General features: G+C 43.3%; 2 protein-coding genes and 1 long non-coding RNA gene across 4 annotated transcripts in view; 1 reads left to right on the top strand and 2 right to left on the bottom strand.

The window, feature by feature from the left end:
* LOC144114224 (uncharacterized) overlaps positions 1-12,049 on the bottom strand; it is a 13,129-nt gene extending 1,080 nt beyond the window's left edge. The window contains exons 1-3 of one of the 2 annotated variants that reach the window (XR_013310983.1): positions 11,841-12,049; positions 11,647-11,728; positions 11,099-11,250 (exon numbers count right to left, since the gene is read on the bottom strand). This is a non-coding gene — a long non-coding RNA (uncharacterized LOC144114224). The remainder of the gene's footprint in view (positions 1-11,098; positions 11,251-11,646; positions 11,729-11,840) is intronic. The other variant, XR_013310982.1, reaches the window with a different exon arrangement.
* A 9,393-nt stretch (positions 12,050-21,442) lies between these two features.
* Positions 21,443-23,192, bottom strand: LOC144114223 (cyclin-dependent kinase 2-like). The gene has a single exon (XM_077647821.1). The coding sequence runs from the start codon at positions 23,094-23,096 to the stop codon at positions 22,188-22,190; it is 909 nt and encodes a 302-aa protein (XP_077503947.1). The 5' UTR covers positions 23,097-23,192; the 3' UTR covers positions 21,443-22,187.
* Positions 23,193-23,420: 228 nt separating this feature from the next.
* PIG-O (phosphatidylinositol glycan anchor biosynthesis class O) lies at positions 23,421-61,646 on the top strand. The gene is made up of 11 exons (XM_077647820.1): positions 23,421-24,290; positions 27,405-27,580; positions 28,531-28,687; positions 29,181-29,363; positions 30,155-30,331; positions 32,818-33,018; positions 35,899-36,023; positions 43,411-43,705; positions 47,759-47,975; positions 51,455-51,750; positions 59,741-61,646. Exons 1-11 carry the CDS (start codon positions 23,703-23,705, stop codon positions 59,918-59,920), a joined length of 2,595 nt encoding a protein of 864 aa, XP_077503946.1. The 5' UTR covers positions 23,421-23,702; the 3' UTR covers positions 59,921-61,646.
* The last annotated feature ends 10,443 nt before the right edge of the window (positions 61,647-72,089 follow it).

The raw sequence follows: 72,089 nt of genomic DNA, 5'->3' as shown, positions 1-72,089 counted from the left end.
AAACATGACAGCTTGACTTTGTAAGCTGCCGAACGACAATATTTCGGCTTTTCACTTCTCGGCCTTTAGGCGAAGATCATAGCACCGATGCGCTGCCTTGTGGTAGAGCATCCGCCTCACATTCGGGAGGGTCCATTCCCAGTGCCGCCGGGTACCCACCGGTTTTTTAATGGGTACAAGATTTCCCCCGCCATGGTGCTCGTCTCATCTAGGGTGAGATGCTTGGGAAAAGGGTCTTCGACCAAACCGTTGCCTTAACGGATCAGTGATAAGTTCTGCCGTCAAGCAACCCTAAATCCGCCTCGTGAGGTAGAAGCCCATCTTTTTTTTTTTACCCGTCATGCACACCTGGCGATGCGTGTGAGCCAGCCACAATGGTAGCGAGCAAATATCGCTGCACTTTGCTCGAAGAGGGTTTGTGAGCGGAGAGAGCTATGGCATCTCTCTTGAGGCTAGAGAAGTGAACGTTATAAGTTTTGTAACTGGCACAAGGCGAGAGTTTTGGACTGCGGGTTTTAACCACGTGGAGACGCTTTTGTGCCCGCATTTGACGGAAATTTTGAGGCGCAGGCTATCCTTCCCACGCAGTGCACCCCTGGAGAGCCGAGCACTAAGCCGGGGGACCGCCTGTTCCCATTGGATTAATTGGCTGGTGGACCGGAGGCCGCGGGAATCGTACCCACGACCTCCCATAGCCGAGACGAGCACTCAAGCACGAGGGCACGGCTGCGGTGGAGATGCTCTTGTTACAGTTCAGACACTGGAAAGGCGTGGGTATGACGTGATGTGGCATTGTTGAGAAACATTAATGACAAAAAATCGACGAACAGCAGCTTGAGCTACAAGAGTGAGAGCATTAACAAGACGACCTCTTCCACACTCCCTTGTGACACCTTCAGCCGTGGAATGCTGCCCCAGATGCAGCATTCTTGACGGGACATGGCCCGCTTAACTCTTGTGTGTGGGTTTCACCACACTGAAATCCCTGGCCGTAACGGACCCACAGATGCTGGCACATTTCAACTAGGACTCTGTGCAGGAATTTCAGCAGCTGTTTCCCTTCTCACTGGACGAAAAGTGCCTGACTGATCCGGACTCTTAGATTTGGAAGTTTGTTAAAATTATGCTTACAAGTTTTTGCTTTCTTTTAATGGTTCATAAGAGTGGTGGCCATATGTGCTGACATTACATGTGCTTTCACAAAAGAAACAAACAAGTCTACTTTGAGAAAATTCTGGAAAATTTTTAAACTGAACACTCTGCATGCTTTCAGGGGCTCCATACACTGCTCACTGTACTGCAAAAGAATATTTCAGGCTTTCAAGAAGGAACCCTTGAACATGAAGGCTGACAAAGGTTGGTTTGCTCATCACTGAGAAGCACTGCCTTTCCAATGAAGGCACACTCTGGCATCCCTTTCGATAGCAGCAATGGCACAGGACAAGCATCAAGCGATTTCCACAAAAAATAACAGCTTTATACGACCTCGTCATCACAGCTCGAACTGCAGAGAAACTAGCCTCTATTTGTTTGTTTCTACAATAGCCTACAAGATTGACGAGGCCTGAGAGCAAGATTTACAGATCGATTTTGATGCCACACTGGGGTGACGTGGCACCTCGCATCAGCATACTGAAAGTGCATGAATTCTGCACATTACTATGACTATGGCTTATTCCACAAAAAATACTTTTGAACGTAGCTGTGTCTATTGATATGCACGAGACCAAATTTATGGAGGAGTGTGGCAACCTGTACAGAACCAACCAGTATATACAATGCTCACTTAATTGAAGACAAGAAAAAGACAGCTAAAACAGACAGGCTGCCATGCCTAATACTCATTAGAAGCAAAAATATGTCATGTCAATAACAACGGACCGTGTGCTGGACACTCACAGTATCATTAAAACTCGCAGCAGACCTCTGCGTTAATTTCAGTCCGTCGTTTTCCTAGACTTGACCACTTTCTTGATGGTATCCCTCACAATTCCCCGACTTTTCCAGGTAAACGAAATTCCTCTTGACAATTCTAGGTTGCTAGACACCCTTTAAAACCGTCACAGCCCTTCCAATAAATACAGCAGAGCCTTGCTGTTCTGTTCTGTGTAATCTGCAGTATCACAAAACCAAAAATTATGCGTGTTGTGCTATTTTTATTCACAATAGAAATCCTGGATAACTTTTTGAAACGATTCCCTGGCATACATGTCCATTATTTTGCCAAATTCTGACCATATGATGCATTCAGATACCAAGAGAAAATGCCAGCCAAGCTAGTCATCATTTTTGGACGCTTTGCCCACATGCATTTGAGCATTGCGGAGAAGACGCCGCTGCTGCCCTGCACAAAGGCAAAGACACAAAGCATCTTAAGAGCAGCTGCGGCTATTCCACAACGCATTAGTGTAACGGGACAAAGTATCTGAGAACGGTAAGAAATATTTGACGGACTGGACATGCCATGAAACTTCACCCCCATGGAAAACAAAAATATGGAAACAACTTGCAAGCGCTAGAAAAGGAACTTTTCAAAATTTGTGCCAGCACATTCACGAAGGTTTTAATGAAGTGAAAGTGCCAATAGATGCCAGGGACTAGGAAATGGCGCAAAACCTGGACATAGAGACAGTCACGTGCAGACCAGCAAAAAATTTTTCCATAGGGGCTAATTCAAGCTTGTTGCTAAAACATTGCATTCATAACATCCCAAAAAAATATGAAGGGAGAAAAGAAGGGGGGAGGAGACAAAAAAATAAAAGGGAAGGTGGCACAAACCTTTGCCTTAAAAATGCAAAAGGCCTTGTTTCGTACCATTTGCAGAAGCTATCATGTCAGGATTTCGCATTCATTGAAAAGCAGTGTGCGAGGCAGACTAGCCAGCAATTAAATTACTGTAATATAATTACAGGAATTAAATTATTTTTCTAGGTAATTTCTAATGTAATTCATTACTTTTGTGGCCTGGAAATTTAGTAATGTAATGAACTACTTTCAAGCAGTAATTTCACGAAAAAGTAATAATTTATTAGCAATATTGCTTTTGCTGCATACGAAGTCCATGCTTCTCCTCGCATCTGCCATGCTTTGGCCTCACGTTTGTGGAGATGAGCATATACAAAGCAAAGGTAGGGTATATGGGGGTTTAATGTCCCAAATTTTCTGAACATGTCCTAAAAATGCTACAACGATTTGCTTTGGTTTAGTTTGGTTTATGAGGTTTAACGTCCCAAAGCAACTCAGGCTATGAGGGATGCCATAGTGAAGGGCTCCGGGAATTTTGACCACCTGGGGTTCTTTAAAGTGCACTGACATCGCACAGTACAGGGGCCTATAGCATTACACCTCCACCAAAATGAGACTGCAGAGGCCGGGATCACACCAGTCTTTCGGGTCAGCAGCCGAGCACCATATAACCAATGAGCCACAGCGGCGACTCCCAAAGAGAGAATAAATTACGGAGGGCACTAGAGACTACTTCCATGCTTTGAAAGCGAAAAACATTCATTTTTTAATTTATATTGTTTCCTTTCTTTCTAGTGACACACCTACTCATTAGCATACAGTCATAGGGCAACACATTAAATGAATCATTACTAGCCACGGAGCAACGCGGTTTTGTGGCCAATGGGTTGCGCGGTCACCTCACAGTCTGAAGGCCCTTGGTTCAATTCTCTGCACCCTCGGAAGAAATTTTTCTCTTTGCTGATGATGTCACTGGGGGTTGTGAACCACTTTTCCTGGACATCGACAACATAGCCGGGTATCGCATTAAAGTGCTACTTAAGGCTCTTGCCTTAAATGTGCGCAACCAGTAATAGCCAGCACGCCAGGGAAGCGGCGTACGCAGATGAGAGGTGATGTGCGCGCAGGTGCCAGCACTGCATATCAGTCACAGTCTGCATATCAGTCACAGGACTGCCACGCATCTTCCTGCACTGCATACGGTCTCACACACAAACGCATTGCATGGCCACCAGAAGAGCGCCATGACCAAGGCATGCCATATGGCACCTTCGCACGGATGCACTGCGAGTGCTTGAGCAAGTACTTTGACATCGCCGCACTGACAAGAAATCTCAACTGACACGTCTAAGAAAGTCGGTCGTGAGTTGTCGGTTTTTTATGCCCTCATTTGAGGCCCTATTTCTAACTCAAGGGCAACAAAGGCAACAGCGCCCCAGTGACATGCAATTTATTTCCACCAACTTGCCTGCAGAACAAATCAATTGAACATCAGCAGAACTGGCAGCTTCTCTGCACCCCTGTCCACTTCTGGGATGATGCGTGGATAAGCAGTCAATGTACTCCGGCTGTTTATGCGGATGACAAATTCTTCAAAATCAGGATGGTGGGACGATATAACACATTGAATGATGTACTTCTGATTGAAGAGTGATATGAGGAAGACCATCTACATCAGCAAAGTGGCTGTTCAAATTGAGTAAAGAGGGGCAAAATTTCCAACACCCATTTTCAAGCTCAGTGGCAGTGCAAACAAAAAACTCGAAATTTTCCACAAACCATGACCAATGCGCAACATTTTAGCATCGAAACTACGTAATTTTCATTACTTAAGGCAGGTAATTGTAATGTAATGTCGTTACTTTTTGAGACCAGTAATTTGTAATGTAATTTAATTACTTCTGTGATTTCCAGGAAATGAATTAGTAATAGAATTTAATTACTTTTCAAAAGTAATTTTGTCACGTATGGTGTGTGGTCGGCGGCTGCCTAGGGAACTTCTCAGTGTCCTTAAGTACTTACGCAAACAATGACACACCACCCAGTTCCCTACATGTGACAATGTCCATGAGAAAAAGGGATATTGTGACAAAGACGGCGAAACTGGCTGTGGTGCGTTACAGAGCGGTTGCGCTAGGCCAGCGGCCATTAAATTATAACTCTGCCATCGTTCATCGCGCCTCACTCTTTGGACGGCCACCACATAACAATATTATACACCACACAGCATTTGCATTGGAGGGAATCGCCAAGAGCATTTTCCATTTGGTTTTCTGCGTGTTAAAGGAATATATACACGTAACTTTGGTGGCATGTTTTCGTCTCTACAATGATGCATAAAATACTACTACGCATGAATCACCATGTGATATTTGCCCACGGCCGCTAAATAATTTATAATTTTTGCTGTCATGCTGTTTCGGTTTCAACAGCCGAACAATGGCTGTGACGTCAAAGAGTACTTTTGTGTCACGTGAGGCATAGAAAAACGCCGATATAATCGCTGCTTCATCGTTATAATTTACTGCAGGGCTGAAGCCAGCCTTGCTCAAGGGCTGGAATGACAACTAATGTGGAAGCAGCGATTATATTGCATTTTTATGCCTCACGTGACCTGCAGGCACACGTTTGCATCAAAGTTCTTATTCGGCTGTTGAAACTGAGACCGAAACAGCACGAGAAAGAAATGCTATTATAAATTATTTAGTGGTTATAGGAGAATACCAGGTGGTAATTCATGTATAACAATGCCTTACACATCATTACAAAACAAAAAACACGCACCCAAAAGTTAGGTTCTATACTCCTTTAATTCTTTAGACCCACCATTCTGCTTACTGATCTTGCTTTGCAGTTCATCTGCTGAACGACTTAGAGATATCACCTGAGAATTGCAGATTACTAAAATATTCTCCATTAACTCTTATCCCCAACTGTTCTGAATCCAGGCCTCGGAATAGAGAAGGTATTCCTGAATACCTCCTGTTTACAGGAGGTATTTTGTTGCAGAGGACGCATTGCGGAGAGTCATTTTTTTTTTTGCACGATTGGTGATGTATTAGACACTGCAGTCCAAGACTTCTTCAGCACAGTTTGGTATTGACACTGTTGCTTCCATCATTGGCAAAACGCCATCCAATGAAAGTAACGCCTATATGGAAGCTGAAGACAGATAAACTTGTACTGTTGGAAAAAACTGCATGCGTGCTAGACACTTGCTTGTTCACTCAAATACGGCCTAATAGAGCAGCTGGGACACGGGACCTGGCTTACATACCTTCGAGGGCTGCACTCGTAGCTATGTGATTAAAAGGTTTCACCTGCGCATTCTTTGAAATGCATCAGGTATCATCTTTTACCAGGTCAACGGATATACTCAGGCTGCTTTCAGTTTGGGCATATTGTTAAGTGGGGACCAGCCGAATAGTAAGCGGCGATGAACGATGGCAGTGAGATCATTCTAATGGCCGCTCGCCTATAGCGCGACCTTTTTGTTCCCGCGCCACTGCCAGCTTCGTCGTTTTAGTGAGACTACCCGGGGCTGCCGAGCGATTGTCCCGATAGTGAATAGAAGACACCGACAGAGAGACGGCTCAGTGGAGATGGGTTCAGAGGAGGATGGTACAACAGAAATGGCATGGGGGGGGGAAGTGCTGGCCGCCACGATGAAAGATATGTATGAATGAATCCTGGTAGACGAAGCTTCCGGGACACAGGTCGCCAGTATCCGACGGACGAAGCCCTTGAACGCACCGAATGGCATGGGCAGGGGGGCGGTGTCCTCACGTGTGGGCGGTGTCTCGGGTCGTGGCAGCGTTGTCATGTCAACATGCCTTGTGGTCAGGGCGGGGGAAAGGAAGGGGCAGGGGACGGGAATGGGGTGAGCGGCGAGGTCGGTTCAGGTTCGGCGGGCTGGGCACAGCAGGGCGAACCAGGTGCACACGGCCGATGATAACGGCAGGCGGAGGACTCTGAAGATCCAGGACCAGGATGGGGATGATACCCCGCATCTCACACCAAATGTTAAGTGGCGACCAGCCGAATAATAAGCGGCGATGAATGATGGCAGTGAGATCATTTTAATGGCCGCTGGCCTATAACGTGACCTTTCCGTTCCCATACCACTGCCAGCTTCGTCGTCTTCGTGACAATATTGCCGCTTTGCACACAGTTTTTCCACAGTGCCGCGAGGTATGCCTTAACGAGGTTTTACTGTACCTGTGAGTACTAACGTTGCTGAATTTCATGCGTGTCAATGTGAAATCTGAACCGATTCATACACCTCCTGCAGTAAGGCCCATGTTCCAACTATAAAATTGAAGCTCTGATCTATTGCTATGCGATGCATTCAGAGCAGGTGCTGCCCTTGATGGTCGCACAGATAACTTTGACCACAATGGCAACAAAGGCATCAAAGGTTGCCTCCAAACTATAGCTCTCCACCATTCGTGGCATGTTTTCCGCTGCTCTACTGTCTTTTTCCACAGTGGCCCACTCATAACTCACCCCAGTTCTGACTGCGGGGCCAATCCAGCAAACAAGTCTTACGCAGTGCTGTTCGGATAGACCTTATGGCCATGCCACTGCTCTAATTACACCCCACCACTTTCGCTCGGCCCCATGGCGACATTCCTAACACAGGTGGGGGAAGGAGGAAGTTGGAGTACCATGAAAGCCAAATGTACAACAAGGACGTAGTGCAGCGGCCTTGCTCAAAGCTCTTGCCCTGAGCTCAAACAGCACAGGTACTTCTGGTTGAGCTTACAACTTCGTCATGCCAGAGCTGACAGCTCACCAGCCACACACATCGAAACAAATTTTTAATTACACATGCCAATAATGCCACATCTATTAAGATATGGAAGATCGTGTTAAGCCATCTATGCTCAAACCAACCCAAAATTCTTACTACTGTCAAGCAGATGACCTCGTTTCTCTTAGGCAATACATCCAGCTCATTACTGTTCACAGCTATGGTAAATTGTCATTTTGACCTCTCAGATTTTCTCACCAAGAGGCACAAGGGCAATTGGTTAACTGTACGGTTCTTGGGACCAAGCGCCATTAAGCAATCACTACAAGCTCTGGGCAAACACTCCCTGAAGTGGCCACCAAAAATCTTGCACCAAAGCTGCAAATTATACTGTATGAAAGGGCATTACTTTTTTTATTTATTTGTACCTCAAAGGCCCACAAGGGAGTATTACGTGAGGGGTGGGCTGACATGATGTATTAAAACATCCTGCCAGAGAATTTTTCAGAAAAGGCAAACTGAAGAACTAAACTATTCATTTACATCCTTGAGGCTTTTTTCCCTCCCGTAATTCCTACTGCACTAGAAGCCGTGTGTTGGTGCTTGAATCTGAATGCCACACACCCATATGCATGCAGCACACATCCTTTTACCAGCATAGCACCACGTAAGATCATGCCAATGCCTCATTTGGGGACAAGGGGTGCAAGCACACAGAACAGTAGGAACAAAACGCAAAGACTAATGTTGTGTGAGTCACTCCTGTGCTGTCTTTTGGGCTACATATCTCAAGATAAACAATCCTCTCCCCATTTTCCTAAAAAAGTGAAACTACAACAAACATCTACTCCTAACTTGTGAAAACAAAACGACGAACACAGAAGGAAGAACATAAACATGTCTCGTCCTTGTCTTTCCATGTATTCTTCAATTATGGGAACTACTTCCTCGTTCAGCTCCCTGTCCTACATAGATTCGTCTGTGGCTTCTCGCCTCTCACCGCTGCTTGTCTCTAGGGGCACAAACGTTGCCAGTTTCACAGCAGAAGGCCCACTTTCAAAAAATTATAATTTGCTAGATCCGTGACAGCCTAGCTGTTTTGTTCACTATACAGGCAGGCTTTGTTCATTTGGGGTCTGTAGGTGAAAGCTGTTGTCTTAATAGTGAATGTTTCCACGTTTCCTTTTCGTTTCTTCTTTCTATGTAATGGCTAGGACAAGAACTGTCGCTCACCCAATGCAAAGGAAATAGCCACATAATCATAAGGTCTCTTCCATTTGGCTGCACTTTCTGCACTAGTTCAAGAAGTGCAGCAAGAGTTCTAGGCTGGCTTGCACTTGCCGAAATGGAAGCGCAGCTGCGGTGCAGCAATACGGCGGTGCCCATGTGTAGGTCGAACAAGCGGGAGAGGTATGGCACTAGTTATTTAATGAAATGATGACAGTTCTTTGTTGAAAGCTTTATGGTTTATGGGGGTTTACTGTCCCAAAGTGACTCAGGCTGTGAAGGATGCCATAGCGAAGGGCTCTGGAAATTTCGACCACCTGGGGTTCTTTACCATGCACTGACATCACAAAACACGGGCCTCTAGAATTTCGCCTCCATCGAAATTCGACTGCCGCGGCCAGCATCGAACCCGCGTCTTTCGGGTCACGGGTTTCATCCTGGCCGCGGTGGTCGAATTTCGATGGAGGCGAAATTCTAGGGGCCTGTGTACTGTGCGATGCCAGTGCACGTTAAGGGAGCATAGAGACCTAATTTTGGTGGCATATTTTCTTCTTTATAATGATGCGGAAGACACTACTATGCATGAATCACCATGTGGTATTCGCCTACAACCGCTAAATAATTTATAATCGAATATTTCTGTCATGCTGTTTCGGTTTCAACAGCCGAATGAGAGCTGTGACCTCAAAGAGAGGTTTTAGGTCATATGAGGCAGAGAAAAACTGCGATATAATTGCTGCTTAATCGTTTTCATTTACTGCAGTACTGAAGCCAGCCTTCCTCAAGAGCAGGAATGACAACAAATGTAGAACCACCAATTATATTGCAGTTTTTCACGCCTCACATGACCTACAACCTCTCTTTAAAGTCATAGTCATCTTTTCAGCTAGTGAAACTGAAACAGCACAAGAACGAAATTCAGTTATAAATTATTTAGCAGCCATAGGAGCATACCACGTGGTAATCCGTGTATAATAATGCCTTACACCTCATTACAAAAAAAGATTGGCTTGGTTTATGGGGGTTTAATGTCCCAAAGCGACTCAGGCTATGAGGGACACTGTAGTGAAGGGCTCTGGAAATTTCGACCACCTGGGGTTCTTAACGTGCACTGACATCACACAGTACATGGGCCTCTAGAATTTCGCCTCCATTAAAATTCAACCGCCGCGGCCGGGATCGAACCGTCTTTCGGGTCAGCAGCCAAGCCCCATAACCACTGAGCCACCGCAGTGGCATCATTACATTAGAAAGAAGAAACCACGCACCCAAAAGTTAGGTGTCTATGCTCCCTTAAAGAACACCAGGTGGTCAAAATTTCCGGAGCCCTTCACTACGGCGTCCCTCATAGCCTGAGTTGGTTTGGGACGTTAAACCCCCATAAGCCATAACCTTTCAGCAAATAACCATCACCATTTCATTAAATAGCTTGTACCATACGTTCTCTGCTTCTTCGACCTACACATAGAGGAGGTGAGTGACTGTTTGAGGAGTCATAATGAAGACCTGAGCGGTCAAGTCGAGTCGCATGGGCAGCATTTCAGCGCTAATTCGTAAGTCGCCTGTGTGTATACATGCCACTATTTTTGTTTCTTCCTGTGAAACGACCATTTCCTAGAGCAGGTTCATGGTAAAACTTCATTGCAATTTGCTGCTTGAAAATTCTTCCAAGTGTTTCAGGATTTTGGTGGTTGTTGGTGTCGGCGGCATGCAGTTGGTTGCAATTTCGTGACGACAGTAAAGCTATTGGACAATCGGGTCTGCACTCGACCATTCGTTTTGGAAGCGGCCAGTGCCAAGCTGCATTTGAACTGCCTGAGCTGTTGTTGCACGCTGCCGGCACCACCGCGGAACTTCACAGAACTAGTGCAGAGAGCGCAGCCAAATCAAAGAAACCTATCATGACCAATCTTAACAAAGTTGTAGTTTGGGCTTGTTCGTATAGCATATTAGAAGACATAGCGCAGAACAATGGGACAGAGAAAAGCACACAGGATAAGCGCTTATCCTGTGTGCTCCTTTTCTCTGTCCTACTGTGCTGCACTATGTCTTCTAATATCACCACAATGACCTGTCACACACTGCAACAGTGCATTAATTGTGAGCTTTATGCACCTCACAAGCTTCCAAACAGTCAAAGGACATCAAGCACATTGCCCGCAATGTTCATCTCTTTAAGGGCTCTTTACACCATCAGCTGTAAAAAGGTCTTAAGCTTAGAGGCTTTAAAATTAAGCTTGCTTCTCCAGCTGCCTCATGCGCTCCATTCTAGTTGGCTACCTGGGTCCAAGCACCTTTCCCACGTAAAACCGATGCTCGGCGCAGGTGGCACAGCACTCATTTTAAAATTCTCACAGAAGGTTGAGGGCTCACCTTGTGGCGCCTTAGAGCCTTTGCAGCCTCAGCATTTTAACGTCCCATTTGTTCAGCCTCTGCGCCAGCAAGCCAACGCCGCACTCGAAGCAGGAATCGGGAAGGTCCGTGCATACCACAAAACTGCCAGTCAGTTTTTAAAGTCCTGTTTTCTGAAATAAATATGAATTTAAAAGAACATGTCTCGCGCTGCAGGCACCAAAGTGTAATCGCTTATCTCGCCGCAATTTTTGCACCTGTTTTAGAAAGCGATTTGTAACAGCAGAACACAACTGTAAAGGGCAGCATTAATTCAACACTCTACAGACTTTCCCAGCCGCGTGGCCACAAAAAATCGGACCGCGTACAAAACTCATCGCACAAACGGTTAGTTCAACTGGACTGTTGTCAAACGTTTCCCGCCTTTTTTCGGGAGCACGCAAAAGCTGGTAATTATGCGTGTTTTACATGACCATGAGTTCCATTGGGCTGGATTGACAAAAGGTATAAAACACGCTCAGCCAAGCTCTTTTCTGTTGAACTGCACAGAGCTTTTGAGCAGAACTTACGAAAAAACTGATGAGTATTTCCCTCCGAGCCTTTGGGTCCACTGCAGGGCAAGCGGGCTCAGCGCCAGTCCTGGGTTATCTGCTAACACAAAATATTCGGGCGCAAGGAAGTTGACAACGGAATGCTGAGTGTCAGATAACGGGCAATCATTCAGTATGTGCATACCAAAAGATAGCAAGAACAAATTACTCACGTGCAACACTATCGCGCGCTCTTTCCGTCGACCGGCCATAATGCTACTGAAAGCAATGCTCGGCTCGGCTCAAACATGGCTCAAACAGCAAAACATTTGCCAGACGTGACGTCTTTGCTTCAAACCGGATGCGACGTCATGTGTTGAAATAACGCTTGCGTTATTTCTACCTGGTTGCAGCAGCCACTGCCCTGGTCGAAATAACGCCGGCCTAAAACGTCAAGCCGCTTTGCACGAAAGCCGCCGATTTCACGCCACACGGGCTATATATATATATATGCTATATATATATATATATATATATATATATATATATATATATATATATATATATATATATATATATATATATATATATATATATATATATATATATATATATATATATATATATATATATTAGCAGACAAGTTAAAGGAAATGAGGGGCCCGTTTGACAAATTTATGAAGGGAGCGAACAGTCACCGAAACCAAGGTGCATAGGGGAACGTTATTTTTTTTTAATGTGTTATGCTTATCAGTGGGATAATAATTCTTAGATTAATAAATCGCTTAAATAAAATTACTTATAAAGCAGCAGAAAAAACAACCATGCCGCCGGTGGGATCCGAACCCACGACCTCCGAATATCGCGTCCGGTGCTCTTACCAAATGAGCTACGGCGACGGCTGTCCAATCTGCTGCTCTCGTGGGTATTTATGTTTACTGGGTGTAAGCGAGCCTTGAGAGTGTTCACCAGCGCCACCCTCGACCATAGCGGCGGACGTAGCACGTCCTGTAATACCGCGAGCGTGACGTAGAACGTCATCTAACGGTGAGGGCGGAAACTGTGCGAGAGCCCTCTTATGCTACCTATGGCATCAAGACTGCCGGAACCGAGACCCTCGTTAAGCTATTAGCAGACAAGTTAAAGGAAACCCGTTTGACAAATTTATTAATCTAAGAATTATTATCCCACTGATAAGCATAACACATTAAAAAAAAAAATAACGTTCCCCTATGCACCTTGGTTTCGGTGACTTCGCTCCCTTCATAAAAATATATATATATATATATATATATATATATATATATATATATATATATATATATATATATATATATATATATATATTATGTAGCCCAATCTGGCAACACTGAGTTACGGCGTGAAATCGGCTACTGGAATTTTTTCCTGGCTGCTTTTTAGATGGTTTGGCGCTGCGGCTATCTTTGGGCTTTACGCTCCCAGAAAATCTGACTGGTAAAAGAAACGTGTTTCAAGAAGTGCACTACGTTTGGTTAGCTGTTGATGCATCTTTTTTTTGTTTTGATTGCTCTCTTTACATCCATACATGAGAGCTATAAAATTTGGAGGCGCTTAAGCTCCGCCTTAAGAGTGAAACACGATAGCGTTCCCTCGTGGTCGAGCACCCGCTGGTTTAGATGGCCCATCAGCATTCAGGGAAGGCGCAGACTCAGAAGATACGTGCGCCATGTGCCGGGCCAGCGCCGTGCTTGTTGAAGGGGGGTTTCAGTGGGTTCCTACAGGATGGCACTACGACGGTACGCCAAGCTCGGAGGAATTACACTGGAAACGCATGGTACCCGCTTAATTCCGGCATCTGTAATTTAAATGCTCATAATTACTCAGCAAAAACACACATTTAAGACAGATTTGCCTGCCTGGTTGGGTTTGAAGACTTATAATAAACTCTGCACTCTGCATATCGCGTTCGCACCTATGCTCTGAACATAATAGGCGAGATCACAAGGTGCGAAGCTTCAATTATCCTGCATTTCTGACTACCTGACGAGGCCGCACCCCCGCCAACGCTGTACCAACGCTCTTTCTTCGCTTGTCGGTGGTAGTGATGATGGCCGCGGTGCCAGTGTCAAACGCCGGGCAGATCACCGCAACGAACTAAGCGCATACTTTAGAACCACGTGCTATGTTGTTTAAAGGGTGCTGATGATAGGTGCTGCAGAAATCTTAAGCCAATCATATTCTTCCAGTAAAAATGAAAGATCGCAATCACGTATGATTAGTGATGTTATTGAAGGATATCAGCTGGCGCATATGTGATATGCTTCACTTTCTGCTGTGGCACCTGATCTGTTTGGTTTATCGTATTTGGAGTTTAAAATGTAAATAAAAAATGTTCATATCACTTTCCAATGGCTGATGTAACGACAATTTTGTAATTACAACGTTGGCTACTTTTTGGCTCTTAACTGTCTTGGCCTAGTTGCATGGCTGGCTATTTTTGGGCTACAATTTTTGTATATTTCGGCTATGCCGCTCCGCTCTATCTGGCAACACTGGCCGTGTTATTGTTTTTTACGCGACGCCTGAAATAAAGCTACTGTGCGGTTGACCAAAATGCGCAGATTAATTTGAACGAATGCAGTGAAGGCTACGTGCCTACCAAGCGAACTTGCAAGGAGCGCACGGAACGAAATCGACGAATACAACTTGTTGAAGTCTGTGTTCGGCTCTTTCGATCGATGACAAAAATGCCAAAAGGTGAGATGTAGTATGTGATGTGCGGTTGTTTATTTATTTTCCCTTGGGAAACAGAAGACGACCACGAAGTGCGATTGCTGGGAAAAATAAAGTGCTTTGCTAGCATAAGCGTTTTTTAAATTATTTAAATGTAGCTGTGGCACAAAGGTGACCGCAGGTACCCACCCCTTCTGCGCGCTAATTTAGCAGATTGCCTCGAACACCTACTGCACGCATTTGCTTACCATCGGTTGTGCGATGGCGACGTGCGCCTCGTTACCAACGGCAGGTTGAAAGCCGCCCGTGGCAAATAGCCGCAGTGCACACAACACTTGCCGCCGCACCGACAACGCGCCCGCACGCGCACCTCCCAGTTCATCGGCGACTTCGTCGCACAGCCTGCTTCTCCAGTCGAAAAAGGCGTCGAAACAGCTTGTCCGGCAAGTCAAACATCGCGTGTCTTCGTGTGCTCTCCTTCACCGTTGCTCGCGCCGGCGCAGCCGCCTCGTATCGTCGCGTACATCACCGCCATTTCCTCTCACAAACACAACGGTCAAATTGACCGCCTCGGGGCTGTCACAAAAAAACTCTATTTGCGCCTGCCTAATTAGGTGTGCAACGTCACCACTTCTGTCACAAGTGGTGACCTGCAACCACCCATGACGTAAATCTGCACTGTAATCTGCAACCACCCATGACGCAAAAAAGCAATATGGCCGCCGGTCGCGTGGCTAATTGACCCGTTTTTGACAACTTTGCTATTTTACAGTTCCGTAATACGGCCTCTGGCCACCAAACCAATTCCTTTGCTTTTGCTCTGCATCGAATGATACATTGGTGTTCTTGATGTATTTGTTCAATCATTTTTTTTTCCCACATACTTCACGGAACTACAATCTCCTCCCTTGGCAAGAGTTCGTTGCTAACTGAAATGTTACCACGGACAGGCCAGAGGACTGTTCCAGAACTGCTGGTAGCTTTTCTTTTCTTGGCCACCCTTGCTTGCAGGGTTTAAACAATGATGAGCACTTATGATCTTTTCGTTGCTCTGCTCATACGATGTCAAGCATGCCTTCTTTCTGTCGACAAAAGCTGATACGTTAACTTCAGTCAAGGCGCCAGTACATGATTAGCGCCGGTCTGTCGTACTCTTGATAAGGTGTCTGTATTTGCAGTGTTTTTGCCTAGAACGTGTGCTAGTGTGAAGCATTAATTCTCAACCTTTGGATCCGTGGCGGCGTCGTCCAGAGGATCACGGCCTAGCAACGGATGGAACTAGAGGCTTGTGATCTATTTTTAACCAATTTCATACCTTTCAAAAACTCGTAAAAACATTCAGCTGCCCTCATCAGTGTGCTGGCCGGGTGGTGAAATTTGAAACTATTTTTGTTCCGTTTTGTCAACGATCTCTGGGCATATGTCATCATTCCCCGGATAGCTGGAATACAGCACCAAGACCACCATATATGTGACGAAGCATCTGCTGAGATTATTGTGCCGTAACAGGGGTGGTACTTGGCGAGGCACCTGCCCAAACTGATTGCTGTCTCCCAGAATGCTTGTTCTTATTGTGGTCTTTGCATAGAGGTGCACTCATGGATGCTGCATCTGGAAGGAACCTAGCAAAATGGTTCATAATTCCCAGAAGAGAATGAACGTCTGCTGTGTTCTGTGATTGGGGAAATTCTGTGATGGCCCACACTTTTTCAGGATGTGGCTGCACACCCGCAGTGCCAAAAACCATGCCAAGGAAGAATACTTCTTGGACCGAAAAGCAGCACTTTGCCTTGTTTAGTGTCATCGCTTCACGCTGTAGCCTAGCACCTAGTGCAGGCGAGAGTCTTGTTCTGCCTTAAAAACACCATCTAACTCCTTCCAAGATCTGCGTGAACTTCCTGTGAAGAATTTCTGGTGTCGACGTTATACCACAGGGCAGTCTTTGGTAATGGTACCTGCTGTACGGTGTTTGAAAGTGGTGAGGCATGCGCAGGTTTTTCCTCACTTAAACTGTCTGCTCAATGCAATTGTTCTAGACGATTTCTGCTTGAAACTTCCAGAAGCTTGCATTACTTGGTCCTCTCAGGTCTTCTGCTTTATCAAGAGAATTCGAGATACCTGGAAAAGTTTCTCCAATGACCATCACTTTTGCCTCAGTATCAGCTTTCATTTGCACTTCATGGCCATTTATCTGCGCCATCACGAAATGTGCAAATGGCTTGTTTTGTCGTGGCATGACTGTGTTGAGGAATTGGCCATTGTTATCAGCTGGTGCGGTGGCAATAAAAGCATTTCTGTTGCTTCACTGGGCAAATAGTAGTTCGTGGATATAGCAAGCCTGTGCAGCAAGTACAACCTTTTCCAGAAGCGAGCTTTCTACGACGCACAAGTGTAGCCGTCCCTGCGCTCTTTTACTGCTGCAACATATGCTTTGGCACTCGTACCTTCGTGCCCTTTCAAATCTGCTTGCTGCTTCTTTACCGGTTCACTTGCTCAGGCTTTCACTAGAGCAGTGGCCAATGTTAACCTGGGATCCATCTGAAGCTCTTCAGGCAGCGCTTCGTCTAGAAGGCCAATTACAAAGCAGTCCTTAATTAAACGATCTTTGATGCCATTGAATTTGCACTGCTCTGCTAATTTGTGAAGCTCGGTTGCGTACTCACTTGTGGTCTTCCCTGGCTGCTGCCCCAGCTGAGTGAAGCAAGCGGCTCTCATTTACAGTATTTTTCGTGTGCGTGAAATAAGCTTCGAACTTTAATTTTATGACCTTGAAGCTCTTCAAGTGTTATCTTTTATTGCTACTAACCGAGGAATCTCAACTGACTTTGGATTTCTTCGGTTTTCTCAATGAGACTGGATGCGAAGCTGTAGTCCTCAAATTGCTTGATCCAAGTGGGCCAATCTGTAGTGTTTTGGAAGTCAAATGGCTGCAGTGGCTTAATTCCCACCACGGCAATGTGTCACTCTTTGCTGCTGTGATTTCTATGAAGACTTGCACCACTTACGCTGCTGCTTTGCTCTGTGGGTCTCTGTAAGCCCCTGGCAATCCTACTTATCGCACCATGTCGGACACAACACGCATCCGTCGGCAGTGAAAAAGGAGTCCCGTTTATTGCAACACTGTTCAATATATACAGAAGCGATCACATGACTTGTCATGTGGACTCTCTTTGTCAAGTATGTTAGAAAGGCATTCAACCTAGGTGGCTGCCAGTGAACCAGTCTTTAAATCTCCTCCTCCACAATTTCCTCTTATCCCCTATACACGGGAGAGCTGGGCCATTCAGCCTGCTGAATTCTCAGTGTTACGGCCACTTTTGGTAGCTCACATAACCCAGGTACTGCACACGTAAAACACTGCCCCGAGCTTCACTTCAGCTGCAGCTCACCTTCTTGTGTTCAAGTCTTGCATACGGGTTCTTTAGTAAAATTTTCTCTCTCCACTTTACTGCATACCCCTTAGCTAGAGCAAATAAGTGTCCTCTCTCTCCCTATCACCATTAGCAGGAGTCTATGTCTGCTGCAGGATAGAACACTCTCCCACTGATCTCTCATAACTCCTGGTTTGTACTGCCCCGGTCGCCCAATCCCATATTTGTTAATCTCATCTCATCACACCTGACTCCCTGCCACCCACAGCTACATTTCCTTTTTTTTTTGCAATCTGCGCTAATCCTGACAGACCACAACTTGTCTGCCCTCTGCATTCTATGTCTCGCCCGTGCACAGTTCTTCCTTTTGATTTCTGCTAAATATCATATCATTAACCCAAGTTTTACCTTTAATCCACGCTACCTTTTTCCCTTCTCTTAACATTACATCCATCATTTTATTTCTAATTGTCCTTTCCACTGTCCTCAATTTTAATTTCAGGCCTTTTCATTAGCCTTCAAGCTTCACCTCCATAGCTGAGTACTAGTAGGATACAACAGTTACATATGGGTATTTTTAGGGATATTAGTAACTCCGTGCTTGCAACTAGACACTGCCTGCCAAGTATGCTCCAATCCATTCTTATTCTACTGCAAATTTCTCTCATGATCTATATTTATGGTTATCACTCATCCTAGGTAGATGCACAGTTGTGCCTTGTCAACATGGACAGTTTGATCCCCAAGCAAAACAATCCATAAAGCTAGCCGTTCATGATAACAAATGGTGTAGAAGAAAAAAAAACGGACCTTGTGATTAGTCTGTTTTTATTCTTAGCAGTGTGCAGGAAATTAGACAAAAATTTTGAAGCTCCAAGTGCGCTATCCTAGTTGCCATTATCTTTAAAAAAAAAATGCAGTGCAGCGAGAAACACCTAATGGCCCAATAGATCTCATGGCATGCCGATGTGTCTGCTACTACAACTTGTTCACATCCCCCAAGCCGATAGTACATACCTGCACTCAGTCAGCTAACTGCAGCTGGACGCACCTTTCAACATCGCAGAAGTTGCTGAGAGAGCTCTCTTCACAGCAATTCATGCAATATGGCAAATGGCAACAGAAAGGTACAGCAGGCACCTTACCACTGTAATGCATGAAACCCAAAAACTAAGAAAGGGGGTCACTAAGGCATTTGCACTTCCGCACTGACGTTCGCTGGTGTTCTGCAATCAAAACAGAGAAAAGGAACCACCTGGTTGGCGTAGTCATGCTTTTTGTTCTGATCGCTGTCCATATTAAGGCAACAAGAATACATGCGTCCCAATGTGCTCTGTACATTTTCACACTGTCCATTGTATGAACTAGGCCGCCGTGGTGGCTCAGTGGTTATGATGCTCGGCTGCTGAACTGAAAGACACGGGTATGATTACAGTGTCCCTCACAGCCTCAGTCGCTTTGGGACTTTAAACCCCTTTAAAGAGGAAAAAATGCATTCCAGTGTAATATGGTTTGGTTTGGTTTATGGGGGTTTAATGTCCCAAAGCGACTCAGGCTATGAGGGACGCCGTAGTGAAGGTCTCCGGAAATTTCGACCACCTGGGGTTCTTTAACGTGCACTGACATCGCACAGTACACGAGCCTCTAGAATGTCGCCTCCATCGAAGTTCGACCGCCACGGCCGGGATCGAACCCGCGTATTTTGGGCCAGCAGCCGAGCGCCGTAACCACTCTGCCACCGCGGCGGCCATAGTATGAAAAGTTTGTTCTCCAGAAAAATTGTACAATTCGAGCCGTTCACACTATTGGAGCCCTGTTACCTTCTATACCTTGCTAACTTTTGTAAGTTGTCATTCTTTTTGCATACAGTTGAACATTACTTCAATTTTCTTTATAATTTTTAAGCCTACCATTATACTTTGCCTGTTTATGTCCTCATCCATTTGCTGCAATTCATCACTCATGTTACTTAAAATGGTGACGTCACTCACAAATCATAAGTTCACTTTTGGTACTTTGCTAGCAATGCAGTCAAGCCTGGATATTTTGAATTATTGGATATATCGAGCACACAAATTATCCCCTTGAAAATCCCATGTAAAAGTACAGGAAAGTTGCTGTGCAATGCTCCTGCAAGTAGTGCTTCTAACGGCACTCTTCGATCACTCTTCGAGCGCAGAGACTAATCAGCTGCGCTGCCTTGGGCACCTCTAGTAGCGCTAGCTAAAAACCACGTGGCAAGGTGAACGCAGTGTGCTTGAGGGTGGCCTTCACTCTCTTGTACTCAATTTCCACGCCACATCACTGTCACCTGCTAAAACCTAGCGGCGGCCCTTGCGTGGCGTGCTTCGCTTGCTCCTCTGCCGAAGGCTTTGCAGAAACCAGCTGTACCGTAATTTTAATTAGTGGTTATTCTTTTTATAGCATTTTATAATATGTTAGAAAAGGCAGGGACTAGTTCCAAGGCACCGTCTGCTGTGGCTCTGATATGAAGCGGTGCGCCGGCGACACACCGGCGCACAGCACGTCAAGAAGTGCATCACTAGCGCGAGTGCAATGTATTCTTGCTTTTAGGCTATAGATAAACATATCTTTTGCCATTTTTTATATATCAACTATTTTGCAATTTCCTTAGAGTTCAATTGTAGTTTTCTTCACTGAAGAAATTCTAATTACCATTTTTCCTTTAGTACACAATAATGACAAGTACCAACTTTGAATTGGCACTAATCATAGTTGGTACAGGATTATGTATGCATTAGTCCTTCTGGAAGAGTTTTCCTTCAAAGAGCACTAACTTTTGATACCTCTCCAAAGTGCCTTGCACACAAAACGTCATTTTGGTTTCAGACTAAACGCAAGATCTACATCTGTAATCTGTAGACAGAAATAAATACGTTAGCCCGATTTTCACCTTGCATCTTAGATATAACTTGGTTATTGACCTTTTAATGACATCTAACAACTTCCTTATTTGAAAAAAATCATTTTTGGCCAAACTGTTTCTTTGCTTATTTCTGCCAGTACTTGCACACATGCAGTAAAGCTTATCTAAACAGGAAATCGCCCGACGCAGCCAGACTACAAATATTTTCTGTGCAAAGCTCACCTATACATAGTTTACACCGACGTAATGCGGTTGCCACCTTTTCTGGACTAGAAAGCGCAGTGAAAACCTGGGAATTTTGCTAGTCCACTTACCGCCAACTGGTTCCCGCATACACTGTGGAAGTATCCACCAGTATCCAAAGATGACGCCTGTGACACCACGTGAAAACTATCTATTAAAACACCTAGCATTTTTGTACAACTCGGACCAGTATTTCTTCAATAAGTCCTTGATATCACACACACATAATAACATATACTATCGGTCACATGTCTCCAGGAAACATGACTGCCAACAATAGACTCATCAACTAGCACAAATTAGAAAACCGAAGTGCACCTCTTACCTTCACTAAAGTGGTCTAAAACCACCAGCCGATAACAAAGGTATGCGCTCTGGTAGCCGGTTGCTTGTCCTGGGCACTTGTCCCCGACAGTACAATCTCTTAAACGTAGCAAAACAAACATAAAAGCAAAGACAAGAAAATGTCAGAAGTGCTTGTGTTTGCTCTCATGTTCAAGCAATGTCAGCTTGAAATGTGCCTGTTAGACCAACGCACCCTGAAACCACCTGGCAAGACAATACTTTAGACAACGAAGAACAGACTTTGCAAGGTAAAATTCATGCTTTTGATAAGGTCTGATGCATTGAAAACAGTACTTTTATTCATGAAAACCCTTATGTTATTACTTATTTACAAAACATGTATCCCACACTCACAATGCAAATACAGTTTCATGTGCATTGTTTCTTTTGGTGGCAGTAAGAATTCAGCACAGAATGGCAGTCACAGGTTTCATAACTTAATAGGATAGTTTACAGTTAGACTGTAAAAGCCTGATAGTTCAGATTTAATCTACAACAAATGTCATTAGGCACTTGTGTGTCCTTATGTGTGACAAACAAATATATCTCTAGATATTGTTGTTTGAACAGTAAATGTGAACAGTTGCTTGTAACTCCACACTGCTACCTCATACAGCGTATTCAACCTAAATGTCAGCACTGGTAATAGCTATTTATGCTTTTCGCTCACAAAACTCATGCTCAAAAACATGACAAAATGCGGAAAAAAATTGGAAAGAAAAGGTGCTAACCAATTTACCGCAGAACGAAGCAGGTATACAATAAAGAACAAACAATAAGCACGGGAGCAGAATTCACAGCTCAACACCAAAATGAAAACAAGGGCGAGGTGTAGGAGGTGAGGATAGGCAGCGCCATGCTAAGAACAAAGGTTCACAAGCACTGAGGCTGCTGAGGGGTTGAAGTGCGGGCCAGTTGGTTCATGGTAACTTGAAAGAAAAAAACAGTCACAAAAGACAAGAGACACGCCAGTCGTTGTGGCGTGAACACTCCTTCTCTTGTGACTGGTTTTTCTCAAGTTACTGAGGCCGCTGAATGGTAACATCTCGAAAGTAGCGGTGGCTGAGCGCTGTTTTGGCTGGTATGCGGGCCTCGGGATCGGCAACGAGAAGCTTCATAATGAGGTCTTCACCGTCGCGGTCCAGGCCTGTGACGATGTTCACAAGCGACTGCGGCTCCCAGCGCGGGAAGGTGGGTTTGTAGTCAGGAAGATTGGTTACGCCTGGCCAAGAATCCTCGTCGGGAGTGCCGAGGGTACGAAAGATGCGGAAGAGCTGGTCGATCTCGGAGTCGCCTTGGAAGAGTGGTTTGAGCAGAAGCATTTCAGCAAAGATGCAACCGATGCTCCAGACATCGACTGGCGTCGCATAAAGACGTGTACCCAGCAGAATCTCCGGTGCTCGGTACCAGAGCGTAACGACTTCGTGCGTGTAGGCGCGTAAAGGCATTCCGAAAGCGCGTGCCAGGCCGAAGTCGGCCAACTTTATGTTCCCTTCGAGATCAATAAGCAGGTTCTGCGGTTTCAGGTCACGGTGCAAGATGCGGTGAGAATGGCAGTAGGCGATACCTTGCAAGAGTTGCCACAGGTAGCTCTTCACTAGCTGCGCGGTCAGCGGCGTCTTAGTCGACGCCGCTTTGTCCATGTGCTTCTTGAGGTCTTCTGACATGTACTCGAACACGAGGTACAGCTTCTTGTCATGCGGGACGACATCGAGAAGACGCACGATGTTCGGGTGGCGGAGTTCTTTCAAGAGGGCGATTTCTCGTATGGCAGTGCTCGGTACACCCTCGGCTTCATGTGCGAGCCGTATTTTTTTCAGGGCGATGTACTGTCCTGTAGCCTTGTCACGGGCCTTGTACACTACGCCATAGGTTCCCTCTCCAATTTTCCCGATTTTCTGAAACTTGTCATTGAAGCCGTTTTCCATTAAGGCTTGAACACAGGAATAAAACACTATAACCACAAGGCTTCAGTTGCTTCAGCGCGCACGTAGCGAATGCAGGCGAATGCACTTTCGCGCGCGCGAAAATGGTGATGATGATGCTGGCTATGATATTTCCAAATATTTTCCTTTACAACAGTTCGCCACCATGGCCACTGAGCGCTACAATCGCCAGAAATAACCAAGTATAAACAAAAATAACAAAAACGCTAAAGAAATAGAGCAAATTAATATTATTATTCAAATAACTTTAAACATCATGAATGCAGCTTTTTGGCCCATGATAAAACTTTGAATTCAAGCCAATCCAACGTAGTGGCCACAAAGCGGCTCTTGTTTGCGGGCAGAATGTTTGAATGGTTTCTGATTGCTCGTCTACTGCTCGTGCATTCTTAGAAGCTCCTGTGAAATCGTTGCGTTAAGGTGAAAGAGCTGCTGCCTACACGCGTACTGTTTTTGCAAGGTTTGGCTCAGCCCCTTTCGAATGCCGGCCTCATGATAGCGCTCTCCGGCAGTTCGGCCCAGCACACTCGCATGCCCTTCATCATAACATGCTCACCAATCCTTGCGTAGGCAGCCTTTGGTGACGAAATGTACCGCTCTGTGGCATTAGCGGTTGGCTTAGGCATTGCTGTGTGTGGTGTCTGCCTGTTTTGTTGCGGCTTCCTGCTACAAAGGCAAGCAGTTGAAGAACACAGTCAATGTTCCGACAAAGAAGTCTTCTACCGGTCCTCTGGCGAGTCCACGACCTTGTCTAGTGTGCACTGCTGGAATCCGGCAAAGTTCAAGAAAGCAGTCATTTTGCTCATCGATGCCCTGAAGCTAGAATTTACCCTATATGGGCCTCCATGGGATGAAAATGAATATTATCGGAACAAGATGCCTATTTTCTCCGAGTTGTCTGCTAATACCGGCCCTGAGCGCTCTGCGCTGTTCAAGTTTGTCGCTGACGCTCCTACCACAACTGTGCAAAGGCTGAAAGCATTGATGACTGGTGGGCTTCCTACATTTATTGACGCAGGAACTAATTTTTACCAGACTGAAGTGCGGGAAGATAATTTAGTCTACCAGTTGTTCAGCATCGGTAAGAAGATAATTTTCATGGGCGATGACGCTTGGGTGAATCTCTTCCCGGGTACATTTGCCCGTGCATACCCGTACCCTTCGTTTGTTGTCAAGGTAAGGCTATGTCTGTAACGTTGGCTGTCGCAGCTATAGCTGCGGACTTTGGTGCGTCAGTTGCCAAAAGCTTGAGTAACATAGTTGGAGTGCGTCAGTATAGTAAGCGTTTCTCATGTAGAGCTGCGTCATTGAACTGCTTGCAATTGGTTTTGTTTTGCTCCCACGTTTATTTTCACTAGGTGGGTTTTCCCTAGTCTTCATGCTGCCCACCTATGCATGAGAAAGGGTGTCAAAAGTAGCATAGGAACTGTAGCTGTATTGACTAAAACTCCCACAGAAGTTGACTCGCCTTGCAGTGCATAGGTTCCTTTGAACTTATGTCAACATTACATGCACAGTACCATACATATATAGTGAACTCGCAGCATTTTCTGTGCATAAGATATACCTACAGTGGACTTCTCATGTTTCAGCCAAATTCTTCTCTCGTTAGTTAATTTGGTGCCGGAATATGCAGTACGAAACTCTAAAACTAATTTTTTCACGAAAAAACTAGAGGCTATTAAAAATGGTTCTACATGTTTTGTTATGCAGTCTTGCAGTGTCAGCATCACGGACTGGAACCCTCCATTTCTTGGTACACTCTTGAACTTCAACACAGGTTCTTAGATATTCATTTGGTAATCAAGTAGTAAGCAGAAAGGCCGGGACTATTTTTAATGCAGATCTCAAACCGACAACTCGTATTACTTTAGGAAAAGATAACTGCAGAAGATTATTTGTGAATTCTTATGCCAAACAACTGTTTCAGTTTTCCTGCGAACTATCTCAGACTAGAGCACGTTTTTGTGCCTGTGCTGCGACAGTATTTATGTATACAACCGTTGACCTGTGTTTTCTAATTGTATCTCTATCATTGTATTCATGTATCTCTACTCTTCCATATCCAGTGAGTTTGCATTCCTCGTTTTCTTCCTAAATGTCCCTTACAATAACGCCTTCAGACAAAATGTACTATGGGGGAAAAAGTTCTCCAGGACGCGCGACAAGCGATTTTAGCTAATAGCTGCCATGATTGTTAGCGATCACCTGCTGTCACTATCACAGATCGTAGCTCACGAGTCCGACTTTCACCTCGACAAGTATGGTCTCCAGCCCATGGCTAATCGCAGAGCTATCAGCTTCCGTTCCCGGCGACGCGTCCTGGAGACTTTTTGTCCTTGACAGTACATATAGAAATAAGCACATGAACTCAGGCATTTTGTGTGTTGTGTAAAATATGGAGAGATACTTTTCAAGAACATTACCTTGGCACCACGTGCTTTGATGTGGACAGGTAGGCTAAATTTTTCACTTTGTTGGTGGCCTTCTATATTACCTGTAGCTTTGGAAAAAATAAATATCAAGTCAATGTGCATCCATTAGAATGCCTATTCAAGAAACCCCGATGGTTGAGATTTAGTAATATTTAGCAGTGTAATTTGTGCGTGTCCAAATTCATTCATAGCCAAACTTTTCTGCTAAGTGTTCCGAAAATAAATAGCCTACTTAGAAAGCGCAACTGGTACAGTGTGCGACCGCAGCAGCACGAACAAGATCATGCATAGCCACACATTTCAAGGTGGTCGCAGCGATGGATGTGTTTTAATATAGGGGATTAGTATCTGCTTGCGGTTGCTATGTGCACCGGTTTGACCGTCAGCGATTGTGGTCCTGGTTTAGTTTTTTTTTTTTTTTCAGGAATCACAGTTTTTATTTTTTATTTTGTTATGAAAACTACTCACCTTCACTCCACCCCACCAGAGTGTAATGAAATTCAAGGACGCAATGGAAAAGCGATCCATGTAAAAGCGAAATGTACAACGAGTACTGCTAATGCAAACTTGTTGCATCACATCATATAATCGCCTGCACATCTTTTTGCATTCGAGATTGTTGGTCATATTTTATTATAGTTTGCACTCTCCTCAATGCCTTTTTCAATGAAAAAAAATAAAAAGTATTGGTTTATAAGTGGCTGTCTCTTCTCCTTTTTGATGAAGGGCTTTGAGCTGTCACTTAAGTGCGATAAAGTATTGTATTTCTTGGTCGAAGTGGCAGATATAAGAGTCAACAAAAACTGTTGTTGACGAGGCATACTACATTAGTGTGTTGTAACGGCTTTGCATATGGAAATGTAAGTGGATGCTGCGCTATCCTAAAGCAGTGTGACTACTGTCTGGTGGCCGGGGCCATATTAGTGTTTGGTTTCTACTTTTGGTGACATACAATTGGTAGTGCATTCTCTGATATTGGTTTTCTGCATGGCAATACATAAAAATGAGTACATCCACTGATCAAAAGTTCGTGGTAAAAATATTCAGTGTTGTGTCTAACAAAAGAGTTGTGGAGTACATTCTATTACAGAAAAAAAAAGGTGAAAAAAATTGAATCCTTAAAATTCGGTTATTGGTTCCTTTTGGAGATTGGGATGGTCATTATAACTGTAAACTGCGCATTGAGTTCAGTTTCACTTCTGCGTATCTGTACTTTACCTCATCTTTCTTTCTCTCTCTCAAACACATATGTATGTACAAGGAACGAACACAGAGAGAAAGAAAAACCTTTTTATTTGTGTATAGTTACAAATAGTTTTAAATGGAACATGCTGTGTTGTCCTGATTGTATTTGTTCCTGCCTTAGCAGAGACTTAGAGCCTTGGTATATGGATGTGGTACTGCATTTGCAATACTGTTGTAGATGCACATGTTGTGCCTCTTTTAATTTATGCCAAGCAACATATACTTATATTCATTGAGGCTCATTTTACTGCCTCCATAATGCAGTTGCAAGGTCCTACAGGGGGAGGTCTTTATTTTATGCTTTTCATTGCCTTTTGATCCTGGACACACATAAAAAATTTTATTGTTACTTGTAAGGTTTGTGACAGCTGCATTCATATCTTTGTGTAGGCATGTTTGCCACCCTTTTGAACACAGTGATTTTCATCCCTTCATGATGTCATACCAACTGGCCTACACCAAAGTCCTTCTAAACTTCTAGGTGGATGGCATTTCACTCTCGTGTGATCAAACTGGTAAAAACAAGCCCTGTGCAGAAATTCACAGCAAAATTAGTGCAAGCCTGTAAGCAAGTTGCACAAGTATGACTGACTGGTTTGCTGCTTTGCAGGATCTACACACTGTTGACAACGGTGTTTTGGAGCACCTTTATCCAGAGCTGGAGAATCCAGACAAGTGGGATGTTCTAGTGGCCCATTTTCTTGGTGTGGACCATTGTGGTCATTGGCTGGGGCGAAATCATCCTGCCATGGCTGCTAAGCTCACACAACTTGACGAGGTGATAAGGTGGGCAAGCAGAAACTAAGCTTAGATTAACAGAATGGTTGTCGCCTCCTCCTTCTGTGGCCATCTTTATGCTGCTTACTGCAAGCCAATCCAAGAACAACTTTGCTGGGCAGTCTGATTGCCTGGTAATATTATGAAAGTAATTTTAAATGTCTTGCTAAGGTTGGAAGTTGATTGTGTGTGTTCAGAGATTACGAAATTTGTTGAAACATTCTGTGAGCACATTAACCTTTATAATTTTAGACCTTGCAAAAGCAAACACTTCATTTTTCTTTATCATTCTTTTCTGAAACAAAAATCCAATGAACATGAAACAAGAAGCCAACAGTCTTTAACCATGAAAAAAGAGTGATCAGATTTTTTTTTCTAGTCACTGTATAAGACTGACCATGCACAGGAAATTAATGTGCACTATGTCCAGTCCCAAGTGCACCTCTTCATGGTGTGATCATATCCCAAACTTCCTTTGCATAAACATATGCTGTTTGAATTAATAGCAGAAGGCCTTACATTTTTCAAATGTAAACCGGTCAAATTTTTCTGTTCAGTGCAGTTTAGTCCTTGGTGATGGTTGATACCTCTTGGCTTTAATATTTTATTTCATTCTGTTACTTTTATTCGTAGCATAGAAATTTTGCATATAAGTTTTCGATGGTAGTCATGGTGCAAAAGACCATCCGCCAGGAGATGATTTTGCTTGTGCTAGCTGTATAAACATCCATGGATATACTTTTTACGTCTAAGATCAGTACCAGTATTTTCTTTGAAGCCTTGGCTGACATTGTGCTGGGAACCCTGTGCAGTTAACATGCAAATGTACTGCTGAAGTGGCATACATATTAACTCCAACATAATCACAAGCACTTTTTGTGTAATCCTTTGTGCTGATAGGTTTTTGTGTGTTGTCACCTTATCGCCACACTTTTCTCCTCTTCCTTGGTGTTTGCTAGATCAGTGGCTTCAAAACTCACTGAGGACACTCTGCTAGTGGTGATGAGTGACCATGGCATGACCATTGATGGTGACCATGGTGGAGAAACAGAAGATGAAGTGGAAGCAGTTCTTTTCCTGCATGCCAAGAAACCCTTTCTGACCCTTGACAGCAAGGTGAGCTTTTTGATGAGGCCAGTTAATAGCCTGATTGGATGCTTGATGGCCGAGTGACATTCTTAGTGCTTCTGTGCATTAGCTGCATTGCATTCGTTTAGATTGTTATTTATTACAGGTATGTGCTGATATTTTAGCATCTGTTGCAGTAGTTATATACAGTAGCAGAACATAATTTGCAGCAATTCTGTGCCTGCCTCATTCAAGTACATTGAGTCCACATTACTGCACTGTGCCTGCACAAGTTGGAGGCAAGTGTTACATGTTGAATAAATTTTAGAAACAGCGAGGACAGTGCTGTAAGAACTAGTTCATCTGCTGGTGGTTAATCAATTGAGCTTGTGATGCCTTGGTAGGACAGGGTGGCTTAGAGACATCAACAGTTCAGAACAGAACAAGGCTATCACAGTTTTATTGCATCATGGTTGTAGGTGTTGTTTGTCTTTTGGTGTTGCTGTAATTACACAGAGTAATTTTCATTTGATGATTGCAGCCTGACGTGACCAACGTGCCATCTGTAGCACAGGTGGACCTGGTGCCCACTTTAGCAATGCTCCTAGATGTCCCAATTCCTTACTCAAACCTTGGCTCTCTGCTGCTGCAAGCTTTCCCAGATGTCAGTGCAAAGCATGCTGGTCCAGTACAACTGCTCCCACTTTGGCTGAACGTGCAACAGGTATATGTCAGCCAATTCTTTCTGGACATCAGGCATATGGCCTGGACCATGGTCATCACTGATATGCCTAGTTGTATCTGTGGTGAGGTCATAGTAGACATGCTTGAGCAGCACCTGTGTGTGGGTATTTGACATGCTCTAGCTGGTTTTACTTAATTGAAAAACCCACACTGCACTGCCATATGACTGTAGATAAACAAAAAAGTGTTCCATTGCATGCAGCTGCTGCCGGATGTAAAATCTACCGTTTTAGATATTTTACCATTACATCTTTGGCAGCGTGGCTGCCACGATTATGGATTGGCATTAGATAATGTGTCCAAGGTCAAGCCTTGATTGCTGAATTAAACCAGGAAAAAAAATGCAAAAACTTCTGATATTCTGCAGTTTTTATGCATGCTAAACAAGCTGATGCAGTTGAACATAATCTGGAGCTTTTCTGTGTCCAGGCATTGCTTTGGTATTCAAAGGCTGTATTAGACTGAAAACTTAACATTGTGACAGATTTGCCTATTTGGTTGGGTTTGAAGACTTATAAACTCTACAAACCTCAAACCAAAACCGTTAATTTGAAACCCAACGTTTCGGAGCCGAGCCGGCTCCAGAACGTTGGATTTCAAGTTAAAGGTTTTGGTTGGAAATGTGTTAGAGTTTATTATAAGGCTGTATTAATACAACATGGCAGCTAATAAACAACAATAGGAGAGAATGCAGTATATGAGTTGTCTCAGTGCTACTGGTATTTAATGTGATCATGATGACATTGAGGCAGAAAGTACTGAATTATCCAGGTGGCACGCTACTTAGGCAAAGTTCCCAACACTCCCCTGCGACCAGAGCTGAGGCTTCAAGAGCTGCAACAGCTGTGGGACCGATGTGTGGGTGGGAAGCACAGCCCTGAAGCAGCCAGGATATTTGTTAATGCCTCTCTGGTGTTCCTGCAGGATGCTCGACATGCAGCCCAGGAGGTAAAAGCTCTTGTCTTACATGTAAACCTGTTTTCCTTCTCTTCTTGCATTACTGCTTTTTTTTTTTTAAATGCGATTCATTGCTGCAGAGCATCAATGGGCGAAGTTGTGCTGAAGGATGCAGTAAGGATTAAAGTAATGGAAAAAGGTTAGCTGATTTGTTAGCTGCCACTTCCTGTCTACTTTTGTGTCCTTGTTAACATTGCTGCAAGATAAAGTTCTTGATATGTGTGTGTTATTTTTCTAACTGCAAGGATCTAGATTCTCTATTAAATTTTGGCTTTTGTTGAGGACACTATTTAGTTCCACATATAATGAGGCAGCTTAAAATCATAGGCACACAGAGGTCAACTACAGTAGACTCGCATTAAGATGAACTTGGTTAAAGGAGCTCTGAAAAAGGCTGTCATTAAAGGTGCAGTATGCCTGGCATGTTAAAGGACGCCGCTTCACAAATTTCTCCAGCAAGAATTTTTTTAATGTGTTTGTTAGAAGCTGAGTTATCCGTAGCCAAATTTGAATTTCAATGCCTACATGCCTTTCCCCCTCCTCTTGTCACATTTGTCAACTGGTTGCCAATGCATGCGGGAATTCCCCGAGGGGTTGGAGCTCTTTGACCAGCCAAGGCAAATGCGGCTGACTGGATGCGGTCATGGTAGCTGCGTGACGTCCGAAAAAAATCTAACAAACAGTCATCTCTTAACCGACATACGCAGACGCGTGAGACGGAGGAGGGCACGAGTATGAAAAAGTATCCAGAAAGGGCTTGCCAACTTTTGCTTGCAATTGTGGGTTCTTTGCTGCGTGTGGAAGTGTATTGTTTGGCGCAGATCTTCAGGACAACACAATGTAGGGTTTGAGCTAGTTTGAGGAGAGTTGTATACCGTCGTCAGAAGGTTTTTTAGAGCCCCTTTACAATGAACTCTCGGATAAGATGAAGAATGTGAGACCATTTGGTTGGTTTCTCATAGACTTGAAAAAAAAAATCCGCTTTGGATTACTTTTTCGCATGTCCTTAGGTTTAAGATGAACTTTCACAGCGGCTGCAAACCATGGTGACCCCATTCAGCAACACTCACAGGGCATCTGCGCGGCACTGTCAAGGAAATAAAAAAATATTTAAAATACTTCTACACAAGACAGTGTACGCCAACAAGATGGGGCACACTTTCTTGTTGCCCCATCGCACCTGCCCTGGTACAGAGACCCGACGTGGCCAGATCTTGGCATTGCGTGTGCATCACGTGCCGTGCATTGCCTCCCGTAGACTAAAAGGCTTTTCTCCCATAGACTAAAAGGCTTTTATTGCCAAAGTGCACCCGCTCATTCACTGGGGCTTAAAACTGCGAGGTCGCATTTTCAAGTGACATGGCATCGCAATTCACATTATCACGGTGCTGAGATGGATAGATATTGACACGACCCACATCATCTATGGCATACAGAAAGGCGCATGGTGTGCCTTCTCGTGGTGCTGGTAACAGTTATGCTGCAGAAGGATCGAGATAAGAGAGAGGTGCACGGCTACACTGCTGGGCACCTCTGAAGTGCTCGGAGCAGAATGGAAAACAAAAATAAGAAAAAAAACACACAAATAGCAGCCACTGTGTTATACAGTGGGAAAAGGAGACAGTGAAGTTGCTGTGTCCTCAGCTCACTTCAGCACAGTGCAATAAATGCTCTATTTGCAATTATCCTCACTCCGAAGGGATATTTTATTGATTGCTTCCAGGTAAAATATACATGGACACACCTAGCATGCTTACGTATCTTTTTTAGGGGCCTTTCTGTTAAGACGAACAAATTCTCTGACATCTTCAAGTTCGTCTTTAAGGGAGTGTACTGTATTTCTTAGTAATGTGCTTTTAAAGGAACCCTGAAATGTTTTCGACGGGCATATTCTAGTGGAACAGATCTTTAGAGGTGGTCTTTGTGGGTATTCGAGTCAAATTTGAAAACTCTGTGTGGACCCAAAATTTAGAAATAATTTTTAAAAATCTTTGTTCGCAGTAGCTCACAACCGATTAGGGTGACATACCTCACCGCACGTCCCCTACCCCGGTGACGTCAGTGGGCACACAAGGTGAGCTTGAAGGCTGGCTTTCCTGATGTCATTGTGGTAGGGGACGCGCGGTGAGATGTCACCCTAATTGGTTGCGAGCTACTGCGAGCAGCGATTTTTAAAAATTATTTTTAAATTACAGGGTCCACGCAGAGCTTTCAAATTTGACTCGAATATCCAAAAAGACCACCTCTACAGATCTGTTGCTCTAGAATATGCCCATCAAAATCATTTCAGGGTCCATTTAAATGAGCTTGATGTTCTCATGTCACTGTCATGAGTTCAGCTTATCTTGCCAGGAATTCTCAAAATGTGCGGGAAGTGCACCATCACACAGAAAGCACGCTTGTCATTTTTTGTTGGAAGAGAAACACCTCCAGTGGCAATAAAGCAGGCTCGCTGTGGCATCTTTTCTCTGTTTTAGGTCTGGGCCACATTTGACATCCCCCGTATGTACGCCGGCCTAGCAATAACTGTGCTTGGATCATTGCTGCTGCTGTGCTTCTGCTATGGTCAAACTGGAGGAAAATCCATCTATGACTTACTGAGGAGTCCTGCATATGTTTGTGCTGTTTGTTGGCTGCTGATGCCCTTCTCCAACAGCTTTTCTGTTGCTGAGCACAAGGTTAGTGATTTCATCAACTGATTGGGCCATTTAAAAGATGCCATTCTGCAGTGTATGTGACAGAGTTATTAGCTGATACATATGTTGGGTGATCAAAATTAAGCTTTACAGATTTCTTAAAATTAGGTGGTGAGAGGTATGTGAGATCCACCTCTGCACTACGTCGTGTGGCTAGGAGGACACAAAGTGAGATAATTGTCACCTTCAGGCACCTAATTAACTAAAATTGATTCCTAAACTTTTTTTAATGCAATAAGCGGGTATGTTTAATTTGGAAACTATGAGGCAGTCGTATTCCTACACAATTCCATTTGGTAGAATTCTCCTAGCACTCGTATGTTCTGAGATATGCATCCAGATTTTCAGCTCGATCCGTGTAATTGCGCATGCAAGGTGGTGATGATCAGTGCGAAACTCCTACCGTCGTGACGGCATGCTTCATTTGCCAGTGGTGAAGAGCAGCTGGTGAAGCTGATACCTGTTTCCCTTTCGCATTTGGCTATCGAAATGGAAAAATGCGCAACGCAACAGCTGTGTCACACTAGGAAGGAGTTTCGGGTCCACTGCCACTGCCTTGCATGCATAATTATGTGAAATCAGTGGAAACATTGGGTGGTGAATATCTCTGAACACGCATGCTCTAGAACAGGGGTTCTCAAACATTTTGGCCTCAAGGAACCCCAACAGCCCTCAACATGTGCCAAGGAATTCCCCCCACAATTGAGCATCACAAGCATCAGTGTCAGTCGGTGTTGCTTGTGATTGGACCCTTGTGCTTTCTTCAGCTCTTTTTCACTTTTGTAAGTATTTGTTTTTCTTGCTTTCAGCAATAAGTTTTTTATTCATTGCCCATATTTCACTAATCCCAAGACAAGAGCGCAGAAAACTGTAGTCATAAAACAAACTTCCCTCACACTTGTGCACTTGACTGGGCTGCGTGTATGCGAAAGCCTCGTCTGGCTTTCATCAGCACGGAATCTGTGTGTGTGTGTGTTTTTTTCTAATTTTGACAGATACTGGCTTTGCAGCGCAGATGGACTTGCTGGCTGCAAAACTTCATCCTGGCGCCGCCAATGCCATCAAATCGTCTGGAAAAACGCCCGACGAGACACACGTGTTTTTTTTTTCTTGGTTGGGTGCGGCCCTCACTGCAATAGCCACGAACACGATTGCACGTAACACACGTTGCCTTGTGCGCCATGTCCCTTCCACACCATCGAGTCGGCATTTAACATATGTGCACTAGCACAGCTGGGTGCAGCAATGTCTTGGCACGCTGCCAAGTTCACCGGGTGAGCCACTGTCATCGGCGCTCCCCTCATAACATAAACGCGTGATGCCATTACTGGCGTGCAGGATTTTTGTGTGCTGCTAAGGTCTGTGCTGCGGACGGCACGAAACTGAAGAATGAGTTAATAAGAGCGAACGTTCTGACATGAGTTCCAACAAACCAGGTACTGTGTCTGCTTCGCACACGCCTGCCATAAGTGTCCCGGAAAAGGGAGACGGGCCAGTGTGGGTGCTTGCGGAACCCACAAAAGCAGCCCGCGGAACCCAGATTGAGAACCCCTGCTTTAGAATTTTACCAAATGGAGCAGCGTAGAAATGCGACTGCCTCCATGTTTCCAATACAAACATTCATGCTAGCCAGAGTGGCTAAAAAGTTCGTTAATATATTTTACTTAGGTGCCTAACATTGACAATTATCACCGTATTTTGTGTCCCCCTGGTTGTTTAACTTATATGCACAAGTGGATTTCACGTACCTCTCAGTGCCTAATTTTAAGAAATCAGTAAAGCTTAATTTCGATCAGGACTGATGCTTTTCGGCATTCATTTTTTAAAAGCGTGAACAATTCGCTAGTGCAATGAGCTATCACATGAAATCGTTTCGCTCTCATCAAGCGAAGTATTTTACCATGCCCTGAGGGCTTGATTTCGATGTGGCTGTATGTATGTTTTTTGGTGTATCATGTTCATTGTACCTACAAGCGTTTGTGTTTGCCCCCCCCCTGCTGTAATGCCAGGAAGGCAATGCAGGTATTCGATAAATAAAATAAATAAACCCTGTATGAAGAAAGACTCGTGCAGCTTGAATCAGCATTTTTAGAAAACTGGTGAACTCTGAGACTAAAACTTGTGCAGCATTGTTGCTATTTAAGTAATCTCATGCAGATATTTTTTGTTATTTCTTGATTAAATAAATTATTTGTAGATAAAAGTTACTTAATGCTAGCTGAAAATGTGTGAAGGGTTTCCATTAAAAAGTTGTACAGTGTGAAAAGGAACAGTTAAATTAAAAATTTAGGGAAGTACATACTGCTAAGTAAACTAAGCAGCCATCTACAATACTGCCCAAGTAGTATTCTTGCAAAAGGCACCACATTTGAAGAACTTTGCTTCAATTTATGCATAGCAGTCTATATATGGTGACAGGGACACTGCATAAATATGGAGCTGCAGTAATGTATCTTATTCTGCGTAGAGTAAAAGTGATGTAGAGGCAGTGCATCTTTTTCTTTAAAATGAAAGCTGGGGGAATTGTTCACCTGTGTAGTGTTTGTGTGGGGTTTCTATTCATTGTTAATATTTCTGTGCTGTTTTTACACCTTACACCTCAAGCATTCATGCTTGCTTCTATAAAGCTATATACTGGAGTACTGTGAAGAAACTCTGTTGTTGAAGGCATAGCATTCGCTCACCTAACTTAACTAGCGCTCCTGCTGTTGAATTTATGTTGCAGTGTTTTTCGTGTGAAAATTTAAAATTTGAGGCTTACTTCTTGTCATGTGTGCAGTTTTTTTTGTCCATGGAGAGTTTGTAATCAAAGATTATTTGAATGTATGATTCCTAACAGGATATTGTGCATACTTGTTGCAGGTGGTTTTGTTCCTGTTCCAAACATTGTTAGTGGCATCAGTCCTCAGTAAGGGCTCTGTCACTTTGAACACAAGTCGAAACCGTGTCTTGGCTTTTTGCCTGGTGGGAACACTTGCAGCTACAAGGTATGCATAGGTACATTCAATCGTTTGGAATGGTTTATAAATTGACGTTTATTAAGTGATAAGGAAGTGACCTTTTCTTAAAGGGCCCCCGGACATGCTTGGAGATTTTGAAGAATGATGTGCAGCGTGTAGAGTATATATGTTGGTGGTTAGATTGACAAAACAATAAAAATTCAGGAGGGCGCTTTGTTGACCTAAAGTGCGGTGACGCGAAAGCCTTTAGCGCGGTGTTGCTGCTTGTGTCACTGATGTGTGGTGAAGATGTTGATTAAAGACTACAAAGAGCGTTTAGGCGGCATCCTTCCAGATCGGCATTCAGGAGGCGTCTGGCAAGATTGCCTGGGGAGCGCTCCTCACGAACGATGGTGGCGCCACTCAGTGACGTCACACGCTCATAAGCCACAAGGCTTTATCTTTTTCTTTGCGATGCCACCAGACTTATCTCGATTGATCGCTGCTGCGTGCAACTGCTTCCACATTGTTTGAGACTGTTGTAGTTGCTTTGGTGCCTTATCTCAATGATGTCATCAGTTTGATTGATAGCTACACTGTGACACTTTTCTGCGGTCATCCCCACTGGCAAGGCATGAGCCTATAAAGGCTTTTGCCTTAGTAGTATTGCCATAAGTTTCATGGGGCGAAGGATAGTGCATGCTGTTCAGTGGCATTTTAGAGTCCCTCGCATGCAAATGTGTATTGAGAGAGAGCCAGCGTGAGCCCCCAGTGTGCTACCATTAGTCACAAGCAACTTGTGTGGAAGCTGGTAGCACTGACACAAACACACCATGGGAAGCCATCGCTGTTGGGGGCAAAGAGTCACTGCCCAGGAAAACCCTTACGGAAAGAAAGGCACACTACCACGATGTAGATCGTGGGCTCACAACCGCCTAGGCCTGCACAAACTGCACAAGTGGAGGGTAAGGGTAAGCACTTGGGTGAGGGTGGGGCAGTTCTTTTGGTGCAAAACTTATTCGTCAGGTAGTGGTATTGATACTACTACCTGACGAATGAATTAGAGCAGTACAAACGCAGACCGAACATGGAAGTGCATGGAATCGTTCAGGAACAGCATGAAAACCTTTCGAGGTAATGAATAGCCTAGCGGCGTCGCTACAACTCCCAACCCTAGAGGACTCGGATCTTGAAGCCCTGAATCGCTTGCCAGCAAAAGCTGGAAAGGAATCAGTGATTATTGCTAGATGGCATCTCTAACACAGAAATGGATGAAATGTCGTACTGCTTTCATGACAAAGGACTTGGATGTGAAGCTTCTGGACAACTTGACCTCGGAAAACAAACAGTTACTCTGGCTAGCCCGCTCAAAAGGAACCGAACATAACTATGCCTTCGTGTGGCAGAAAGACTGGCGCATTTTCGCTCGTAGGGCAGAAGGTGATACGGTTCTTCGGATCTACGAAGAACACGATCTGGAAAAAATGTAATGATAAGCGGTGAGCGTTTACTGCTGTGGCCGGTTTTTCAGCAGAATGGCAGGTCCTGACGCTGGTCTTCTCTATCATGACATAGAAACCTTTCGCAGCATTTCTTTATCATTGAAAAAGCAGTCCAAGTGTTTTTCCTTTTACCACCTAAATGCGCAAAGTTTGCGTAACAAGTATGAAGAGGTTTGCAGTTTTTTATCTTCGTTAAAGCATGAGTTTGATGTTTTGGGTTTTTCAGAAACCTGGTTCAGGGATTCTGATGATATAGTGCATTTTGAAGGTTATAGATGTGAAGCTTTATGCAGAAAAGCTAAAATAGGCGGTGGTGTTGCAATTTATATTACGCAAGGCCTTTGTTATGAAGTTGCATCTGACTACACACTTTTGAACCAGAACATTGAATCGCTTTTTGTCAAATCCAGGGCATTCATGTATGGCGTTGTTTACAGACCGCCGTCAGGTTCTTATGAAGAATTCTTCAGGATTCTTGAATTAATGCTAGAAAACTTTTCTGTGCTAGGACTTCCTGTTATAATTATGGGTGATTTTAACATTAACTTGGTTCGCCCCTCACATGCATCTGGCACTTTCGTTGATATTCTGTCTTGTTATGGCTTCTCCAATGTTATCAATGCCCCAACCCATGTCACTGTCATTACTGAGTCATTAATAGACCTCTGTCTGTTAAGTTGCGATCACGAAAAAACAATGGCTGGTTTTCTTGCCAGTGGCATCAGCGATCATTTATCTATTTTCTGCTTTGTACCAAGAGGGCGGTGTACAGATTGTCGATGCAAAAATACTGCACGCACTACTCGAATGATAACAAAGAGAAGTATTGAACAGTTCCGATCTCTTGTAGCCGCTGTAGACTGGCACAAACTTTTAGCACTCCAAAACCCCAATGACTTGTACGAACGATCCCTAGAAAAAATAATAGAATTATATGATATCGCATTCCCCCTTGTAAGAGTAAAGAAAAGCAAAAGAGCCAGGAAACCTTGGATTACTTGCGAGCTACTGCTAAGAATGAAAGCTCGAAATGCTCTTTTTCACAAATTTTTGTCATGCAGAGATAAAGGGTTGTTCGCGGAATACAAAAAAAAACCGCAACAAGTTGGGTACCGATATAAAGAAAGCACGCATTCGCTATTATGCTAACAAATTTGCTGATACTTACTATGATCCTCAAAACTCTTGGCGCGTTGTAAAAAGTTTACTTAATAAACGTCATACCTTTATACCCGCTGAATTAAATATAAATAACCAAATGTTTGGCGGTGCTGCTCTGAGCAATGAGTTCAATAGACATTTTTTAACTTTTGGATCTTTTACTGCTCGTGGTTCTTATGAGTTGAAAGTATATTTAATATAACCCATCCAACTCCATGTCTCTTTACCCGACTACACAAACTGAAATTGTTTGCCTAATCAGCAGGCTTAAAAATAGCAGTTCTTCTGGTTTTGATGGCATTTCTGCAGTGCCAATCAAAGCTGTTTCTGATATTCTCTCTGAAGTCCTATGCCACTTAACAAATCAGGTATTATCTACTGGAATATTTCCAGATAAAATGAAAATTGCTAAAGTCATAGTTCTTCACAAAGGCGGTGCTGCCGACTGTATCAATAACTACCGTCCAATATCGGTGCTCCCGCTGTTTTCCAGAACAGTAGAAAAAGTAATTAATACAACGTTAACTAAGCACTTAACTGAAAATGCACTGCTCTCTGCAGCCCAGTATGGTTTCCAGAAGGGGAAATCAACTGAATCTGCACTAGTATTCATTAAAGATAAGTTAGCATATAACATAGAAATGCAGTTGTTTACCATAGGAATTTTTCTGGATTTTAACAAAGCTTTTGACTCAATTAAACATCAAATACTTTTACAAAAATTACCACACTACGGAATAAGAGGTATCGCACTCCAGCTATTTCGCAGCTATTTGTCCAACCGTTCTCAATTTGTCATTTTGAATGATATTGCCTCGGATTCGGAGTTCATAAAATATGGGGTACCTCAGTGTTCCATCTTAGGCCCTTTATTATTTCTTATATATATATTAATGACATCATCACTATCCCTGGAACTTCTAATTTATTGCTCTATGCTGATGACACTAGTGCATTTTTTGCCTCACAAAACTTACCCGCTCTAATGTCTGTGGCAAACAAATGTCTTGAAGATTTGTCGGAATGGCTTTGTGCCAACCAGCTGATGTTAAATGTTAATAGAACGAAATATGTAATTTTTTCAGCTGTCAATAAACTAATAATTAATGCTATACCACTTTCCTTCCAGTCTAGCCCCCTAGAACGTGTTTCAGTGCATAAATATTTAGGCGTGCTGTTTCATGAAAACCTCCGTTGGTGTTACCATGTAGACCTTGTAGCCAGCAAAATTGCCCGATACATTGGCATACTAAATAAATTTCGCCTCCTTCTCCCAGTACATTTGAGGAAGCAACTATATTTTTCCACGGTCCAGTCTCGCGTGCAGTACTGTTTGTTAGTATGGGGAGTAGGCACGAAAACAAGCATGGAAAAGATTTATATTCTTCAAAAAAAAGGCTTGCGTTTCATTTATAATCTATCAAGATATGACTCTGCTTCAGCGTACTTTAAAAGAAGTCAGATATTAAGTATAACAGCACTCTGTAATCAACGACTGTCCGAATTTATATACATGCAATACAAAACTGATTGTAGTGCGCTTTTAAATATGTTTACCAATACAGATCCACACTATGGTTTAAGAAAAGTCAACTTTCTAAAACCTCGTATAAGAACCGGGTATGGTGAGCAGTTAATTCACTGGCAAATCCCGAACCTTCTGAGCAGTTACCCTTGCATATTTGATCTTCTTGAACAATCATCATCCTTGTCATCTTTCAGGAAAAAAACTAAACTATACTTTGTGGAACATATGTGATTATTTGTGCCCTATTCCTGCTGTGTCCTCGCATTTCTTATTTTGTATCTGTTCATTTTATGTACGTAAAGCGTTGTATTTTTTTTTAATGAGTTTGTATGTGCAATGTATCCACGACAAATGACTGACAGTTTTGTTTTGCTCCATGCCCGCCATCTTGTGTTGCATATGTAATCTGTGGTGCCGAAGGCCCTGTCAGGTGACTTTTACGTCACCTTTAGCCTCGGTCCCATGGCAAACTTGTATTTGCTAAAAAATTTCAATAAACAATACCTGCATGTCACCTTTTCTGAATTGTGCAGGAGATGTCTTGGATAGAGCCTTCGAATTGCCAGTTAATAAAATTCTTGAAGAAATGCAGTGTAAGGTTGTGTAAGGGTACTGAAGCGTGTTGCCACACAGGAAATCCTGGAGACTATGTCTTGGGCTTTCTGTTTGACATAGGAGGTTCAAGGAGTTGCATTTTAGCATTCTAATTCAGCTGCAAAACTGAACTTGATAAGTCTGTATCGTTTTGTTGCCACTTTGTTGGTCTGTGCTCGTAGTGATGTTCTCCTTTTTGCTGTGATGGTCAGGGGTTCATATTTTTCCCTATGATCTGATGCCATTAGCCCCCTCATTATTCACTTCCAGGGCAATGGCCTAGTTGCTTCAAATAATTGTTTAACATTCACTTTGGAAGTGTTATGCTCATGCGGTGAAGTTCCTTGTTTTGTAGTTGACTTTCATTGATTCAGTCTGCTTGGTGCCACTTTGATTTGTCACATTTCATGTAAAATATTTTAAGAGACAGAATTGAAATTTATTGCATAAATAGGTCACATGCAAAACATAATTTTAGTCTTCTCAAGTTCAGCTTATCCTCAACAGTTAAAAATGAACAGCAGCTCCTTGTGATGCTACTGCACTTATTGTGTAGTAGTGCTTGTCTTTATACCTGATTCAGCTTTGTGTATGGCAGCCATTTTCACTTGTGGAAAATGTCTTATTCCTGCCCTGCTGAGAACTGCCATCGAAGTATTGCTGAGAATTGTTCTTCATGTTTGATTGTCAAACCAGATTGTATTTTGATTATTCACCTTTCTTTGAATTTCTGTGTTTGACCAGTGTGGTTTGCTCATAGCAACTGTCAGAAACACATGAGGAAGAAAAAACTGGACTGATAGTGCTTTTCGTTTTAGCAATTTCAAGGATAAAAATGAAAATAGAACATTAAAAATACGATAGCAGTTGCAGTAAAATGCAAGAGTGAAAGAACTGAGTACCCATTTAACTACAGAGCACGGGGGTTTCGCGACGCAATGCCCGCACTCGACTAGCAAAGGCCTGAAGAGACATGTAGCTCTCCACTCTGTCCTGCACTAGGGACACCGCGACAGGTTTGTTGACTCACCATCATGGTGCAGAGAAAGCTCCAGGTGACAAGTGTCAAAGAAATGGGCTTATTGCCTAAAATGTACAGTATATTTGCAAGGGTCTTCTATCTATCTTGGCCTTGAGGTGAAAAGTTTCTAGGAAGGCCACTGAAGTGTATGCAGCTGCCTGATTACAAGCAGGGCAGAGAAGGAAGATGAGGTGCGGGTGCTGTGGTAGACTGTACACCCTCCTAGCGAAGGAGAGGAGGGGCCCTCCCTTGTGAGGTCAGAGACCGCACTGGATAGCCACGAGGTCCAGCTCCTTCCGCACAGTCTGCACGTGAGACAAGGGGGCAAAGGCAGGTGTGTTGCACGGGTAATGCGAGTTTCCGCATGTTACGTGTTGAAGATAACGGCCCCCCAGAAACCACAGTGGGTTGCTTAGCCTAGTTAGCCACATGCGAACAGGGTGGTGGCGGTCAAGCAGTGCTGCTAAGGACACAGGTTTCTTTCAAGCTGGGCAACTTTTTTGGTAGAAGGCTATGAAAAAGATAGCTTGAGCTGAAAGCAAGAAAACAAAGAAAATAAAAATCAGGTACTTGAATATAGCTGGCCAGGTTCATAGCCGTATCGATTCACATGCTGGCAGGGAGTACATGGAGGCGCTTCCTGTACTCTGGAAAGAAACTTTTTTTATTATTGAAATGCGTCATTACACTTGCACACTTAGAGTACCCATATTTATAGTTGTTCAAGGAGCAATTTCTTTGACATGGGCTTATAGTGTCAGTAAAATAAGCTGGCTGTTAATTTAATGCATACTTGAAGGTTAGGTATACATGATTGCATGTTTGAAACAAATTTGGTAGATCGGATGATTTGACTGGCAGTGCTTGGCTCATAAGATAAGTGTTAAGCCTGCTATGTAAGCGAGCACACCACTCGCCTGGAGTACTATTCTGCCACCTGGAGCTGAAAGCACATCACTGCAATGACCACAAAAGCAGATGTCTTCATAATCATAAAAAATGGCTATGGTGTTTCGACTTATGTGGTGTGTTGATGCTGTTGTGTTAATAATATATAGTAGCACTGTAGAGCTATTTTTTTTCTCCTATCTGCTGCATGGAAGTAGAAATATATGGTGTGACTTTTATAGTGCTGCACATCATCCAGTCGTGAGTGTAACTTTTTATCTCATGAGACAAACGTCACCATGGCAGGGAGGCAAAGAGTTCAAGAGGCATGAAGTCAGCTGGGTTATGCATTTTTGATGGATACTATGTGTTCCTGGAAGCTGCCAACTACCTTTAGCATCTTGAAAAAGTCTTACCAATATTACCATTGTTTCACATTACTATTGTCCCATGAAGTTCACTGGTCACTGACCATGGTCAAGAAAAGAATTACGTTTCAGGAGCGCTACAACTTCCTTATTCACAATGAGGCAACCAGCGGACATATCCTCGTTTTTGTAGCACTTAGAAGCGTTTTTAGTGATTTTAATGATTGGTGACCCGTGAACTTCAGCAACGATGATTCCTTATCGGACTGTATGCCGTCAAGCCATCGACTACTACTGTCCCGCTGGAGGCATTGAGATAGTGCTGCTATGTATGAACAAAGCTTGTAATATTTGGGCCATCTTTTGTGCACAGGTTTTCAGCACTGTTTTGGCGCTGCCGAGAAGAGCACCTAGGGCTGCCATGTGAGGAGAACGTGCTACAGAAGAACCCTTCTGAGCCTCAGGCGTGGGGCCTGGAGCGAGTGCTGGGGGCAAGCGGCTGTGCCCTACTGCTGGCATGGGGAGCATGGCCACCCACGGCTTCTTCGGGCTTGGGTGCTGCTTTGGCACGAGTGGGCCTAATGGCTGCCACGGGGGCTCTCTTGGCACACTGGTTCATTCAGCTCAAGCCAACTGCCACCATCCAGGGTGTTCTGGGTTCCCACCAGGTATGCTGCAGACAGCAGCTTGCTCTCTGCTGGGCTTAGTCATTTCAGGCACCTGACATCTTTCCACTTTGCTATTTCTTCTTGCTTGTTTTGCTTTTTCTGTGCTACTTTGTTTTGTGTGCTTGGCGTCAACAGAGCTGGTTGAAACAGGGAACAGTGTGCTGTTGGAGCTCTGTAGTGTTTCATTACTGTGCTGTGGTTTTTATTTCTTTCTTTGGTATGATGCAAGGTGCATGACATTGCTGTAAATGAAATTAAGTGGTTATCATAGCATAACTGCCACCCCAACATGTGCTTACTGTTTTATTCAATTGGCAGAATTAAAAAGTATGGCAAGGTTCATTAAACTGTGAAAAGAATGAAAAAGTATGAAAAGGTTGTGATGTTTCAAAATTTTAAGAATAAAAAGATGTAGTGTAATAAAAAGATCTAAGTGAAAAGTAAATAAAAAGATGTAGTCATCTTGCTGTGTAATGTCAGAATGCATGTGAATGTACTGTAGAATGCACTATCTGTTCGTTTCATTTGTTGCATATATTTATTGCATTGCGAACCACTGCGATAAAATCTCAATTGGAAGGTCATCGTGTAACACGGACAATTGAGCTAGTTGGTACATCTTTGAAAACTTTTTAAAGCGCTACGACAGGGGACACAAAGAGAAAGACACGAAGGACAAGCGCTACTATCAACTGAAAAACGGGACACAAAGAGAAAGACACAAAGGACAAGCGCTACTATCAACTGAAGTTTTTCAGTTGATAGTAGTGCTTGTCCTTCCTGTCTTTCTCTTTGTGTCCCCTGTTGCAGCGCTTTCGAAAGTTTTCAAAGGTCGTCGTGCTAAATCAGTATGTAGCAGTATGCAGCTGCTCGTCATTAGTTTGGATGTGCGTCGGGCAGCTCCAGTTGGCATGGATCCACAGCCTACTGTAAATGTCTTTACAGCCGCTGGAAGTAAAGACTCGCTCCCAAGTACTTCTACAGCAGTGGTTCTAACGCTGTCGCATTCCACTTTTAAGGTGACTTCAGTGTCCCCTTGGTTTTGGTTTCGCTTCTCTGCACTTTGCACCAGCCCGTGGTGAAGATGGCTATGGGCCACGCATCAGCCAACCAATCGAGCCCAGCTGCACGGTGTTATGCACTTTGGTCAGCGTGTCTTCTTCACTTCCACCCACGTGATTCTTCCGTTCTTCCAGCGTGCTAAAACTGTGCTCGTCACATGTTGTTCGCTGATTGTATGGTGGAATCTCCTCTCATATGACACTGCCACTTGTAAGGGGCCTTAACCACTATCGCATTGCACCATGAAGGACGCCGCAGAAGCCCTTAACATTTTGGAAGAGTTCTGCTTCGACACTCCTGACAGTGTACATGCAGTATAAAGAATTGACGAACTGTGAAAAATAGTCATTCCCATACAGTTCTCATCTCAAAAGCAGGTGATAAATTTACTGTGATGTGTACAGTTTATGGCAGTTTTTTGGGAGTCATTTGATAAGTCAAACTTTTGGATGATTTGGACGTTTTTACCAGTCCATTGAAGTTCAAATTAATTATTTACTGTTCTCGTACCTGTACTTTCTTGTACAAGCATTTTAGCTTGTTAATATACATGAAGCTTCATTTAAGTAGTGCCAAGCTTTAAAAAAGTGGCAACACGCTCTACGTAGATTTGACTAGTGCGGGATGATAGGCAGTCAATCTTGGCCAGGTCGGCATATTTTTTTAATGCAAAAGACTTGCTAATTAACGAAGATAGATTAGCTGACTTTTTATTGTTCACCTTAGCACAAAATTTTCAGTGCAACAGTTGTAGAGCTTGTTGAGAAATGCCCATATTGATTTTCTCCAAAAAAAGTGCAAGCATCGTTTTTTTTTAGCTTAAAATAAAGCCCGCAAATTTTAAAAAATTGTTATGTGACTGTGTGCTCCTGTGTCCCAATGCTAGAACCCTCAGGCACACCCCAATTGATGTAACTCTGTTATAAAAAGTTGCAGTCATTAAACAGGTCACCAGGTCACACTGATGATTCCACAGTGAGTGCAGACACTTCACTTTGTTGGGACCATGAAGCTGCAACAGGAGCGCAAATAATTTCTTGCAGCCTAATGTTGTTGTGCCCATGCTGGAGCATCATGATTGTAGCAAAACAAAGTGCCATCACTCATTGCGGTAACCATCGCTATAGCCGGTGGTGTGTTTATTCATTGCAGCTTTGTGTAACAGAGTTGCTTCAACTGGGGCATTCTAACATGGCAGCATGGGAGTTCATAGTCAGGTAATAATTGCTAAATGTCACTGGCTTTCTGTAAAGCTCAGAAAATAGAAATCTATACTTCGAAGACAAAAATCAAATTGGGCATTTATGTACATGCTGTACATTTACATTGAAAGTATTGTGCTAAAGTTAACAATTAAAAAATGGCTCACTTATCTTTGTTAATTGGCAAATCAGGTGCATTAAAAAATTTTGCTTTACTAGTTGAATCTTTGCAGAGTGTATTGTCATTTTTCGGAACTTAGTGCTGCTTAGCTGAAACACCTTGTATTTGTTCACCTGATATCTGCCTCATCTGTGATAATGATTGTTCATTTTGGTGTTGTGCCTATTTACTTGTTGTTTAAGTCAGATTATCTAGTAACTACAGATATTGAGTTGACCTACTCCTGTTCTTACTACAGCTAGCTTTTGGACATGTCATGAACATTAAAAAAAGGTAAATGTTTTTGCCTAAAGCTTATCTTTGTCATGCCGTTATGGAGGCAGTGGAGTGATCAGCTTTATTGCTGGAGGAGTAGCATAATAAACTAGCTGTGATATGCAGTGCTGCATTAGGCCATCATTGGATGTGCTGCATTGTGTGCAGGTTTTGTACAGGTCCTTGAAGTCATTGAATACCCTTGATTTTAGAAAGATTTTTAAGGGCCCTTGAAACTCAACTTTGAATGCAGTCCTTAAATTCCTTGAATAATTTTGGTTGTTCTGACCTAGCTTTTAGAAGCAAAGCTACACTGTAACTAGCAGCTAGGAAATGAGCCTGTGCAGGAGCCAGTTTCACAAATATACGTTGTCCGCTAGGTGAATCTCTGCAACATGAAGGAGGGTCACCTGAAAAGCTCCAAGCGCACCACCAGATCGTATGTATCTGGAAGCAGGCGCACTACGATAAGCTTCATGTGCGCTGCAAAATACTCATCTTACGTGGGGATGTTCCCAGTTCTCAGCATAACAGAAAGATGCTTGAACATTAACGAGCAAATTCGTTTGAACCACATGACAGGACTATATTATATTTCTCAGTGAGCTATCTGCATTGCAGTTAGTTAGATAGCATAGCAGCCTCCTCAGTATGCAGCATGTCTGTCAAGCTGAAATTATTCTTGTTAGTCAGCAGTGTGGCCTGTGTTTGAAAAGCCTTAAGAAGAAGCAGCAAGTGAGCAGGAATATTGAAAAGGAAGCTGGAGCTCAAGAACTTGCACACAACGAAGACAAAGCTGCAGAAAATATGCAGGTCTTTGCGGGACCCTGCAGATGGTTTCACTGAAAATATTGGAGTTTAAAATGACATAACCCTCTTTGTTGATTGGCAAGAGAGAAAAAAACGGCAGGTATGGTGCTTATAAAGAGGGAAATTAGAGACAAACAAACTTCTAATGATTCCAAGTCTAAAAGATTTGCGATCTGTGTCGTCAATCAAACATTTTTTGCCCTTCTTGATTATTGCCTCATTGTATCCTTAAAATCCTGGATAATTCTTGAAATTTTTCTTAATTATTTTATACGAACCCTGACTGTGCGAAACAGTGGCTCAGCTTGAAACAATCATCATACTGTGTAGAGGAATGGGTTAAATATTATAATTAAGGTTGCGAGTTTTGTGTGCTGTTTGAGGTGGCAGCGTAATCCAATTTTCAAATAGCAGCCATCTAAATGGCTTCAGCGGCCCTTTGACAGCAGCTGACAGTTTCTGTAATAAGTGTGGCTTGGTCTTTTCTGAATGTTGGTGTCAAAAGTAATGGATGTTAATTGGTTATTTCCCTTCTCTGTTCAGGAGTTACTTCCCAACACGGCAATGGTGGTGAGCATAGCCTTGGCAGTGCTTGGCTGGGCTCTTCCCCATGCTTCCCCAAGTTACCTGGGCCTTCTGCCTGCGTCTGCTTTGCTGTTTCTTTTGACTCTGGCTGGTGAGAGCTATGCTGTACCACTGTGTCTGGAAGCTGCTGCTTTGTGGGGCCTTACTCAGCTGTGGTCTTCAATGCCTCCAAGTGGTAAATATGCTTTATGAATTTACTCTGAAGCACCACGCTGTTTCTTTAAACGTGCAAGCACATGGCTGTGTCTGCATGCAGGGCAGGGACATAGTTAAGAAGGGTCGACGACGTAATACCATCCATATTTCAGCTGCCATGCCTCTCTCGTCTTGTCTCTGTGCCAGCAAGGTGGCCCTCTTCCCTTTCACTGAAAATATGTCTTCATCTCTGGTGCAGGGAGTACCAGTGTAAGGTAATGGCAGCACAGCTGCACTATTGGAAGCAGTAATTAGACTGTAAACTGTGGTCATTGGGCAGGCAGGCTTTAAATGCACCACATTTTCATGTTCACAGCTTTGACAAAAAGAATATTCACACGTCCTCTATTTGACCAACCAGCAGAACCATAAAAAATATATTCCTCATCCATTTCCATGTTGCCACCTTGTCCTCATTTCCCTTCTGGTCCTGCCTCTTGCAACATCTCATTGCAGCATCTCAGTGGTCTTCACCCTTGTATACAAGCAGCTTCTGCTGAACATGTTTTGGCTTACCCTTTTTCTGAAAAATACCCTTTAAAAGGTTGCGAGTCTAGAGGAAACATTAAAGGGACTGTGCAATAAATTAATTGAGATTACATAAAACAGACGAGAGATAGGCATTCGATCACTCGCCACCCCTAGCTAGCATCAATAACAGCAAAGATATATAGACGATTACAAACTATGCTCCTCCTCTCCCCCCTCAACTCGTACACGAGGAGCACCAGAAAAAAAATAAAGAAAACAGCTCTGGGACTGGGCCCCGCCCATGAATACGTCATCCGCTGATGTTTATTTTGCAACTTCCGGTTGTCGCTCCTAGCCTCCCAGTAGCAGCGTCGGCGGCATGGCAGCATCTCTCCGGTCTCTTCGCTTTCCTGGATTGCGGCGCGCGTCGGGTTTCTTTGCTTGTCATCTGTGGTAATTAGCAGTAATAAACCCGGACATCGAGGTGCGACTGCTCGCTTTTACGGCCGCGATGGGCATCGAGCCCTATGCGTGCGCACAAAGAGCCGTGCGACTGGCTCCGGAACTCCCGACAGAAGGAGGCGGCAGAGGAAAATTGAAACCATATGCGCGAAGGCAATGCCCTGGCTCGCGCTTGCCCGAGAGGGTCACGCGGCGGCACGAGCAGACGATTTTCACGGCTACCGGAAGTGTGCCCGGGACGTCGTGGCTGCCGTGGCTCAAGCGAATGAGAGCGTGTGGTGACCTGGCGACGTCATGGGTAGTGTGACGTCTTTGTTTCACGATTTTAGTTTCAAAATCGGTCACTACGAGCACACCAATCGGCCCGCGAATTTTAAAAAACACGGTTTTTAAAAGTTCATAATAAATTGCCAGCTCAGTTCTGAAGACTCATACTTCGTGTGAATGCTTCTTAGCATCATTTCTAAGCATTGAAAACATTTACAAGTGACTTTTTATTCGTTGCATAGTCCCTTTAACAGTGCAAGCTATGCCACAGGGAGGCATCAAAGGACCAATGAAAACTGCATGTGCCACGTGGAGAAGCAATTGTTAGTTATAACAGACTGTGCATGTTAACCCTTTGAGAGTCAGATTTTTTTGAACAAGACTTTCCTAGATGGTAAAATTACTTTATTTCTGATTTTGAATAAACAAACTGAGTAAAGTCGGAGAAAAAAGGTGAAAAAAAATTAAGGACAGTATTGTGGTGCCAGCATCACTGAGAACTGCAAAAATGTTGAATAAAATCTAAGAGTAGGGCAGTCCTTGAAACATGGCTCTACACACAGAGCCTTGTAGTCTGAACACATAAAACACTTGTCTGCTCCCTGCTTGGGGTGCAGAATTGCATCGGTGCACGCGGCTGCCTTGGGCAGAGGTCCGGAAATTCAGTAAACCAGGAGAGCGGCAATACCCCGTGAACATCTGTAAACAAAGGACAGCACCAATAAAGATAAAAATCAACTTTCGCGTGCCTCTGTTGTTATCACAAGGAGGAACTGAACTGTGTCACCGCAAATCATGTGGCACACTGAAGATCGAAGTCGTTTCTATTTTTGTCCTCAAAAAAAAGGAAGCATGCTTAAGCAATTTTCTAACACTTCTTGTAAGATCTAGGAGGTGGCAGCATGTCCCAGTGAAAATTTGTTGTCAGTATGGCAAGAAATATCAAACGCAAGGTCGGAACCGTTTTTGTACGGCAAAAACTCTCAAAGAGTTATGCTCACCTGAAAGCAAACTTAAAGCAGCCCTAGAACACTTTTGATGTTCATATTCATCTGCGTGATATCAGTAATGGCACAACTCAAGTTTGAGCATTGTGCTTAAAGCCTGTAGTTTATGAATAATATTTAATGGTTTAAGCTCTTGGGGTTTATCAGACCAACACCATTGTACAGTCATGGACAAAACGTGATGTGGATATGTGGAAAAAAAAAATCTATTTCTGCGTTGCCTCGCTAGCCAGTCAGATGGTGTTCTTCTAGCTGATGGAGCGTGCATGTCTTCTCATGCTTTCATGTATTTCATTCACCTGCTTTGCTCAGCCATGTTGCAATAAATTTTTTCCTGCGAATCCACATCCCGCGAAACTTCATCCATGACTGTGCATGTCTAGACTGCTTCTTCCCTACTGATGTCAGATAGGTGATTGACATCAGTAGGTAGAACACTGTCAAAAAAGCACATAACTCCATACATATTAGTTTAAATATTTTTCCTAATAAGTAGCTCTCTCATAGAATCAAATAATAAGGGAGCAATTACTCACTGGCATCCACCCAAGCACAGCCATAAGACTACAAAGGAGAGCTGTACAGCTTCCACAGAAACTTCATAGTTAAAGAAAAATGCGTCCTGGTCCGGGGTTTGAACCCAGGACCACCGCTTCACCAGAGCAGTCTCTCTACCAACTGAGCAAACCGGGACAGCTAGCATATGGTAGGGTGAGAGCGAATTGAACAATAACTCGAAGTGGGAGCAGTGTTAGTCAAATGTTTAGGGAGCCCCCCCCCCAAGGTGGAGAAGATTTGTAATAAGGGAATAAATACTCATTGGCATCCACCCAACACCCATTGGCAATACCCTTTGGCATCCACCTTACATTATTTTAAATCCGTGTACAGGGAATCACTAGAATCGAGGAAACTTAGTGGGGATCAATTCTGACCTGCACGACGCGTCAACCATAATGCGAGTAAATACAGCATAGTGTGCTTTTGCATAATATTCTATTTTAACATTAATATTCAAATGTAATGCGAGGGGTGGCTTTCCACTTCTATTTCGTTAATAAAAGCTCATTACATTCAAGTAATTATGGTAGTATAACAGAGTACCTACTCTTATACTATTATTTTAACCTTAAGCTAAGCACAGAGCTTTTTTGAGTACAAATGACGTTTTTGAAAGTTGCTTAAAGGTCGGCAAGCAACCTCGCAATGCATACAAGTCACTCTCTGAATATGTCAAGCTCTTTCTTTTCAGATGTGTGGGGCCCAGCAATGAGCTGGTTGCTTCTGGGACAGCTGGGCTTTTTTGGAACAGGCCATCAGACAAGCTTCTCGACAATCCACTGGAAAGCAGCATTTGTGGGTGCACCTATTGATCAGCCACCCATGACACTGGGTGCCTTCAAGGTGCTGCTGAACACCTTCGCGGGTCCTCTTGTGGCAGCTGCCAGCCTGCCTGTGATGCAAAGGCTACTCTCAACTCAAGTGTCATGCTGTGCTCGGAAGGAAATTCTGCCACTTGCTGCTTACTGCACACTGCTTGTGCTGCAGGTGAGGAATCTGCTCAGTTGGCCTTGTGTGTGTTTGAATTGGCTTTGTGTGTTTCAGGGGCCTCTCAACATGAGTGCCCATGCCGTGACAGGATGCTGGGTATATTGTTTCAAAGCCTGCACAAACTTGTAGGCATATAACATAGGCTTTCTAGGCAAGATGCAGTCATATTTTCCTGTGATGTTATTTAGATACTTAAGCTATGTCTATAGCCCCTTCAGGCGTGAATTAAACCTACTGAAAGGAAAGATCTTTTTTTTGCATAAATCACAATCAGTAGACCGAATAGAAGTGATGTGCAAAAAATTATGCAAAAGTATTCATATTTCAGCATATTTTATTTGCGTTCACATATGTGGACATAGCGCCTCAAAGCTGTTATATTAATGTAAACACTGTAACATTTGCTTGCCTTTTCTAACTGATCATTAAACATGAATAAATGTTAACTTATCAGAATATACGCTTCAGAGAATTATTCTCTAGTTCACGACCCATGAAACAGATAAAAAGAGGCATTCTATGACGACAGGCAGAGGAAAATTCGGCATTTCTGGTACCGGACACGGCTTTTAGATGTGAAGCCTTCACATTGGCACCGTTGTGCAATTAACGTGTTCAGAAGTTGGGGCCAATGGTTGCTTCTATCATAGGCAGTGCTTAAAAGTCTGGCTTTCTCGAAGGGGTCTCACGTGATTTTAGCACAGGTGGAGAGGGAGAGAGAGAGAAAGCAGCTTGCGGCCTGTTTTACACATGGTTTCTACAAAGAGGCGAAATCATTTTTAAAGGTTGTTGTTAGCTCAATTTATGTTGGAGACCTGAAAAAAATTATCCCTATGCTCCACTGATTGTTGTTTTCTAGCCTTGGAGCTGAGCGGCCAGCTCTGAACTGACTTGTGGTGTGAGGGTACGGGTTCCCCTTCTTCATCCTCCTTGTATAGTGCTGCCACTTTGTATTTTTCTCCGTCTCGGGTTTTATACAAAATGTTAATGATTCTTGCTAAATATTTTACCACAGTGAAATTTTCAAAATGATAGTGAAGGAATATTCAACACCACCACTGAAAAGAACCACAAAAGATTGTTTCTTGTTCGGATTCAAGCAGTCTACATTCTGGCTTGGTGCTCTCAGATCCCTTTTCCATATTGGTAGCGGGCGTAAGACCCTCCGAGAACCCCCCGACTTTAAGCACTGATCATAGCATGCTGTGTTTGTCGGTTGCGGCTCAGTGTAGCGGCGGTTCATCACTGCTCGGTTGGCCACGCTTCTTTGGAGGTGCTTCTCCATCGGCTATTTTCATGAACAAGGCTTCAGCGCAGGAGTCATCCAACGTTCTCTTTGTAGAAGCGTAGTTTTGAACACCTGTAAGCAACAATCCCATTTCGTACCGCACTTGCCTGAAAAAACAGCGCATAGTGGGCAGAAGACGCCACTTTGATATTTTTGGCATTAAGGCGCCATGTCCACGTTTGTGGATGTGCCACTCTGAACGTTCACTGCAGTACTTTTTCTTCGTCTGTGTCAATGAAAATTGGTGTGCCGTTTCTACATTAACCCACTGACATATTCCAAAGGTAAATTGCATCGTTCACGACCACTTGAAAAGATAGAATGCAAAAATAAAAGCTATTCACTCGTCCCGCCAAAAGACGCCACGATGCCCATCTTTCCTGTTTTTTTTTTACAAACACATTTCACTGTAGCTGCAAGAGGTGGTGCCACTAACTTAGCATGGAGGGTCAAAATGGTTAGAGCGCGGAATTCAAAGGTGGCAATTCGCCTTGAATACGAAAATACGTGTAGGCTTGGGTTGCGTCCGCATATGTAGACATGGTGCCTGAAGGGGATATGCCAAGGAGTGTTCCTGCAGTGTGCCACAAATTCTTCAACTGCAAAACTGAAGATAGCTTGGCAACATAGCGAAATATATTACGTATAATCTAGGAATTGGGGCCTAATTTCAAGATGCTAGCCAGTTCTCAGCAAATATGCAGCCGGCCAAAGCCACTGCACAGAAACTTCTGTGTGCATGTGGGAATTTTTTAATGCAAGGTGGCCTAAGGGAAACTATTTACATGCGCTGCATGTACTATCATCATTGTCTACTGCATATCTTACTGGGCTGGGTGTGTGCAGCATGCCGTTAAGGGATCATGCAATGAAAATTAACCGTGTATTTTTTATTCTTGATTTTTATAGTGCAAGGCATGGTGATGCCTCAGCACGCAGTGAAGCTGTGGAAGTAGTAGTGTCAGTAATGTTTAATAGGTATACTAATTGACTTCAGATGTTATCTCGCTCTTATGCAAATGGCCTACAGTGGTGATTTTGAACAGCAGGTGTTACATGACATATGCAATTGGGTGCTGCCTCAGTGGTTGGCTGGGCGCATACTCAATTTTCTTTTATTTGTAATTTCTCCACATCCTTAAAATCAACTTGATCTGTACTGTAGTGAACTAGAATGTGGCCTGGTAATGTGAACAACAATGCTGATGCACACGGATTAGCATTGGCACCACTAGGTGGTGCCACTGTAACACTTGTGCCCACAAAGGAAAGCAACTTGGCAATAAATGATTGCAATGTACAAGCACACACACTTGGGGGTCATTAGGACCAGACTGGAGATGGCTGTCGGTTGCACTGTATTTACGTACTATATTGTTAGCAAGTCTGGAACGTAGAATCACCCGCATGTTACTGTGATATTTCGTGAAAGATCCAGTAATGTCTAGCAGTCCTACATTAGATTACTTGCTTCATATGATGTTTCAAAAATGGTAATGATGTGTTTTGGCAGCAATAAGTTGAGGACAATGAAAAACAAAGCTTTGCAACAGTATTGCACGGCCTAGTGCAGTCTTCGTAAAGATTAAATTTGAGGATGGGGCATATTCCTGCCATGAAGTAACATAAGTTTTTCTGGGCACAAAGAAGACTTATTTTGTCTAGCCTTCGGATTGGCCTGTATTTTTGTAGTAGGTAAGAATTTTGAGCTTAGTCCAAATCCTGGTTTTCAAGAATTTTTATTTTTAATGAGGGTTGGGAAATATGACATTACTGATAACAAATTCACTGTTAAATAGGCCTTGCAGTGCAAATTTCTCATGCAGCTTTATCTGCTATTTGGAGAGTGCAAGACATGACAGTATTTTTGCGCCTGTAAAAGAAGGTTAACTACTTATTGTTTAATCTGCTAAAAAGAATGGCCTTCCACTACTGAAAGTGTCGGCACTCTGCAGTGACTTATTATCGTGGGTGGGAAGTGTGTCACCCAATGACTGAGCCATTGGTGATTAGGTGGGCACATAGTTTTATAGCGTTAGTAGCTATATAGCGCGACCCCCTTTTCTGATCTCATGGTCATCATCGGCTGAAATGACATGATCACATTGCAAGGTCGCATGACCCATTGTCTTGTCAGCAAGATCGTAATAAGGCAAGCCAGATTAGGAGGGCGCAGGTGACCCCATCACCGAGCAAGGTCAAGCTTAAAATAAATACTACTGGAAGGGAAAGCACCATGGATGACATTAGGGGCGGTCACTACTGCTTTGCTTTTGTGCTTTCTCTTTGCTAACCTGAACCTTCCCCTTTAATTCTTTTTCCGGTCACCTGTGTGCTAAACGAAGTTTTTGGATTGCTACTTTGGTAGCTGTCGTAAGAACGTGGTAGAGAGAGGGCTGCTTAAACACACTTTATGCATTCGAATAATGTGCTTGCATTTTAAGTTTTTTCTTTATTTTTTATAACGCCTAACAGTGTTTCCGCAAAAACTGGGGGACTCTGTATGCTTTGGAGAATTTATTAGTGATGTCTGCTTCAAGCACTTGATGTCCTGCCTTGCACATAGTACATGCTAATGTTGTGCAGATCTATTATTTTTGTTCTTACTTTCTAATTTTAGGGCTCTGTGAATGGTGAAAGTTCAGTTTAAATTAAATTCTAAATGAATAGGTTGAAAAAGCTTTAAAAAAATAGACAAGTTGGTTTATTGAATAACAAATATAGTGTCATTTAGTATTCATGTAAAGAAGAAAGCATGTATGCCTGTTCATTTTTTTTTTTTCCGTGAAGGCAGTTGTTTGGCAGTCACTTCAGTCACGGATATGCACTTTTTAAATGCCAGGGTAAACAATCCTTATCTTAACTTCAGGGCCTTGGTAAGTGATGATGTGCATGACATTTTTCTTGCTGGTGATAGATGCAGTCATTGCCAAAATTTCTTAGGCCACATTTGGAGCGGGCTGCAGCAGTTTTTAACTCAGCCACTAGCCCACTCCATATATGGTCACCATGACTTAGAAAATTCCAGCTAAGACTGCACATATCAAGATGCTGATGCAGTTATTTTTGAACATTGCACATGCCTGTATGTTTTTGCAGCATGATCTTTTTTCTGCAAGTCATTTATGCTATCACAATAAATGATATCACAATGGGAACAGTGAAACGAGAAGATTTTAGATGATGGAGACTGAACTTTCTCTTCAGTGGCGCGAAGGCTGCTTCAAGGAAATGTTAATGTTAATGCATGCACCCTGCCTGTTTTTTTCTTTTTTCAGAAGCTAATATTTTTGTATTCTTGTGTTCGCATTACAAGTATCCTGTTCACGTTTAATTTGTTGCTGATGGTACATAAGGCTGAAATCTGCAGTGCATGTTATGGGCAGTACACAGATCTGAAAATGAAAGCAGTATGAAAGAAAGCCAATACAAATAATGTGTAGCATTTGTGCCTGCTTCTTCCATTTCTCTTTCATGGGAAAAAAAGCACTGCTTTATCCTCTGAGATAAATGGGAACAGTGGAGTTGTGAACCTTGGAGGCTGCAATGATGTGACTATACATACATGGTACCATACCATACCATACCACAGCACAGCACACCATGCCACGCCACGCCCCACCGCACCGCACCGCACCGCACCGCACCGCACCACACCACACCACACTCACGGCCGGTCTCGTCGAGGGGGGTGTGCGCGCTCTTTCATACCGCATTCGCATTCGCCGCGGAAGCAATGCGAGTTTTTCTCCAGCAGTTACTCCGCCCGCCGCCGCTAGAGGCGCGACGACCCCGCCGCTCGCTCCCTGCTTGCATCTGCGGCAGCGGCGAGTGGCTTTTGCCTGGTTTCGCGCTGTAGCCCCACGGTTCATGGTGGGCGCAGCACCGAAATCAAAGAAGACAAAATGCAGGTGCTTAAGCTGCGTATCTGCAACAAAGTCCACATGTGCACAGATTCTTTGTGACCTTTGCGGCCGCGGCAGTCGAATTTCGATGGAGGCGAAATTCTAGAGGCCCGTGTACTCTGCGATGTCAGTGCACGTTAAAGAACCTCAGGTGGTCGAAATTTCCGGAGCCCTTCACTGTGGCGTCCCTCATAGCCCGAGTCGCTTTGGGACATTAAACTCTCATAAACCAAACCAATCTTTATGACCTTTGCTCGATGAAAACATTTAAAATGAGGAATCGCTCTCCCATTCCTCAGAACTATGTCGAGTATTTTTGGTTTTAAATCCAGAAGGAAATACTCTGATCATTTCCTCTCGTTTATATCATGGTCCGTGATTAAATGACAAGTTAATGTTAAGGGGAAGATTATGAAAACTCAGAGAAAGAAAGTTTTGTGCTCGTCCCATAAAAATGTACTATATCGCGGAAAAAATTCTCTACGACACTTGAGTCGTAAATCCGATAGCGCCGTAGCTGGTGGCTTGAGATGATACTTGAGTCTTTGAACTGTCAAATAAATTGCAAAATTGCTGGGTGGTGTATATAGTGGTGTATATAGTACTCAATTACGCCGATATCGCTTTTCGCACGTCCTGAATGAACTTATTTTCACCCTCATATACGTCACATCTTCCTTAAATGAGAGGCCTGTATCGATATCTCAAAGGAACGCTAATTACTAATGTACGAGCAAGTGTCAAGAAGCATTGTAATGAATTGTTCTCTGCTCAAAGCCAATGGCCCGCGGCCTTTCCGCTTTTGTTGTCAAACAAGAGGCTACCAGATTTCTCTGGAATGACTGTAGCTGCGTGCAAGTCTCTCTTCTTGTTCAAAATTGTCGTAAGCGCATTAGGCGTCTAATGTTCCAAGTTCCTGGTCACCTTTAAATTTTGCAAGGCTGAGAGTGACTGTCATTCTGACCTTCGTTGACCTAGCACTTGTTCTATCGCTGCGCCGCCGAACTGCATGTTTTCTGTTTCAGGACACGAGTTAGCCCAATGAACAATTTTCGAGTTGGACGCAAGCTTCCTTGTCGTCATTCTGGCCTGACTAACGTTAATAGAACATAACAGAAGCAACCAGTGCATGCTGCGTATGCTGCCACGGATATTGATGCGTACTGAATATTGCAATTTCAGGAAGTATGTATGTCCAATGAGTGACTTCAGCTACCATAAAGAGCGCCATTTTTTGTTGTCCACGTATATTCAACCTGCGGCGTGTCCTGAAACTGCCTAAAATATTTGGTTTAAATATCATTGTAAAAGACATCAGATTATGCTCTTGAATGCCCAATGTTCTCTATTCTCTTAAAGTCGGGTACTTTTACTTACATGTAAGTATTGCAAATGTTCATTTTTAGTTTCTTGCATTGTAAGCTATGCCAGCTGGTATACGCGCATTGCTGTGAGGTTTAGTGGAGCTCTGTTAAGTTGCGGAAAACTTCTTTTTGTGGTGCTACTTTGTTTCCTGAATGACGTGAGGAAAGTTCATGCTCACGGGAGGTTTATCGAAAGCGATGACGAGGCTACAGATATGCAGGAGAATAATGCAAAGCTGGTAGTCATCGCCTCTCAGATAAGTCTGCTCGCTCGTAAAGGCCGATTTTATTAAGACAGAGCGCAGTTCCTGACTACTTTTGATTTGCTGCCAGTTAGTTCATGCTTGCAGTTACTCTAAAAAGGGACTTAATTTTCGCATTGTCATGGGGTGGGACAGGCGGCCGTGAGACGCCGCCAAACTTCAAAAGACCTTTCCAAGAGGAAATCTTGGACGTCGCGTGCTTGCAATGTGCTCTGCTCCTGCAGCCACGGTTGGGTTCCGTCTATAACCATTCCTTTCACGAATGACATGACGCGTTTTCCTGGGTAGCACCATGAATTCTTACTAATGCCGCTGTTGTGCAAACTTAAAGCAGCTGCGCTTGAAATTTCAGTAGCTATATTTGCTCTGCAGAATCCTTTACTCTTTGAAACCTGCCGTCCAAGTATTACATGCCGCATATCATTCTACACACTCACAAAGAACCTGCCGGAAGACGAACTATAGAAGCTGAAAGAATGTGTTGACGTCTGTGCTGGAAGCATACGTTCAACCATACACAGTCGGGCTCAAGGAGAATGCGCGCAAACGTTAATCTGTTGTTTCAGATTTCTCCCATGGCAAAGGCGCTGACTGCGCGATCTTTGCGTAAAGCGTAAGGGGCAAAATATAAAGGCTTGACGGTTACCACTGGCGCGGGCCGAACTGGGAGCGAGCGCGCGTTTTCCTTCGGAGTGAACGGCGGTCGCAGCGGCGGAGCGGTTAGGAGCGGTAGGGCAGTGGCGACCCCACCGAGGTGCAGCGGGAGGCGGAAACAGACCCCATTGCGAAGGCCGTAAGAAGAAAAGCGTACGCTCCCCTCGAGACCGGCCGTGCTATACCATACTATACATGGTGTGTTGAACTACTTGTGAATTGCAATACTTCAAGTTATTGAATGGTGGCTGAATGAAATGTTTAGCAAGTTGTTGTTCAGTTCAGATTTCAAACTCATGTATTTTCTGATGTCTTTTTTTTTATTCTGAATATTATCCAGTACATATAGAGAAAACATCTTCTGCAAAGATGTTGTACTAGTATAATAGTGCCTATTTTTCAGATTGATTTATTTTGTTATATGTTAGTACACTGTAAGGTTTTGTTGCTTATTTTTTGACGTTGTTAGTCAAACGATAACAGTCCGGCTCATGATTTGTCTACATCTTTCAGGTATGCAGCACAACGGCATCATGCTTGCTTCTGCGGCGCCACCTAATGGTGTGGTCTATATTCGCACCTCGACTTGTTTTTCAAGTGTTGTCAGCGGGTTTCAGCATTGTTGCAGCCATCGGGGGTTGTATAGTGTCTCGAAGAACAGTGATAAGAACACAGGTTTTGCATGTAGACTGACCTTTGTCATAAGCAGTGTAGAGTGGATTTATTCGGTTGTCTTTTCTATGAACTGTTAGACCTCAGTGTTGGTGTATAGATTTGAGGAATTAATTGTGCACACTGTGTCACATTGCTATGCATCATATTATTACAGCCTGAAAGAGAAAATAATATCATTCACGTTCTTAAAACGTCAAGTTTCTGTATAGCAGTATTCAGAAATTTCTGCTTTGATGTAAACTTTTTCTTTCTTTGCAAACACCTCTTCTGCGTGCACATTCCAGTGTGAGTAGCAATACTCGCTTTATATTTTGTTTGCTTCACAGGACTCTGTTTTATCAAATGCCTTCATGTACAGTTGTGGAGAGGATAATATGGACCATGCTTCGGTGGTCAAACCTGTCTGATACGTTACCTAGCAAATATTAATGGGTGTTTGCTATTACAGGTAAAGCTGGTTAAGTCGAACCCTGTTAATTCGAAAATACGGTAACTTGATCTGCCAGCTCGTTCTCGACCAATATCCATGTAAATCTATGGCGTCAGATGCTCGCTAATTCAAACGTTATGAGTCTCGCAACGGTTAATTCGAACGGGTGCATGAATGGGGGCCGCGTCCAGGTGTTTCTAGCAGAGTGAGAAATGGTCGAAATAGCCTTACCTAAAACCCGAGTTCCATGCTGCAGAGTTGCCCGTGCACCTCTGATGTTTTCGCGCGACGGCAGGCGTGATGACGAACGGACATCCCGTCTCCAAGAACATGCCAAGAACAGTCTGACCATGTAGTTTCGGTTTTGCTTCTTTTAAGCTTCGTGCCAGCCCGCGATGAGTGCGGCTCTATCAGCCAGTGTCTACCGACCAACCTAACCCAGCTGAGCACTGTTTTGGACGTCCTTCGGGTCAGCAGCCGAGCACCATAACCACTGAGCCACCACGGCGGCTCCGTTGAGCCGTTTCCTTTTTCCTTTCCTTTGCTTCTGTCCTCATGGTTCCGTTCTTCCAGTGCGCCGAAACTGCGTGCTCGTCATGTGCCGTTTGCTGTTTGTGCGGTGAAGCCTCCACACGGGCGACGATGCAGCTTATGATGGGTGTTACGCGGTAGCGGTGTAGCTCCACCGAGTCTCACCATGAAGGATGCAGGGGGCTTTAAGATTTTGGAGCAGTTCAGCTTTGATGTGCTTGACAATATACTCAATAAAGCATTGATGGAAATGTGAAAAACGGTCATTGCCATGCTGCTCTCGTGTCAAAAACAGGCAACCATTGCACAGTCTTTCATCAAATAAATTTACCATGATGCAAGCGGTTCTTGAGTCTTTTTAGGGTCATTCGATAATGTGAGAATTTTTTTTTCTGGCACTTTGGAGTTAGAAATAACAGGCTTTTACTGTATGCTAATAAATGCCACATGCACATTTGGGCATAAATGCAGCAAACCTTTCTGTTTCCTTTACATAGTGTGAAAGAAGAGTCGCAGTGGTGAAGCATGGTCCATATTCTGTTCGACTGTACTTTTCTGAGTAACTAGTCATTAGTGCCTGTCATGAGTATCTTGTTATTGTGGAGTGCCCAATTTTTTATCAGTATTTTGTGGATTCTGACAAAAGACAAGAAATTCTGAAATAGTGTGTATTGGTACTTAAGGCCAGGCTTCTAAGTAGCCTTGTGATTATTTGTCTTTGCCCTTTTATTAAACTAGATAGGTTACCAATAAAGAGTGACGTAAGCAACGTTGCCAACATAATGTGATTTGTTAAGTTCTCGAGATGGGTATTCTTGTTGCCATGAACTTCAGCACTTTTACTGAAATTAAGATTTGAAATAGTATGGGCAAATTTTCTGCTCTCACAAGTTTTCATCGGTTGTTGAGGCAGTTTTTTTTCTTCTGGCAGCAAAATGGTTTTTTTAGTCCTGCATTTGGCAGGTCAGAGGTCATCACTGGGTGGCAAATTATAGATTGTTTAATAAATTGGAAGTGCATCATGGGTGATTTTGTTTTGTCTGGACATTAGCATTTTACTGCAGATAAACTGAGGTAGCTTTCGATTGTCCTTATCTTTAGAGGTGTGGTTTCTGTATAGAGATTAGGGTTACAATCCTTGTCTTCATTTTGAAGCTTGTACAAACAAAGCGATTTTTAAATAAGCCTGAGTCATAACACATTCAAGGTCTGTTTGTGCCAACAAAGTCACTCCATTATGCGCACTTTAGTTTCAGTGAGACAGTGAAACACATTTTGCTAAAATTGCCCAACCTAAACAGACAAGGGAACCTTCTACTAGCCCAATGCCAAGATGAGTGACTCAAATACCATTGACACTATAAAGCATATTAAGGCAATTGCCTTATTTATTGCAGGAGCACAGAGATTTGAACATTTTGTTGCGTCTGCACTCTTGGTCAAAAAAAAAACCAATGGGACCAGTTGGAAAATTTCCAGTTGAAACCATTTGGTCGAAAACCAATTGTTTTCACCACCCATTGGGCTCGACCAATTGAGCCCAACTGGTGCTTCCAGTTAGAAATAATTGGTCACCCAACCAGACCAAATGGCCCACCAATTGAACTCAATTGGCATACCTGTTCGACTCACTCATGGTTGAGTCACTCATGGTTCAAACTGGTCAGCAAAAAAAAAAAAAAAAAAAATAGAATTGCGAACCAAGTGGCCTTTCTTCTATGACTGCTGTGAAACTTCTGCCAACATTTCTACAAGAGAATTGAATTTATAAATACACGCTGTCATGAAAATCAAGCGAGACCAACAAGCATGCATTACACACATAGTCAGACACTGTTTACCAACATAAGTTCTCAACATATACCCACTGCACACACTTTTGCAGTCACTTATATACCCTACTCATGAGACCGTGTCTAATTGGAGCTAGTGGCAGTTGACCATTAAGCGAAGTTATCTAATTTAAGAACGCCCACGGTGATAGTGGAAATGATGAAAACAATTCATGAGATTAAGCTGCTAATATCTCTTTTATACAAGAACATAATTAGTCTGGTGTTCTGTTTTATAGCCAGCTAAATATATATGCAGAGTTGTAGGCCATCATTGACTTCCACTCGATTTTCCAATTGGATTGCCCATTTGGAACCAACTGGAGCTTTCAGTTTGGAGATTAGCTTCTGGTTAGATTTGGTTTTCTGGGTTCCATCTGGGCGCACCAATTGGTTTCAAAAGGTTCCATCCAGTTGGGCGATCCAACTGGGAGTGTCGAAACCAATTGGAACCTCACAAACCAGTTGGGTAGTCCAGTTGGAAACGCAGAACCTATTGGAAAGCCCAACTGGAACTAGGGAAACCAAATAGACTACCCAGTTGGATTCATGAGCCCAATTTGCTGACCATTGGGTCCAACTAGTTCCATCCATTTGGAACCAAATGGTATACCAACTGGACCCATTGGTTATTTTTGACTGGGCTAAGAAATGGGGATTCTTGTAAACCAATAGCACCTCTATCCACATAGGAAAACTTTACATCCATATTTATTGAGAGCCATGGCATTTTTCTTTTTTCATTTCCTACGCCCCTTTCTTCCATGGCCTGTTTGTCCCCTAACCCGCTCTCCTTGGCGGAGTAGCACGTTAGCAGCTTTAATGAGAATACCAGCTGAAATGTCTGCTCTTCAATAAAGAGCTCTTTTTTCTCATTTCTAATTTGTTGTCACCTCTGATTTGTTGTTGATTTTTTCCGAAAGGACCTGATGCTGTTCCAGTGCAGCAGTGTTGGCCTACAAAATTCTCAAGGGGCTGCCATAGGTTACAGCACTGGTGGGTAATAAACTGCACAGTTTCTCTGAAAAATAATAAAATCGGCGCTTTGAAGCAAATAACGTGTTACTTAGGCTATTAGCTTCGGTGAGAAGAAGCTATTCAAGTTGTGCTATTTATTTTATGATAGTTTGGAATAGACCTCTCCCTAGTGTAAGCAACTTGACGTCAAAGGGGTATGGCCTGATGGGCAAAATTGCCTACTTTTGGCCATGAACCAGTTTTACATGCATTGAGCATTTCCTGCCACATTTCTTCTCCCGACTGGAGCCACCTTGGCACATGTTGCACCTGCTATAAGAAGCCACATGCTTCCCACCAGACCAGAAACATGCGCTGATGACTTAGGCCAGGAAAAGTCTGGTGCAAGATTATGTTCAGAGGAACAATGCTAGACAAGATGTAAGAAAATGTTCATACTGTGTCCTTCTCTTCTTATGTGCATTCTCTGCTTTTTTGCATAATATGGTCACTCGCTTGTTGCACGCCTATTATTTCACTCAGGTAAATACTTAATAAAAGCCAGCAGCTGACCTAAATGAGACACAAGATTATGGAGAGAATGAAAGGATATTGTACCAATATTATTTTTGCATTCCCATTTTGTATCAATATAATTTTGCAGAGGTCATTCGAAGTATGCAAACAAAAGCAACGAAACGGAAAACGAGTATTAAAGGGACCCAGAAAGGGTGTCTCAATAAAGGTGCGAAATGTCTGGGATATTAAAAGACGACGGTTCATAATTATCCCCCAGCAAGAATTTTTTTAAATGCATTTTGTGGAAGCTGAGTTATGTGCAGACAAAATTTGAAATTCCGCGTCTTCGTGCCTTTCCCTCTCCTTTCGCACGCCAAAACGGCGGTGCTCCTCCGCGGCCCCACACACTCTGCCCCTCCCCTACCTCCGCCGACTGTGGCGTGCGCGAAGTGGCCGCGGCCGCGGTAGCGTGTGACATCTGAAAAAAGTTGGCACTGTGAACCAATGATAACCCCCTGCTGATGACGTCATTTGCAAAACGTGATGTCGTCTGCCAGGTTTTCGTGCGAAAACCCGACACCGCGCGTCGCCGCGAGGTGCGAAAGCAGGAATTTTTAAAAATGTATTGTAAATTTCCCGCCCGCTTCTGAGGTCTTGTACGCGGCATGGACGCTCAGTGGCCTGTACTCTACATAGTGCAAGCATTTTAAAGCCAAGCTCGAACACCCCTTTCTGTGGCCCTTTAACGTGCACATGCTCAGTGCACGGCCACTGCATACTTGATGCACAGAACTCGACCTTAGTAAGCATTAAAAACGATGCTTCCCACATTTGAAGTTGATGAACTGCCATCAGAACATTCGCAGAGAAACACCCATTGCAGTGTGTTACAGGCTTCTCCTGACGGCCTTGAATTCTGCAATATATAAAGCTGTGCACTCCAATCAACGTGGTGCTGTGGCACTATGTCAATTGGTGCGTGCCAATTCAGGGGGTGAAAAGTGTTGTTCTATAACATAATGAAGTTGCATGATGAGCAGAACACTATCGAGTGACCCTAATATTAACACAGAAGCAATGCAGTAGTTAATGTGGCTTGTGCCTAAGTGACAGTTGCATTGTTCAAAGAAACAGCTTCTTGCTGCTGGAATGCTTGTTTCCTTTTTACATTTGTGGCTGTGTGATTGCTCTGAGGCTCTTATGTTGTTTCCCAACCTTCGGGATACTTGAAGCAAGTGTCCTCACTGATAAAATATCATTCTCGGAAATACCTTTCACCATTTCTAATGTAACCCATTACAAAATCCCACCTTTTGGACACCAAGCTTTCTGTTGTGCCAAAAGAATTAGTCTTTAAAATCAACTGTTGGTACCTTTTAAGTACCTTATCTGCTGAATTGAAATTCCTACTCTTTCTGACTCTAGCCACCGCGGTGGCTCAGTGGTTATGGCGCTCGGCTGCTGACCCTGCTTATGACGGGTTCGATCCTGGCCGTGGTGGTAGAATTTCAATGGAGGCAAAATTCTAGAGGCCCGTGTGCTGTGCGATGTCAGTGCACATTAAAGAACCACAGGTGGTTGAAATTCCCGGAGCCCTCCACTACGGCATCCCTCATAGCCTCAGTTGCTTTGGGACATTAGAACCCCATAAAACAAACCTTTCTGACTCTGAATGGCTATATTTGGACAAGCAAGCCTACCATGACCAACCTCAAGATTTTGTGGAAAAACTAGTGCTGACCAAAAAAAGGTAGAGAATTTTTTTACTTTGCTTCCACAAGCCATTGGTGGCAGCTTTAGCCAAGTTTTACACCATCCTGCATTCCATAACAGGTGAAGACAGTGCAGGAAAAGAAAAAAAAAACTCTGGCAATCTTCGGCAGATCGCTCGAATGCATTAGCTGCCAAAAGTTCATTGTATCTGAGGTTGACACACTTAGCTGGTTACATCCGAGGTGCGGACAAAAAAGTTCGTTATATCTGAGGTGTCATACCTACCAATCCAAGGTTAACACAGAAAAGGTCATTCTATCCGATGTGGCATACTAAGGTTCATTTTATCCAAGGTAGAATGCTAAGTTCGTAGCCTTGTGGGCTGGACAGGTGGGCAACCTGCTTTCCACTGGCTACTGACAGGCTGCGGTCGCCATTTCCGCTTGCACCGACCTCTTTAATGCTAACGCATTAATAGGAACGAATTCGCATGCAGTTTAGAGGTACTCCAAGATAAAAAATAATAGCTTGCCAGCATACGTCCGGAGATAAGTATGTCACGCTAGGTTTTCGAGCACAAACAAAATTTAAACAATGTTAAAGAACTTGCCTCAGTGCAGTATTTGTGCCGTACAGTTATTCAGTCTCCCACCAACTTACAAAGAATTAAATTTCGTAATTTCAAATTCCATTGCTGAGAGTAATAAATTAACCTTTTTAAAACCAATTCAAGGTGCATAGGCCCACATCGCTGGCCCTGTGGGTTTTGTGTCCAGCTGCTGATCCCAAGATGGTGGGGTCAAATTCCACTTGAGCACCTGCAGTTTGGTGGAGGTTAAATGTAGAACTGCCAATATGCTGTGCAATGTCAGTGCACGTGAGAGAACCCCAGGTGCTCTAAGTGAATGTGAAGCCCTGAATTATGGTGTTGCCCACAGTCTTGTATCGCTTCATGACGTCAAGCCCCATTACCTTATACCGAATTTTAAGGGGCGCAAATTGTTAGTCTTATATTCTACCCCTACAAACAATTCAATGAAGCATAGTGGTAGAGAGCACTTCAAGCAGATTAATTTTGCATTACCAAGCGCTTCAAACCAAAACTTGTGGCGAGCCACGCCAGTTAAAAGAATTTCTTTACTTCTGCTGCTTTTCTCACCTGTTGTCGTCACTGGCAGCCTGAAATCATCTTATGTTATCGCTGGCTGCATCCTTCTGCTGGCAGCCCTGCACCAACATGGTTGCATAGGAGCAACAAAAGGGTATTGCACTGCAACCAACCTGGTTGTCTGCCCACTCAGTATAGTGTACCACTAAGGGTAGCCGCCGTTTGCGTATTCTCTTGAAACTGGACTTGTGAGTTGGCTCTGTGCAGTGTCAGCTTTTAAATGAGACAAACTTTTTAGAGAGTTCTATGACTGCTTTTTTTTTAAGTTTTTCTACATGTTTAGTATACTTATAGGAGTGGGGAAATAGTCATTTGAGCACGAAGCCATAGGCTGTATGTGGTACCGAAAAAAAAACCGAAGTGCTCATGCAAAACAGGTAGAGTATTCAAATGTTTGCGATCACTGCATATTGGACAAGCTGCAACAGGGCATTCATTATGGTTTTGTTTTGCAATGTACACTATCCTAATAAAATAAAAAATTAGCAGATGGTTTAGCGTGGTTAAGCGTGAAACATTGTGCAGTAGCACTTGTTACAGTGGACACTTAAAGTCTGCGTGCTAATGATATTTGACCTAAAGGCCTTTACCCTGAAGTCCTTAACTAAACATTAAACACTCATTCATTAATTAAACACTTCATTGGTAACGGGCCTAGGGTGGCAGCTGTATTCACTGATTTTACAAAAGCATTTGCTACAATAAATCGCCCCATACTAAAATCGCTAGGAAATTTTGGGCCCACTCTAACTTCACTAATTAATTACTTTGCTAACAGAACTTAGTTCGTCCAAATATTTAATACTTTATCCCAACCAATTGCAATGAATAAAGGAGTTCCTCAGGGATCTGTTCTAGGCCCCCTTCTGTTTTTAATTTACATTAATGGTTTGGTTTATGGGGTTTAACGACCCAAAGTGACTTAGGCTGTGAGGGACGCTGTAGTGAAGGGCTCTGGAAAATTAAGACCGCCTGGGGTTCTTTAACTTGCACTGGCATCGCACAGTACATGGGCCTCTAGCATTTCGCCTCCATTAGCCGGGATCGAACCCCCGTCTCTCGGGTCAGCAGCGGAGCGCCATAACCACTGAGCCACCGTAGGCACCTAAATTTATTTTACATTAATGATCTGCCTAAATGCCATAACACCAAATGCATTCTGTATGCTGATGACACTTCCATTATTTCCTCTATTGATGACTGAAGTTACCTAGCATCAAAAATTAATGATCATGAATATGTTATGGTCTGGTGCCAAAGCAATCTTTTACAAATAAACCCAATTAAAACGAAGCTGATATTTCACTCACAATACAAGCGACTTCTCACCGTTCCTGACGTGTACCTGCATAACCATATCATTTTCTCATTCTGTTCTGTAACATTAATTTCTTTGACACTTGATTAACATCTAAAATTTAACCTCTGCACTAAATCTATTAGCAAAAAAGTTGCATATGGTATATATGCACCAATTATAACGCATTATTATTTTCAGCAACATATTCTTCTTTCACTTTATAATGCAATCATTCATAGCCACCTCAGTTACTGTTTATCATCGTGGGGTAACACATAAAATAACCATCTTTCTTCTTTATTTTATTTTCAAAGCCAATCTGTTAGAATAATGACCTTTCAGCTCATACACCGCATCCAGTGCTCCCATTTACCTGGGACTCAATATCTTGCCTCTCTTTTGTTTGCTGCAAATGAAACTAGGTTTATTGATTTATCGTGTGCGGCACAATAGCACTACCATCCCTATCTTTACTGCATCACATCTGTCTAATATTAACAATACTAGATTCTCAGAGCAACGTAATGTATTACTTCCGAAAGTCAAAACTAATTATGGCAAACAGTCTGCTTTATTCTCAGTAATCACTGTCTGGAACTCGCTACCCACGATCATCAAATTATCCCTTACTGAAGCATCATTCTATGAGAACATAAAAGAGTATGTACTTTTTAAATATCCTCAATTACCATGCCAATGAACCCTATTTATTGTGTATTGCTTTTATTGCTTGTGTGCTTTTATGTAGTATCTCTTTTTTGCCATGCTTCTAAATGTGTAAAATTCGGTATTAACCAAATTTTTGCTGTGTTTATTATTTCCTACTACACCTGTTTTCCGCCATATTTTTATCTACTTGATATACCAGGTGTTTCTAGGAACACTAATTCTCAAAAATAGGTTTTCTGAGGTAAAAATGTGGCTCTTTCAGCTTTGTATTACCAGTGTTGGCGGACGCCAGAAAATCGGTGAATTGCTTTTAAGTAGTAAGGTGGTTAACTAATTTTTAATAATTATCTTTTTAGCTATTAGAGTTAGGCACCTAGTTGCTGTTAGAGATTTGTAGCCGGTTGTTAGTAATGGCCGTATCAGGTTTTAGAATTTTCAGAACACAATTACCCTTGGTGCTGTGGCTCGACAAAATTTGGCTTTCTGACTAGTTACGGTCATTGGAAAGGTTGCTTTGCATGCTTGCTTTTCGAAAGCACATGTATTTTGGCATGATATAGCCAAATTTTGTCGAGCCACAGCGCCAAGGATAATTGCGTTTTTGAAATTCTGAAAACTGATAATGTTATTATTAATGACCGGCTACAAACCAGTTGCCTGAATGTGATAGTTAAAAGGTTGTTGATCATAAATTATTTAACCAACTTGCTACTCAAGACAGTTCACCAGCTTTCCATGTCAGTGCACATTAAAGAACTCCAGGTGGTCGAAATTTCTGGAGCCCTTCACTATGGCGTCCCTCATAGCCTGAGTCGCTTTGCGACATTAAACCCCCATAAATCATAAACCAACCAGTTCACCGGCTTTCCGATGTCCTCCGACACTGGTGATACTGTTCTGCAAAAGTCATATTTTTGAAAATTACTTAGTGTTCCCTGAAACACATGGTATACAAATACATAAGGTACCCCTGGCAATATCTACTTTGGGACCTCCTGTACTAATTAAATTATGTGCTCCATACCTTTACCCTTCACCCAGGCCCTCACCTAGGTGTACACCTGGCAGATTGCCCACAACCCAGTGGGCAGGTGGGTCGCCTGCCACAAATCAAGCTTCAGAGACATATTTACGTACATGTGCCCAAAGTCAGAAAATGCACCTAGTTCGAACCCAACCACAGCGGCCGCGTTTTGATGGAGGCGAAACACAAAAGGCACCCATGTGCTGTGCGATGTCAGTGCAAGTTAAAGATCTCCAGGTGGCCAAATTATTCCGGAGACCTCAATATGGCAGAGACCTCAATATATCTTTCTTCTTTCACTCCCACCTTTATCCCTCCCCTAGGTGCGCGGTTCTGGGTGTCCACTGAGATATGTGAGACGGTTACTGCGTAACTTCCTTGCCTCAAAACCAATTTTCAATTTTTTTTTCTAGTAGTGCTACTGCACTAAAACTTCAGCATGAAAAGATATTCTCACACAGCACTCTTCACTCTTCCTTTATGCAGTGTCTTCACCTGTTCAAAGGGGCACAACCGACTAGTCAAAATCACTGGCTTATTAAGCAGATCTACATTCTTCATCTTCTGTTGCTTCCGACCAGGCCTAGCATGACCTTGGTTGTGGAGAATCCATCCCACACGCGGGGCCATAGCGCCGAACACCTGCAGTCTGCATACACTGCTGTGCTCTTCTTTTAAATGTGTCCTCCTTATCGGCACTTCCATATTTTTTACAGCCACTTACAAACTATTGGACATCTATTTTAGTCCATATCAGCCAAGGTCAAATTTCGGGGGTGGGCCGGGCCAAATTTTTGGGAATGACCTGGGCCAAATTTGGAGGTCGCCATCGTGTCGAGCAGGGTCAATTGTGGTTGGGCATCGATTTTGGTCCAAATCGGCGCCAATCTGTCAATGTCAATCTGTTGCTATGCTGCGTTTCTCAAGGTTAAACCAAGGCCAAATCAGGCACGGAATGGTGAGCGACTTTTATGTTGAGTAGAGCTACCGCTCTAAAATTAACACTATATATGAATCCAGTGCCAAACATACAAGCAGAAGCAAGAACAATTAATGCAGTGGCAAGACAGGCATTCCAGTTGCTTTTTATGTATCGATATTTCGTAGTACCTGAAAAGAAAAAGGAATAATTAGCTGCAAACAAAGTGGTGGAACATTTTCTGTGTATGTGAAAGAAAAGGGTCCTCAGCTGGCTCGAAAACCAGAAAATGTAAGTTCAGGTCGACAAATGTGGCTTGTTTGCTGCTTCATGTGTTCGGTATTCCACTCTGCTTATGCAATGATTTAGAATCAAATTTTGATATGGCTTGGAAAAAGTCGCGCTTTTTCATCATTACATAATGGCTTACAGTCTTGGTTTTCTTTCAACACTCCAAAGAAGTAGACAATTAATATTGCTGTCAGAATTATAAAGTGCAGTAAAAAAATTACAGGATTGCATGTAAGTGCTTAAGAGCAGAAATGCGGACGCCTTTCCCCTTCCTCTTTTTCTCCTTCCATTTTTCATTTTTTGCGTTCCTTATTTTTTGCTTTTATTCTTATTTCTAATTTTTCTCTATTTTATTTTTACTTTTAATTTTTGTTCATTTGTATCTTCTTTTTACTTTTGTTTTTATTTTTATTTCCCTACTTTTTATTTCATTACAAATATGCTGCTTATCAACTGTTGATTGACAGTTCGTGCGGACAAATTCCGTCCACAAACTTCAGTCAGCAGGTCCGTTTCCTTTCCTTTAAAAACCAATTCTGAAATTTTCAAATGTGGCACATATTTGTGGACCCGCCGCGGTGGCTCAGTGGTTAGGGCGCTCGACTACTGATCCGGAGTTCCCGGGTTCGAACCCGACCGCGGCGGCTGCGATTTTATGGAGGAAAAACAAATGCGCCCGTATGCGGTGCGATGTCAGTGCACGTTAAAGATCCCCAGATGGTCGAAATTATTCCGGAGCCCTCCACTACGGCACCTCTTTCTTCCTTTCTTCTTTCACTCCCTCCTTTATCCCTTCCCTTACGGCGCGGTTCAGGTGTCCAAAGATATATGAGA

The sequence above is a fragment of the Amblyomma americanum genome, chromosome 1 (genome assembly GCF_052857255.1).
Source record: "Amblyomma americanum isolate KBUSLIRL-KWMA chromosome 1, ASM5285725v1, whole genome shotgun sequence".
Taxonomy (NCBI): Eukaryota; Metazoa; Arthropoda; class Arachnida; order Ixodida; family Ixodidae; genus Amblyomma; species Amblyomma americanum.
Note: the sequence above shows the minus strand (reverse complement) of the source record. Positions and strands in the feature narration are given on the sequence as shown.

What these genes read in the sequence shown, in the direction of transcription:
- LOC144114223 (XM_077647821.1), bottom strand. Translation starts at nt 23,096, where the DNA reads ATGGAAAACGGCTTCAATGACAAGTTTCAGAAAATCGGGAAAATTGGA.
- PIG-O (XM_077647820.1), top strand. Translation starts at nt 23,703, where the DNA reads ATGTACCGCTCTGTGGCATTAGCGGTTGGCTTAGGCATTGCTGTGTGT. An exon ending in TTTGGCTGAACGTGCAACAG is followed by an intron (nt 29,364 to 30,154) that starts GTATATGTCAGC and finishes TGAATTATCCAG; the next exon opens with GTGGCACGCTACTTAGGCAA. An exon ending in GTCTTCAATGCCTCCAAGTG is followed by an intron (nt 47,976 to 51,454) that starts GTAAATATGCTT and finishes CTTTCTTTTCAG; the next exon opens with ATGTGTGGGGCCCAGCAATG.